The sequence below is a fragment of the Amblyomma americanum genome, chromosome 10 (assembly GCF_052857255.1).
Source record: "Amblyomma americanum isolate KBUSLIRL-KWMA chromosome 10, ASM5285725v1, whole genome shotgun sequence".
In the NCBI taxonomy this organism is placed as follows: domain Eukaryota; kingdom Metazoa; phylum Arthropoda; class Arachnida; order Ixodida; family Ixodidae; genus Amblyomma; species Amblyomma americanum.
The window spans coordinates 84,760,752-84,832,840 of NC_135506.1; the positions used below are offsets into that span (position 1 = coordinate 84,760,752).

Sequence of the window (72,089 nt, forward strand, 5' to 3'; positions counted from 1 at the left end):
TATCCAAATATTGATCTACTACCCATCCATTTATCCTTGCTATATCACAACAGTAGAGATCACCTGTTAGCCTTAAAAATGTGTTGAAAACTTACCTTCTGTCAAATTTAATGAAATGAGTATTTTCTATTAGTTCTTTCGTCTAAACAGGACATACATGATCAATAACTTTGGCCCGTATTGTGTTCGTGTTTTTCTTTCTCTCATTTGCGTTTGCAAATGTCTCTTGCAGTTGTTGAGCAGTGTATTACTGAGAAGGCTAGTATCTGTCTTTTGTCCTGTTATCCCAGGCCGAACAGTTACTGAAAGAATGTACCAAATAAAAAAAAACCTATGTGATTCTACTATAGTCTACAAAACTGTACTATACTATACTACGTTGTGATCTATTAAACTATACTACACTATGCTATATTTACCACACTATACCATACTATTGCACAGACGAGAAAAGAAAAATAATTAAGGGGCTTGTTATGGTATACATGACGAAAGCCAACAGTCACCGAGACCAAGGAGAACAGACGATTTTTCAAATCTAGTTTGTGGTGTTAATCCTAATTAGCGCAATTATTATTAGCGTGATTATTTTCAAATATACTTAATTAGAAAGCAGAAGTAAAGACAACAATGCTACTGGTGGGAACCGAACCCATGATCTACGAATTTCGCGTCCGCTGCTTACCAACTGAGCTACGGCGATGGCGCTGGTGAACACTCTCAAAAAACACTCTCTATCTTGTCCCGTTTTTCGCGCCGTTTTCTGTCTTGAATCTATTCACTTATATGTTTAGTAGCTGAAGGAGGGCCTCGATTCTGGCAGTACTGGTGCCGTAGGCAGCATAAGAGGATTCCTGCAGATCTTCCGCCCGCACCATTCGATCACGTTCCTACGTCGCATTCGAGGCTATGCAGGACATAAAACGTGCGCCGCAATGGAATAGGGCGGCGCAAGTGAACACTCTCAAGGTTCGGTTACACTACACATAAATACCGCCGAAGTCAGAAGATTGGACTGCCGTCGCCGTAGCTCAGTTAGAACACAGGACGCGAAATTCGGAGCTTGTGGGTTAGAATCACACCGGCGACGTGTAGTTCCTTTTCTTCTGTTTTGTAATCAAATAGATTTAAAATATTTACCCTATTAATTACTTTTTGATGAACACCACAATTTATTTTAAAGAAAACAGCATATGCTCCTTGGTTTAGGTGAATGTTGGCTTCCGTCATGTATGCTATGCAGTATTGTACTACACTATACTGTTCTATGTTATACGGCAACATACTATACCAAACCGCAATATAGTGCGCTCTACAATACTATAAAGCCGCCGCGGTTGCTCAATGGCTATGGTGCTTAGCTGCTGACCCGTAAGACGCGGGTTCGCTTGCGGCTGCGACGGTCGAGGGCGATGGAGGCGAAATGATAGATACCTGTAGTTCAACTTTCCACACACCGCAGGAGTCCGGTTGGTGCTGGTTGGATATTCGTCGCGAGCGATGAATGATGGTGGCACGATGGCCGGCGATCAAATACACTGCGGTTAGCAGAACGAAGAGCCTTCAGGTCTTCGTCCGCTCCTCCGGCGACACGTTGTCGGTTGGGGCAGTAACTCCAACTTGTTAACAACAAAACGAATTTATTAAAGACGGCATCGACATACGGGGCTGGTGAGAAAGTGGCAGTTTAAAAAAAAAGTCTGTGTAAAAGCGGCCACGACAGCCTCGGCGGCTCCTCCTAATTCTTTGTTCGCCACAGGTTTTAAACCCTTCGATAATTGGGCGGAGTTTACTAATCCAGCTCTCGCCCAATTTCGGCCGGTAGCAGTACAACGACGCCACACATACAAATGGGCAGAGCACAGGGCTCGCCACAGCTCGACTCTGCGGAGCCCCGAACTTCCTCGAACGAGTAGGGCACGCGGTTTCGCGTATACATCTCGATATATGTGCAACACATCGATGCGCCATTGAGGCGCCCACGCATGGGCTTTGCTGTCTCCGCTGACAGTGAAAAGAAGCCAATCGCTTAGCTTGACAGCAGAGTCAGACGTCGCCGACTTTAATGAACCCCCCACTTGGGAGCTCGTCCCTCCTCAGGGGTCGTTCGTGGTCTCACTCCCTGTTGTGCTCGACGTCTACCACAAGGTAGCCTCAGGACCGGAAATGAGCGGTTTCCTCGAGCCAGCCTCGGCACAACAGAAAATCGTGCACGGTCGGTCGGCAGGGGACGGCACGGCGAGACGCATAGCAGCGTGCGGGGGCAGTGAGAAACCACGTGGCGGCACGTGTACAGCGCCGCAGCGCGGGACGCGCTGTCGTTCTTGAAACCCATCTCGACTTCCTAGAAGACGGCAGTTCCCGGCGGAAAGGAGAAATGACCCACTGGCGCCATAGCCTTCTAACTTAACACTCGTGTACTGAGCGATGTCAGTGCACGTTAAAGAATCTCTGGTGGTGGAAATTATTCGGAGGCCATGACTATGGCGTCTTTCACAGCCTGAATTGCTTCGGAACGTAAAACCCCGTGAAACCTAACTATACTATACTATATTATACTATACTATACTATACTATGCTATACTATACTTTACTGTACTATACAATGCTATACTATACTACACTATACTATTCTATGCTATACAATACTATACTATATAGTATACTATACTATACTATACTATACTATCTCCATAGCTGTGTTCAGTGCACGGCAGAAATCTCATATACACTCATTCAACCATATCAGTGAAACACTTAACAGGTGTTAAAGTATAATATGCTACGGAATGCAATGCTATACCGCACATTTTGCTTGCATAGAAAGCCACCCGTCCGGAATTATGGAGCCTGGCGCTCAGTGGCGTTAGCTTGTTGCAACTTGTCAGAGCATTGGACTGCCTGTTTCCTTGGTTATTGTACGCTTGGTGACCGACCTTTTCGCAGTCTCGGATAGGAGCCAGTCACAAACAGTTCTTGAGAGTGAGATACGCTATCAGAAATTGGCAGTCAGTTCTCGGCCACCAGCAACAACTAACACTTTAGTACGTTCCAAGTTGTTAAGCGCAGTGCAGGGCTTGTGAAAGTTCATAAACCCTGCACGGTTCATCACAAAAGACATACGGGCTGTCGATTCACGGGCTATGCCGAAAGCGTCACACGCATATACAGGTACTTCCGCAGGTCAAGTTTGGGCTAGGCTTTCTAAAGCTTCAAAATTGGATGCCGAACAGTTGCTCATGACACCGTTGGTCGGATTCGCACGAATAATTGGACACCCAGCGTTCTTGCAGCTTGAGAGGAAATAAAAGGAAATGAGCGTTGAGATCACCGTGACCACAGTTCAACCCATAGCTCGGCACCAATAAGCAAAGTAGGCCCTTTATTGGCTGCACCCTTTCGTAATGAAAGCAAGCGAAATGAACATCTCAAAGCAACGATCAAGCATTATTACGAGTTCAGTGCCAGCAGCTGATCGTCGCTAAAAGGTTATCCTGTTGCACCAGCCAAAGGGAGTCCTTTTATCAGCGTGTGTACGGTCTGTGATCGCATATGGTCATCGCAAGCAATAGTCCAGAACCAGAGAATGAGGACACTGCGGCTTAATGCATATCATGGCACACATCGTATACCAGAATGCCTAGAAACCAGAAACCGCCAGGATGCTTACGGGGCAGCAGGCTGGCAGCCTGCCTTCCAGACAGCCTACTGCCCCGTAAGCATTCTGGCCGTGTTTCTCTTCTACTTTAATTTTTCGTTAGATTACTGCCATATTAGTGTACTGTATGAGACACAAGAGGTGGCTGACTGCCGAGCGACCTACACACCGCGTAGCCGCTGAGTCGTCAAAAAGTGCACGCAGCTTTTGCTGCCACGTTTCATATGTTTTTTCATTCCTGTTTTCCCACCGTCTCTGATGTTCAATAAATGCGGAGGCATGTGTCTGTATAGCAGGTCAGTAAACAACCAGCACATCGGTCTCCGAATGCATAATGTACGTTTTTGAATCCGTAAAAAGTGCGCGAAAGTATGACGGCTCTCGATTGTTCGGGAGCTGCACAACCGACCATAAGCGACGCCCATAAATCTCGGGGGCAAACCGGCGTGTGCTCTAATGGCGGTGCAGCAGTGGTAGGTGAGCGTGGCTATGGGAGAGAACGACAGCAGCAAAAAGATAACGTACAAGCTTCCGGGCTTCCACATATTAAGTGGCTGAGTGACCGTAGCGGAAGCAACATGCAGGGACCGACACGAAAAAAAAAGCGTTGACTTATGTGCCGATGCTGCCACCGGGTCGTATTGCATGTTAAATGAAGTTGTAGCTTTGAGACAATCGGGTCTAATTACACAAAAATAATGCAGTGCAAACGAACCATGGCGACATGCGGTTTACAGCGATGCTGCACGCCTGGTTTAAAGGCTATATTCATATCTTGTGCTTGGCTGTGCTGTACGCTCCTAGGATGGCAATAGAGCAGACATATTTAAAGACTCACAGACATTTCTCCTTTTGTGCTACTCATTTGAGGCGCAACATCGCGCCAGGATGCCTGCAACCATATTTTCCGCAGCTAAGTGCTTTCGACGAGAGCCCGTCTAATGTGGCGCTTCTGACTGCGGCAGCAGTAAAATCATAATAATGACCATCATTATGAATCACCATACCCTGATACGCCAGCATGAGTGATCAGGGCTCTCTTTATGGCAGAGGCCATGTAAGGATACCCTCCGTAAATATATAATATCCGCTGCATTGTTTATGAAACACATAGGGCGGCGTGCTTTCATGTATCCATCAGCACACACTGAGGAGGGTGCAATTTGAGGGCGTTTCATTGTCTCTTTTCTTCTCCTTTGCAACCGTGTGGTGCAAGTGCGCCACACTTTCTTCGAACTTACGCCGCAGGCTTAGCTGCTTTATTGTGTCTCGATGTCGGCCGTGATTATAGCGGCGGTTGATAAAGCGGCCTTTCGTGACCCCACACACAGTCCAATGTTGCCGTGTATAAAGGGAATGAGTGGGAAAGAAGCAGCATGGCACCAGTGTGCCTACTCCTAATAATGATACAGATGATGGTTATCGCGTACAATATTTGATGGAATCGTTTCTCCAGAACGCTCCACATCGAGAATGTTTTAAAACATAACTCCTTTAAACAGCAGACTGCATGTAGCCAATTCAAAGGCAACGTACAGAAGAAGCCACCAGACAACCGTGAAAATATTTTTACGGACAGTGGCACAACTGCGCCGCGGAACTTCAGTTCAACTCTCCACCTGTTGTTATACGTTCTTTTTAACTGACTGGACAGTGATCTTGTATTTGGCCGCACCCTGTTTTGAGAACAATGTGGCGTACAAGAAAGACATTTGTTCTACTGATTACTTGCGCACTTGCTATTCATCACGAACCTGGCTGAATTGTAAAGGGCTGATTCAGCATCATCATCATGAGGAATGACATTCTTTTCTCGCTTCATTATTGCTCACTACAGCATGAAACGCCACGGCTGACAGCTATGAAGCCAATGCAAGTACGCCACCAACTCAGGCATTAAATGTGCAACGCATAGAGAAAAGGCTCAGGCGAGTGATGCGTGCCTTCATACTTATTTATTTATTTGACTCTCAGGGCCAGATGTATTACAGAGGGGAGTGGGCTGCATTAGATAAAAAAAGCAATGAATACAATTCAGTGAATATCATTAGAACACAAATGCACCTTTCTCCTGGATATACAAAGTCAGCTAGTGCATCGAAAAACGTAGGTTATATCAATGGCTGCAATATCGGGGGATGGCGGTTCCACTCGACGGAAGTACTTGGGAGGTGAGACTGAAAACAGGCGTTAGTATGGCATTTTGCAACCCCGATTTTGTTATGATGATCAATGCGACGGGAATTGTATTTGGGTGGTGAAATTGTTGCATAATATAATCAGCAGGGGGCCACGGTCCTCTCTACCTAAGCGCCACCACAATGGTATAAACAGCCTGCCCTGGTAGGGGGGCGTGTTCTTCGTGTTCTGTGTGTGTACCGACAAGCCATCGGCAATAAACCTGTTCCCGCCTGCCGCCTCGACTTCAATAATGGCGACGAGTAAATTACGAACCAGCCGGCCCTGACTCAAGCATCAAAGCGCAGGAGCCATCATGAACGACGCCCAAGAATCAGCATCGTCCACTGGCCGCCAGCCGTTCATCGGGCGCCTGTCGGAGTTCTGTACCACGAGAGCTAACATGGCTATCTACCTTGAGCGGTTCGGGTCTTTCGCGGGAGTGAATATTCTGGACGAGCAAAACAAAACGGACCAGATTATCACTATACTGTGGAACGGCGCATGTACCACTTCGCGGAACTTGATGTTTCCGCAGGCTTCCGAAAAGAAGACTTATCAAGAGATAAAACAGGCGCTTCTGAACAATTACGCGTCGAAGCGGTCGGTAGTCACCGAGCGTTATAACTTTCATAAACGTACACACGGACCCCGGGAGACAGTTGACAACTCCATCGTGGAATTGAAGCGATTGGCGACGAACTGCTCGTTAGGAACGTTTTTGTCTGAGGCATTGAGAGACCAGCTTGTCGTGGGCGTGCGCAGCGAGGCTATTTGGTGCAAGCTTATGGCCGCTGAAAACGACAAGGACCTAACGTGAGATAAAGTGTGCGTTATCGCCAAGTCCATGGAAGCCGCTGAGAGCGACGCGAGGGGAGATGCTATCAGGACCCAGCGTGACACGAGAACCGGAGGAGGACGTAAGGTGGCAGCATGGCGACCGTGCTGAGTCTAGGCGGTCGACCAGCCACAATCGGCGACGGGGGACGGCGGGCGCAAGGAAAGTGTCCGCTGACAAGGACAGGATACCGTCGTGTTTTCGTTGTGGAGGTCACCATCGCCAGCAGGACTGTCGACAAATCAAGGCAAGGTGCTACAGTTGTTCTCGGACAGGACATTTAGCTCGCATGTGTGCCACAAGGCAAAGCAATTTCACTGGGGAAGAGTTGTCTAGTTAAGAATTGTACGCGCTTGGAGAAAGAATTAATCCGTACAAACTTGACATGAACGTAAACGGGCAAACCATTGCTATGGAAAGAAACTCCGGCTCAACGGTATCTATTATTCCTGATGATGAATTTGTGAAACACTTTCGACATGTGCCATATCAGCGTGTGCTATTTCTCTTACGGACATACAATGGCTCAAGTGTGCCATTTAAGGCCAGTGTCAATGTAACTATAATTCATGGAGGCCCTTCTTTTAGACTGCCGCTAGGGGTAGCTGCGAATGAACAAGTGCGCACGGTGCCGGCATTGCTTCGCCTAGACTGGTTGAAGCACATTCGCCTTAACTGGTCACAGGTCTTCAGAGTAAATGCAATCACTAAACAGGATGGGATGCTAGATAAGTACAAGGACGTATTCACGGGCCCAATTGGAGCTATAAAAGGGTTCGAGGGTTCTATTGTTTTGAAGCAGGAAGCACAAGCTGTATTCTGCAAAGCCAGGCCAGTGCCGTACGCGCTGAAAGATAAGGATGAAAAAGAGTTCAAGGAATTGGAAGCGGTAGGTGTGTTGTACCCGGTACGCGAAAGCCAATCGGCAGCGCCTGTTGTAGCAGTTCTGCAGAGTGACGAAGAAGCCATCAGGCTATGTGGCGACTACCATGTGCCCCTAAACCCCTGTATAACGGTAGCTCATTACCAGCTGCCATTGCCGGAACATGTGTTTGCGTCACTGGCAGGGGGGACTTGTTTCAGTGTACTTGATTTATTGAAGGCGTACTTGCAACTTGAAGTGTATAGCCATTCGCAAGAGTTGCTAGCGATAAACACGCCCCTCGGCCTTTTTCGCTTCACGCGTTTACTGTTTGGTGTCGCAAACGCTCCTGCCATTTAACAATCAGTAATGGGTCCGATATTGGTTGGCTTGGAGGGCACAGTGTGCTATCTCGATGATGTTCTCATAACAGGAATGACCGAACACGAGTGCCTGAGACGTAGTGAACAGGTGCTACAGAGACTACGGAAGCATGACATATTTGCCAACGCCGATACATGTCAATTTCTGAAACACCGCGTCCGCTATATAGGTGATGAAATTGACGCAGGCGGCATTTATCCAACGAAAGATAACGTGGAAGCCATATTGAGGGCTCCAACCCGAACTAGCATCTCCGAACTGAAGGATTTAAGAGGACTGGTGAATTTTTACGCTACGTTCCTTTCCCAAGCAGCAACGACCTTAGAACCGCTCTACAAGCTGCTCAGAAAATATTGTCCGTGGGAGTGGACAAAAGAGTGTGAGAGCAGCTTTCAGAAATGCAAGTTGCTTCTAAGTTAGGAGTCAGTGCTAGCTTTGTACGACGGAAACAAACCGCGCCGCCTGACGTGTGACGCATCGGCATATGGCCTCGGAGCGGTGCTCACACATTCTGAGTGTCACGACGAGAGGCCCATCTTTTTCGCATCCCGCACGCTTACAGCGGCCGAAACTATGCCCAAATAGAGCGCGAAGCTCTAGCCATAATCCTTGGCATTAAAATTTTCATAAGTACTTGCTCGGTAGGCCGTTCAAAATACTGAGTGATCATCAGCCTTTGACGCAGTTGTTCGGTCCGAGGAGACACGGCAGTAAAGTAGCGATTGCAAAAATGCAGCGATGGAAAAATTTCTGGGCCTCTTATCAGTATTTTATCAAGTACAAGGATCAACAAGTAGTCCACGCAGACAGATTATCAATGCTCCAGTTGGAAACATCTGCTGGCGACGAACAGGAAATTAAAATTTTTCGTCCCTATCGTAGGTCCTCTTCACAGCCGAGGAAGTAAGTGAAGAAACAAGGAGAGATGAGGTTTTGAGAGCAGTAGTCGATATGACGTGGCGAGGTTGGCCGCAAGAAACAGAAGTAAAATACTGCCCTATTTTAACCGTCGGCATGAGCGGTTGATAGAGCAGGGTTGTTTATTGTGGAACAATTGGGTTATTATTCCGACAGCCCTCAGGCCAAGTGTTCTGTCTTTAATGCATGAGCGCCACCCTGGAATGATGAAAATCAAAATGCTAGCCCGGAGTTAGATTTGGTGGCCAAATCTTGACACAGATCTAGAGAACATAGTACGAACATGTGAGGTCTGTCAAAGTGTGCGGAAATTGTCGCAGTCAATACCGATTCAACCTTGGCCAATAGCTGAAAACCCATAGGAAATGGTTCATTTGGGTTTTGCGGAAGTAGAAGGAAAATCACTGCTGCTGGTGGTAGACGCCTGCTCAAAGTGGCTCGAGATAAAAGGATTGCATGGTACATCAGCCTTCGCCACGGTGGAGGCGATAAGGAGCAGTTTTGCGGCGTATGGCCCACCCGGTGTTGTGGTGACAGACAACGGCCCACAATTCAGATCTAGTGAATTTCAAAACTTGTTAGAGCAATATGATGTAAAGTCAATTTGAACGCCACCATATCACCCTCAACCCAACTGAGCAGTAGAAAGACTTGTGCAGACCACAAAGAGAGGTATCTTGACATTGCAGCTCGAAGATGAGAGAGCCGGTCGAAGGCGGTCCTTACAGCACCGTATCGATAATTTTATGTTTTCATAAAGGATGACGCCTCATTCATTCACACAACCAGCGCCCTGCTAACTGTTTCTCGGACAAAAAATTCGGGTCAGACTGTTCATGCTGAAACCATGCAGAATGAGGGTGTGGAAAACCAGAAGTGAGAAAAAATTTTCTCACAGCAGATGCGAGAAGTGGAAACAGCCGCGAGTTTATGCCGGGCGAAGAGGTACATGCGCGCACTGTTCGCAACGAAAACGTGAACTAGTGGCTTGGAAAAATTCTTAACAAGGTGTCAAAAGTGACGCTCCTGCTACGTGTAGGCGGGGTTTTTCGGTTTTGTCATGCAGATCACATAAGATGTAAAGTGCTTTCGTCAAGGGTTCCGTGGTCCGAGATTCCGCTGTCGGAGAATGCAGAGCCTCAAAGCGAGACGGTACCCGAAATTTCACAGAGTAAAGATGCATTAGACGTTGGCATGTCTGTTCAGGCGTCGGGGCTCTTGGGAGAGGGGTCAGTAAGCGAGCAGATTTCCACACAACAGCTAGTAGGACCAATGCCCCTGCTGCGATCCACTGGGACCCGGCGAGTGCCCGAAAGGTATGGGTACGAATTATCGCTCGGTAGCGATGATCCAATTAAGGGGAGGGGGGGGGGGGGGAGTCTTACATATTATAACCAGCAGGAGGCCACGGTCGTCTATTCCTCAGCGCCAACAAAATGGTATAAATAGCAGAAGTACCGTCAACTGAGCGAGTTGTTGGTATAAGTAGCCTGCCCTGGTAGGGGGGCGTGTTCTTCATGTTCTTTGTGTGTACCGACACGCCATCGGCAATAAACCTGTTCCCACCTGCCCTCTCGACTCGAACAGGAATGAAATCTTTGTGCACTGTGACGCGGTGATATGCCTTGTGAAAAAGAGTTAAGCGACTGATTTTCAGACGTTATTGTAAGGATGGGAGGAAGAGGTGAGCTTTCATGGCTGTAATACTTGCGGTGGGTTTATAATTGAAAATGATGACACGAACGGAATTATTTTGGATAAGTTAGAGAAAAGTTACAAGGTTTTCGTGCGTAGGGTCCCATATGGATGCTGCGTATTGAAGCTTAGGACGTATTAGTGATTTCCAAAAAAGAAAGAATGCAATGCAATTACTCCGCCCCCACAGGCGTTAAAGGCACACGCCTATATTGATAGCGCTCAAGCGAAAACGTCCCAAACGTGATGCGCACCGTCATAATCATTAGTATGAGGTCAAACACGTGGGCCTATTGCAAGCTTCATTAGCATCTCACGTGCATATAGCTCTGTAAGCCAACAATTGCATCCGAGGGGACGTCCCGATCCTTCCATCTGACGTTCACACAAACAGAGAACCTCGCACCCCTTCGCCGCGCCGACTGCCAGGCAACCAGAGAGAGACCCGGCGTTGGAATGCGATATCTTACGTACTCCTCTCACAGCTGCCTGGTCAGACTGGCTAATGGCAATCCATTGTCGACAAATTCAGCGGGAAGCGATCAGAGTAACTACGGTTACTTCATTCAGCGTGACGGCGACGGCAAATACCCTGTTCACATCCTGGTGGCAGTTGGAACAACTAAACTCGTGTCTACTAAATTTCACGAAAATATTGTGTTAGCTATCAGAAAGCTCGTCATGTTTACATAAGGTCTCACAGAGAACGCGAAACAGGGATTAAAGAAATGTGGCTTTTACACTGCTACGAAAATTAAACTGGGTCTACATTGTCGCAATTTTGATAAGCAATCCCTACTCGTGCTAATTTCAACACTCGGGAATAAGTAATGAACTCTTGCACCATTGCAGGAAACCATGAATAATAATTTAGATATCAGAACGCCAAAATGAAAGGGTTCAAAGTATGTTTTACAAGCCGCTAAGAAGATCAAGATTAGTCTGCAGTGTTAGCCGCGGGCAACGTGAACTGGTGTACAGTTAGTAACTCAATATTATTATTTTTTAAATGCTGCTGTTATGAGTTATTGCAAAGAGCTCAGAAATTTGCGTTAAGAGCATGCATGAGCGAGCGCGGAAACAAAACCAAAGTCATTACAGTTTAGGATCTATAACGTTGCTACAAACTTGCCCCCAGGTACGCAATAAGCACGCACTAAGCACGCACGTACGCGCGAAATACTACGTGCCCATAGCAGCAAAACTTGTAACATGCAGGTCAGGCAGCCCCCATAAACTCTTCGCTCGCAGATGTGTGATGTGCCCTCCTTGAGGTCACGAAAAAAGCAGCACTTTTGATGAAAGTGTGCTACGTGAAATACGGGGGGGGGGGGGGGGGGGGGTTCACTGTTGCTCTTCAACTGTCTATCTAAGTAGTGTTCTTGCATATCTTGAACTCTTTAGAGATTTACATGGTAAATATTTTTATTTTGATGCAATAAAGAAAGCTTCGTAATAATCTAGGAGACTGCTGTAATTAGCAGTGTTACATTCCGTCACTTACAGATTCCTTTTTTAGCCTTCCTTCACGTTACATGGTGTCCTTTCATTTGACAAAAGACCACAGAAGAAACACAAGGCGCAAAAAATGCTGGAGCCAATTAAATGCACTGCTGTCAATTCTGAACGTTACAAAGCACTGGCCCGAAGTTACCTTGCTTTTATTGCCCTAGTGAATCAGTCATATCGCGTTCGTTTCTCCTCAAAAGTTTTTCTAGATAAGCGAGGTAGGCAATTACCTGTTTTGCAGCCGTCAATTCTAGCTCGATATCATATATCGCAAGTTTCCTTACCAAGACACTTAGTAGTTTCTTATGTATTGAATAGTATGGACTAACGTTGTGGGTGCTACGTAAGGAAAAAAAAATAGAATACTAAGAATAGAATTAAAAGCATTCATCTCTGCGTTCGGGTGCGCAATCCACCTTTTCTACGTTTTTTACAATGTTAAAGTAACATCATTTCCCGTAAAGGTTTTCAGCGCCATACAAGAGTTGTGACGAGCAAATATTCGTTCCTTGCGATTGGTTGCGACAGACGCTAACACAAGGAAGGGCAAATGAGAATGGAAATGTCAAGGAGTGCTGTTGATTTAGTATAGTCCGAAAACAAAGAAAATCAACACTTTCTTAAACACACAAAGTGATGGCTTCGTAATAACATGCAGATGGCATCAGAAGCAAAGACGGTAGAAAAACAGTGTGCTTATTTTACACAATACACAAGAAAAGAGCTTACCTCCAAAAAGAAAAGAGAAGAAAAAAGTGATTATAGCAATTTTTTATTTATTCCTGTCATTAATGCCTATAAAAGCCCATCACTAGTCAGCTTGTGCGGCGGGGACGTTCTAAAAAGTATAGTTTTCCTTATTTACTCTCAACTTACCGTGTTGGCCACTCGTAATAGATGTTCTGTTTCGATTTGATCGCGAAGATCATTTACTTCATAAAAAAAAACACCAGCATAAATTTAGTTCATCATCACTCAATACTTAAGGCGAGAGAAATGAGTCTTAGTTTTCCATTCTGAAGCATTATTGTGCATATCGCTCAACGCCATAAGTACTTGCAATAAAAAGTAACGCGTTTCACCTTAAAGGGGCTGTGAAGGGGCTCTAATAAAATTGCGGCATGCTTGGGATATTGAAGCACGCCTGGCGGACCATCTGCCGACAGCCGCCTTGCGAGCGACACGACGCAGACAGTCGGCCGCCTCTTCACGTCGGCGCAGTGTAACATAGACGCAGACATCCAGACGACAGGGCGTCGGCAGACCGAATCGGCGTCGTTTCGGAATAGTGTGAGAGCCCCTAACGAACCCACCGATGGCCCCTACCAGGTGGGCTTCCTCGAGGCGCACAAGTCCCAATTAATAGGGCGCGCGTCAGAGATGCGTACACTCCTGACATTCTTGCTAAGTAGAGAAACCACACTACCAAGAGCGGGCGACTGCATGATGCGCATTGTGATGCCTCGCATTTACCACGAAATATCTTGGACAGCATGCAACACAAGCCCAAGCGCGACCATATATAATTATTTGTTAGTGTGTGTCGGAATACAGCCAATTCGCGCCCAGCACATTACTCCGGTTATCCGCTGCCAAAAGGACTGGATTATTCCCGGAACTCTGCTAGCCACAAAGACACGCTCCAATCCTTGTGGGCCATTGTACCCGCTACCAGAGTAGACCACAGCATGTTTCTTCGCTCTCGGTCTCCTGGTCCAATAGCTAGGCCAATGAGCCATCCGACTTATAATAAAGGGTTGTAATCAATATCTGTTCACATGCAGTAGCGTGCAGCCGACTGTGACGCTCGCATGCCGCTGCGCCGATCAACGTGACGCTCGCAGCGCGCACCCGTCAGTATGTTGCCGGTGCAGAATAGCAAAAGCTGCAGCGGCTGCTGCATATTTTTGCTTCTGTTCCTGTGCTCCTACTCCGGACCTGCCACTGCATTCTTCCAGAAATTCCAGAGCCAGCCAAACGTATTTTGCGCTACCTTTGCCTCTGTATTCTTCTTGTGGGGCGCACGCTTACCTGTGATCATGTGGTTACGCGTTCCACCTCCGGTTCTAGTGCGTAATAGCGTGAGAGAGACATGCGCTGAACCATCGGCTCAATCCCACCACCCTGGAAAGGCCTCAATAAGGCAGAGCGCTGGCTTCTTCGCCTCTACACCAGCACGATACTGTGCCTCCGGTAGTGCTTAGACGTTTCAATTCGGCCTTTTCGGGCGAGTGTCCACACTGTGGGAAAGTGTCTGCGGACACGTACCACATCGTGCGGGCATGCCCTGCGACCTGCTTTCTTACCCCACTCCACCCGAGAGGACAGGGAGGCTGCCCTGCTCGGCAGCCTCCAGGACTAACGAGCCCTGGTGACAAGAGCCCAGGCCGCCGCGGAAGCTAGAGAGGTCCCGGACAAGGGATCTCTCCTAGCGATTGCGGCGGCCGTGCCCTTGAGGCCCGGACCAAGCAATACCTTTTTGTAAATAGTACAAAGAATTGTTTTGCACCAGCCATCTGCACCATTGGGGAATGTGGCCAACAAAGCGTTTCGCTCTAACGTTAAAATAAGGGGTAACAAATTGCAGGACCCTTAAGCTTTGATAGTAGAACGTGACAGCGTGTTGCAGCGCTGCCAGAGAGTCCACGGAATGCCATCGCCCGTTCGGCACGATGCCTTTGCTTTTGGACAAATCGCTCGGAATCTCTAGGATGCCTCTAAGAACAGCCCATCCGCCGCCCGAAGAGAAAACGAACAGGCTGCAGTGACGCTGCTTCCTTAATTGAGCGTTGTGTGTTTCCGTTGTAATTTTGTTTTTTGAGGAAAGGAAAGGGGCAGTAAATGTCTCGCACATCGGTGGACACTTCAGCCACACCGTGAGGGAAGGGAGAAAGTTTGTATTGAACGAGAAAACAGAGAAAACACAACTACTGTTTGATTTCAAAGCATGTTCAAGAACCACAGGTCGCTGAAATTACCGAAGCCCTCCACTACGGCGTCCCTCATATACTGTCAAGCTTTGGAAAGTAGAACTCCAAAAACCCAAACTCAGAAGAACACGGTCATGACACCACCTAGCGTGCCTCAGCGCAAGCAATTCGCATTTACTTTCAGCTCCACAACATGGCGCGCCGCTGCCACAGCTCATGGTAGCCAATTGAAATTCTTTAGAGTAGAACGCGATTGCTATGGGATAACGAAATAAAATTCGAAATATAAAAATAAAAGCAGAAAATTTAAAACATAAACATAAAAATAAGTATTGAGAAACAAAACAGAATCAAAAGTACTACCATGAAGAAAAATATAAAGAGATTTTAGATCGAAAAATGCTGGGAGGAAGAGAGAAAAATCGAAAGGCTTCAGCATTTCCGCTCTTAATCCCATTTAAGTGCAATCATGAAATTTTTTGGCTGGAACCAAAAAGCCTACAAATCGTTTTCTGCGCGTGCTCAGCTCGCAATCTGAAAGACCTGAGTTCGATTCCCCGTATATCCACAAGCTTTTTTTTTGTATTTGGAGGTTTTCTTGTTACAACGCCAAGAGCGCCAACACCGGTGTTTCTGCGACACGAGCTCCTTAACGCTGTCGCGTTTATACTGAGAAAGGGGGAAGGGCACCCAGGGGGCGTATGCGACTTGGTACGAAATTCGGAGCAGCAGCGCTGTGGCACACATAATAAACACCGCAAAAAAGACGACGCAACACGCAGAAGAACACGAGCGCTGACTTCCAGCTGAAGATTTATTACCAGAGGCGACATAGACATAGAAAGCTCCGGAACACACTGTAGCGCAACCGTTCGGGTTGAGGGCACTGCTGCAGAGTTAACGGAGCAGAAGATATGGGGGTGTCGCTAAGCATAAACAAACATATGCGCAGGCGTGGCAGATTGTTCTGTAATGTCAATAAGGTAGATCAGTTGTGGAAACAGCAGTGCCATGGTAAATCTGAAGAACGGCGTGTGGTAGCTCATAATTGTTTGAATTATGGGTGTTTAACGTCCCCAAGCGACTCAAGCAATGAGGGGCGCCGTAGTGAAGGGGTGCGGAATTTACAACCATCTGGGGTTCTTTAACGAGCAATGACATCGTACAGTACACTGGCATCTTGAATTTCGCCTCCATTGAAATGCGACCTCCTATAGGCGGGACGGAGCCCGCATCTTTTAGGTCAGCAGCGGAGCGCCATAACCACTGAGCCACCGCGGTGGCCGCTCATACTTGCGAAAGGGCAACGCGTGATCGAGAATCAAGGGTGTGTAATGGTCACCAAGACAAGGGCGGTCCTGGAATCCACTTAGCTCCATTAGTACTTGCAAAGAGAGCCACAGCGCAACGCAAACCCACATTCAATCAGAGGTCGTAATCGGACGCTTCGCCGAGAAGGCGGTTAGCTGCACGGCAGTGGTTCGAATTTCGGTGTCTAGTCAATGTCGGCGCCGCTCTTCTGCCACGACAGCTTTCGCAGGTGAATTTTGGCGCGCACTTATGCTTGAGCAACATATACTTAGCAGCAGCTCGGGAGCGACTCACGCCTGTGATTCCACGGCATTTGCAAGAACGAACTATCGGCGCGAATGCAACGCGTTCCTATAAATCAGTAGCACCGCATAGTTCAAATGAGTTTGTCAGTTATGACGCCCAAGCCACCGCTCTTGCTCAGTGGTTATGAGGCTGGGATGCTGAGCCGAAAGCCGCGGGTTCGATCACGGCCGCGGCGGTCAGATTTCGATGGAGGTGAAATCCAACAGGCCCGTGTAGTGTGTGATGTCATGCGTGATAAAGAACCCCGTGCGATCGAAATTATCTGCAACCCTCCACTATGTAGTTCCTATTAGTGTCCGTCCCCTTGGGAGGTTAAAATCCATAAACCACGACCACAATTATGAGAACCAGTGAGACACGTCTTAGAAGAAGTTGATCGCGAGTGGTCGCCGTGATCTGTTTGCAGCATCGACGCATAACCGTGATACAAGCTGTCTACAGCTGCGCTGTAAAAGATTATTTCGCCACTGTCATTGCTTCCAAACTACTGGGGCAAACAGAATAGGTTGCACGTATGACTAGATCGGTTTCTGTAGAGAGAGAAATCTATGTTCCACTCTACATAGCTTCTTCTAAAACATTTATTTTAACTCAATTGCAAAGGTTTGTGATGGATTAAGCCCATTATTTTGTTTAATCTTGAGGAATTCACGGCAGTGATTCCACCGCAAAAAATTAGGACAGCATCCTGTGCGCGCATTATCTTGGTTGTTCAAAGTACTACCCGGTGTGGTAAACGCTTCATCCGGCATTCACCTCCGAAACGTCACTGCACAGTTATTTTAACTCATGCTTGGAAGAACTGAGCTGTGATGAAAAGTAAGTTTTCAAAGTTTGGTAGATCTGGAAAGATAATGATCTTTCATAAAATTTGTCTGTTAATTATTGTTTGGTGTAAGAGCAGAGTAAATCGGTTCCAAGGGTTTGAGTAACGTTTCCGTTACGAACATTCATTGTTTTTAACGTACCATGAACTTCATGGGAAGTCAAGAAATAGATACTCATGACCGAATACAATAAACACTTTTTGCAGACGCATCATTGCTTAATTGAAAGCGAGTCTAATTTTAAAGTTTTCATACCCATTTTTTTATTTTAATGAAAATAAATGTGTGCAACACATATATAATGTATATACTTAACGTTGAATGAAAGAGCTATCAAAATTGAAAATGAAGAGATGTTGCGAAACCCATACATTCAAGGCATATAGTAAAAAGCAATTACCGAGTTTTATCGAACAGAATAGTAAAAGCGACGTTAAAACAGTAAACCTGTTAGGGGCATGAATACGAACCGCTGAATTCTTTCTTGACAGTCAGAACCTTCTATTACACGGCAAGCTTTCGTAGCGTGAATATGCAGTAGAAACATAAGATCCAGGATAAGACGGTGAATCAGATATCAATGATGACTGCAAACTGAAAAATGAACGTGTGCTCATTCTGATAGCAATTGCATGTTGGATTACAAGCTTTCATCACTTGTTATAATTATAAATATTAGTCTAAGGAAACAATTTTTTGTAGCCCAATGCGATACCAAAGAAAGCTGAAGCAGACACTTTGCTACAGTCATCTTGGAGAAGGGTTATTTTACCTTCATTTCAGCACACCAATAGCGTACATGTCATTTCTTTCTTCGTCCTACATTGATTGAGACCATTTTCGCTTTACTGAAAGCTTTTCAGTGGAGAAATGAAGCAAGAAAAATGTTTCTTCTGGCATTCAGCCCCGCAATGATTTTGCAATTATACCCCCAATTTTTTATGTTTCTAATATAATAATGTCTGTAACAAATGAGCTAAATTCAGAGGCAGTAACAAAGACTACGCCTCATTGGATCCGCAAGGAACGGCCTACAAAAATCTATCAGGCGAACGTTTCCGGACAATGATTGTAAATAGTCACCGTAACTTCCGAGTCCTTGTAATCTCCAGGGTGGTTATAGACAAGTCTGCTCAGGCACCATGGCGCTGCCGTTGGGGCAGCTATATGCGTTCCCGAACTCGGGTAGTTCGCGGAGCGGCAGGTTGCAGCGCGCGTTGAGCGGCAAGGAACGCGTCACGTGACGAGGGATGCCAATGCCGCACAGCTGGAAGCAGTAGGCGGCGAAGAAGAGCCGCTCCTGGTCGTAGACTTTCCCCGACGCGCCGATGCCTAGTGGAGCAGCCTCCTTGCCTGAGCCACCACCGACACCGGACGAGGAGTGGTTGTGCGCGCTCTTGCGAAAGGCGGCGTACGCCATGCGGAGGCCGACCGTGTGCGCCAATACCTGTGCAAACGCACTGAATCGATAATGGTTCCGCAGGCAAAATGGCGTATTGTAAATTACCGTTTGCAAATACCGTGCATGATAGGTCCGAACGCCGGGCGGAAACGATGCTTCGGATTCTACTATCAAATACACAACAGTGCGGAAAGTTGTGCTCTTCCTTCTGTCAATGTTCCAGAGTATCTTTCTTCGTGGCTTTTGCTTATTGCTTATTATTGTGGTGTATGACATTGGTCGTGATTATAATATCTGCTGCTTTATGTGACTACTGCATGCTGCTCAAACATCGTTAATATTTTTTCTATTGGCCTGTATTATTATTCAAATATCCTGCTGCCTTTGATAACGCCTTCGGGCACTGCAGGTAAGCACTAATAAGTAATCCTATCCTATGTTTATTAAAGCATTCACGACCGGGCGCTGCAAAATTATCCAAGAAACACAGACACAGAAAGATCCAAGACGAAGTGCACACGTTGATTTGGTACCGCTATGTACTGAAGGTACGGCGCACTATGTCGCTTCCAAGCGGAGAGTACAACGTTGCCGTATTTTTCAAAGCAATAATCGAAAAAAGTAACGTCTGCTTGTCAAAATATTTCTGCCATCCATGACATGAACGCGGTCGCGCATTCTGAAGCCGCTAAGACACGTGAAAACGCTGCAATCTTTGTTGCTTTTCCGTCTACCTCCTAAATGAGAGGGTGACATGTGCTGTGGCCTCTTTCCATGCGTTCATTAAAAAATCCTGAAATTCAGCCATTGAATCAACAATAAATTCATGAAATTCAAAGCGCCCACCATGACGCAGTCGCATTTTTTATTTATGTCATTATTCATAAGAGACACCATCAGTCCAATCAAGACCAAGATAGGAGTGGTGTAACAATGATAATGCAGACAATGAAAGGGTGAAACACAAGCGCCGTCCAGTCGGTACTAAGTTCAAACTCTTGTAAAATGGGATTGGTCTTTTTACAACAAACAGACATGCGCTAAAATCTCGATACGAATGTTGATCTCGATCTTGGAAGAAAGGACAGCTCAACAGTTTTTGGGAACATTTTTTAGATATGCTTGTTCTATTTGACATCAACAAGACACTTTTCTTAAAATCACGCAGTAGTCTTAAAACCGCGACCACTCCGGGAGCTGTTAAAAATGCCTCGTGCAACATGAACATTATCTTCTTTACTGTAAGCGTAAACAAGACATACCTAATCACATCTACTAAACACGCAGTACCACAGCAATATCTTACCGTCCTCTAAAAGTAGGGTGAGCGTTTAAATTTTTTATGCCCCACTGCTACACCTTGCCCGCAAACAAAACTAAACGCTGCCCAGAAAAATCAAAACCTCTAGTATGGCATCACAAATAATAACCTAATAACTTGTGATCAATTTGACTTTATGACATGAGCCCGAAAATTGCCGTCAAACTACGTCAGCTTTCGTGAACGCTCAACTGGACTGTCTGTTTTGAGGTACATAAAGACTGAAACCCAGTTCCCACGCGAGTACTAAAGGAGAACGGGGCACAGTAACCTTACTGTGTACGCTGCCATGTTGTTCAGTCGCACTTAGACTGGGCACTTCTATTCTTGCGAGCATATCAAAAACTTCCGGTCACCAAGTTTACTTCTGCCTAGCTACACTGTCTCCGCTTCATTGAACAGCCTAGCGACTTACCAAAAAGCGGTATGCGGAGAGCAAAAATGTAAAGAAAGAACTTATTTCATCCCTTTTTAAAAATCTTCCGAGTGGCCTTCCGAGGAGCCTGGAAAAAGTCATGTTGATACGACCATCTCCGCAATGCAATCGAAGGTATGTCCACAGTCATGCACAGAAAGTTATGCTCGGTGCAAGAGCAGCGCTCACCTCGGAAGCGTCTTTGTCGGTGACGTTGATTCTTTCGTACGAGGCCTGCTTCAGGCCCACGCAGTGCAGCTGCTCAAGGTAGGTCGCTTCGCTCTTCTCCGCGTACCACGTGTGCCCGTAGCGAACGCCCCGCAGATCGTAGACGCCGGTGACGGGGTCCAAGTGGCGGGCGAGGAGGGAGCCCACGATGGAACCCAGTGCCGCGTAGTTGACCGCATCGGAATGCGGCGCCTCGTCCCCAGTGGAAAATGGCGGGAACAGAAGCGCCGGGGACGTGAGCAACTCGTGTCGCACGGTGTCTAGCACTGCGGTTGGTTGCACGTCCAGGAACTGCGGTGCAGATTTAAGTTGCTTTGAGTTTTCAATGACCGAAGTCAGTGCGAGGCCTGCTGAGCGCAGTTTGTTAAAGACATGAACGCAGACCAGGAAGAAGTGACCAGAAGTACGGACAAGAAGAGCACTTACTGGCAAATGTTTTTCTGCTATAAGTACCCCCACATTTGGCGATGGTCGGTCTCAACTTGTAATAGAGTTTCTACTGTTTTCTGCCGATTTATGTTCAGCACGAAATTAAACAAATTGCTAAAAGTGTAAACAACATTACTTAAAGTGGGCTACACGCCTGTCCGCAGTTGTGGTGCCTAGGAGTAATATTTGAAATTTAGACTATTCAGTATTGTTTAACCAGCCTGCTTGTTAGCACATATTCGCTGTATTCTGACGTACAGTCCGCGTCATACTTGTGCAGAACACCTGGGCGGTGCACTCTCTCGCATAAACCTGTCACCTTCTCGAAACTGATATGATTTAGACGCAACGCTTGTACGCAAGTAGAGCCCGGGCACTTTGGTTGGAAAGTATGGGCTGCTTTCAAATTTTAGTTTTTACTGCACGCAGTTCACTGATCCAGCACTCTATACAAGGGTGACGCAGACTGTACTCATCGCTGGAAATGCTATGACGAGAAAAGCGCTATTCTGCCTGAAAAACCTATTTCTAATAATTGTGTCACGTCTTAGGTGAAACATTCTGTACACGTTTTGTTGTTGCGATGACAGAATATTGAAACCCCATTTTACCAACATCTCGTCACGTCTACGAAGCACGGCCAAAAAGGCCCTCTTCGACAAGCGAAAGTTGCACTTATTTCGCACAGGCAGTCATCAACATTGTAAGCTCGGTTAGTCCAGTGAAAGACTAATGCCCCACCCAATGATCTCCAAAGAACCATCTACTGTGGCAGTAGCCCGATAACATTCCACAAAATCGCATTCGAGACCCTCTACGCCCCAGTTCGTGCCCCCCTCCCCCCCAGCTATATTTTGTTTACTTCTGAATCCGCTTCGCTATCCTAGCGGACACCCTCGTATATCTTCGTGGCGCTATGTAACCTTGCGAGGTTTTCTTCAGATTTTCTACAGATATATTATTAAACCTGATTATTCAATCCACGCTGCTTTTTTATTTTTTTATTTATCTCTTCAATTTTTCTGCCTATAGGCCGCTACAATGCCCCGTATTTGAACAATAGCCTTTTGCTGAGTATACAGTCTTCACAACAAAGGTGAGCCGTTAGACGATGCAACCATTCTGTAGTTACTTCTTGAAGTAAGCCTGTAAGCTGTCATTTAAATCCTCGCTATGCCTGCCTAGAAATGCTTTCAGCAGCTAGTTATCATTCCTGTTTATTTTCATAGAACCCAGCATGCACTTACACAAAGAATGCATGAATGTAGTTCCTCAAGACTTCAAATATTTTAATTTCTCTCTTCATTGTGTAAGGTTACTTTTTCTGCCACAATAATTTAACAGACACAGCTGTTAAAGCCTAATTAAAAACCTCTAAGCCACTTTGGCGTTGCTTAAAAGAAGTGAAACTTACGTCGAGGCAAATCTTGACCTGGTGAGCCTTCTGATTTGCTCTTCTTACGGGTGGCCTTGGGCTCATAATCAACAGGTTGCAAGTGGTTATTACTGCGAAAGCATTACCAAGCTATGTCGGCATCGGAACTGTCCGCAAGACATGGAAAAGCAAAATGTGCCCACAGATTGTGCCGCTGATGTGAGGTCATCAGCTGGTGGCCTCAACAGTCATGACCAAATGTGTATGACGCTTGGTATAAAAATGGTGCGTCAGTGTGTAATCGGTCATAAGCATTATAAATTAATCAATTGCCTTAATGATCATCATGTTAATGAAAAAACGTGTGGTATGCCTAAAGGACCCGCTGAACTAATCAATTTTTTTTATTCTACATAAAATCTTTTAAAACGTTCCGTAACACCGAGTTATCTGCCTCCTAAACACGGATTTCATTGTCTTCGCGCATTTCTCCATCCTCGCTTCACTTTTTTAATGTAAGCTGCACTGGCCAAGGTTGAGCAGTTTCGCCTGGCTCCTGGAGAGCCGTGCTGCGCATGCGCGAGGAGCAGTGACGTTACATGGCGCACAGCTGGTGCCCCGGAGCTGCCACCACGCGCGCATCGCCGGTCTCCGGAGTCCTCTGGAAGGCGCACTAGATGACCAATCACGCCCGCCGCGGTGGCTCAGTGGTTAGGGCGCTCGACTACTGATCCGGAGTTCCCGGGTTCGAACCCGACCGCGGCGGCTGCGTTTTTATGGAGGAAAAACGCTAAGGCGCCAGTGTGCTGTCCGATGTCAGTGCACGTTAAAGATCCACAGGTGGTCGAAATTATGCCGGAGCCCTCCACTATGGCACCTCTTTCTTCCTTTCTTCTTTCACTCCCTCCTTTATCCCTTCCCTTACGGCGCGGTTCAGGTGTCCAAAGATATATGAGACAGATACTGCGCCATTTCCTTTCCCCAAAAAAACCAATTATTATTATTATGACCAATCACGTGACTGCATTGTCACGTGACCAACCGCGTGAAAAACCACATGGCCAGCCACGGCGCCGCGCCGCCGGCAACTGCTCCGCACCGCGTGACTGACCACGTGGTGAATCCCCCGCACACTCACTGAATAAAAGAGACCCTGTGCCGAGGCTGGGAATCGAACCAGGGACTTTGACGTTTGAGGCGGAGACGCTGCCACTCCGCCACGACGGCGCAAGGTTTAACCATGAATAAGGACGCATGTAGTGAATTCGCTCCTTTCATGAATTAACTCTTTCCGTACCAGATGTCGCCGCGCTTTCGCTACGTATATCCTGGCCTAACAAAGCTGGGCCATCATCAGCTTTTTTTGCACGGTCGAACACCGGCCCTCCACCGTCGACTCCGCCCACTCGGCCATGCCACCATGCTGGCGCAGCGCGGAAATTCTACAGGCGGCAAACCTTTCCGACACGCCGGCGTGACGCCGCTGACTCATCGCAGCCACGGTCGCTGCATGACGTCTGAAATAACCCAGCCAATAGCAGTTTGTCAAACCGACATAAATGCACACGCGTGTCACGAAGGAAGACTCTAACGCGAAAAGTTCTCCGGAAACGTGAAAAGGGCTCGGCAAAATTAGAGCCCGACTGTGCGTTCTGTGCTGTGTGCAGAAGTGAGTTATTTGCATCAGATGTTCATGACAACATAATCTAGCGCCTGAGTGCACTTATATGCACTGCTCAATAGGTGTTTTAAGGCCCCTTCACATTCGCTGACATCGCATAGCACAGAAGCGATTTGGTATGCCGCTGTACTTCACAATCGGATCTTTCCCACATACTTGATAGGATAGTGGTACATAGTGGCAAGAGAGAATTTTTCCTTCATTTGACCTAAGAAAATCTATTTCACCCCTATCCAAATACAGCGACAGCGGCCCGGATCGAACACGAGGCCTTATGATCAGCCGCCGAACATTACAGCCTCTTAGGTGCAGCGGCGGCCCAAGAGTGATTATCGTAACGGATTATTGTAATCAAGTTACGACGCAGATATTTCGTGAACACAACGTACTCTTGCTGCTTGGTGCATACGCATGTAAGGGATTAGTCACATGCCATTTGATGAAATATGCTTTATTCATGCTGATATAGAATAGGTGGTGTAGCTCTTCGTTACCTTTTATTTAAAAAGCTTCCTTCGCATCGATACACAAGATAATATACACTAAATTCCGAGGATGAGTCGTAATCAATGCGTGTTTACCGGCACTGCTTGATCGAGTTCACTTTACGGTACTTTTATAGGCAGCTCGGACATCGGAAAATCTACGTGTAAATAAGGTACTCACAGATGGAAGGACACCACACTCGACTGACTTGGTGCAATTAGGCGTGGCGTATTAAACACCCGCGTTCCGTATGCGTAGACCGACGAAGCAACGCAAAGCGCCGATCGACACATGCCACAAGCAATACTAGGCCTGATAAACGGTGTAAATCTGAAAGTGTCTTAAGCATGAAACGAACTCACCCGAATGCTAATGTTACTTTATCACCAAGACAGGCAGTCTAAAGCAAAAAAAACATATTTTCCTTTCGATATCATCGATGCTGTTATCATCCTTTTTAAATTTTCATGCACCTTCGAGGCCCTGACCTACCTGTCCTGCCACCCCTCAAGAAAAAAATAACGATCCTAAACTTACTACTTTGGCGGGCCAGAGGGTGCTGAGGACAAAAACAGTGCAGTGTGCAGCGCAGGTAGCTGCCGAATGAGGATAATTGAGGAGGAAGGCGGCGTTGCGCGGCGCTGAATGTCGCTACCCTCAATTATCAAGGGAATTTGGTCTACGCAAAGCTATGGTAGTAGTAGTAAGTGGTTTTATTAAACTAATAATAAGAAGGAAAGAAAATATTTTTTCTAGCCCCGGCATCAGCCATCGATACTGAAGCACCTGAGCTGGAGCAGCGGAATTAAGGATAGCAGGCAGAATGTAGAAATGAAATGAAAGACGTGAGGGGACAGGAAGAGAGGATATAAAGCTATGGCGCCGTTAACGGTTTCGCGCTGGACCGCTCAGCCAGAAGTGATGGTGGTGAGAAGGAGGTAAGTGGGAGTTCGCACAAAATGGCCGCGACGTAGCAGCAAAGAAATGTGGCCGCAACAGCTTCTGGATTCGTTCTATGGGCTAATGATTGAAAAGACGAGGAGGGCTGTGAGTGAGAGGTGGTACGCCTGTTGCATCCTTACAACCTCGTTCTCCACCAAATGTTGAGCGAAATTTAACTGCTCCAGCAAACAAAATATAAAGATCTTATTCAGGTAGTACAAGACCAGACAATGCGAAATCCACAACCTGCTGCAGAATTTTACCATGATACCCACCTTGAGGGCCGAAAAAAATTTAAGAAACACTGAAAACAACTCCATATAAATTCATGTCTCTGTAAGAATTGACTGCGCTACATTTTCCGGTTACTGTGGGTTAATTCGGCTGAAAAATAGGAACTTATGGCTGGGTTATTTTTAAAAAAGGAACATTTCTTTATCGCCACTAGATTAAAATTTCTGACATGAAAAGAGACATGGACTGTGCGATCACGGACGCGAAGCAGGTCAGATTAGCCTGGCCTCAGTCATTAATGCGCCAAAACGTTCTTGACGTCACCGGAGCTTCCTTACGAGAGTGGACGCTGGGGATATTGCCTGAATTTTGAAGCGAAAAGCTTCACTACGCCAGCTTTTCGAGCCGTCAGCGGGGCCGCAAGTTTCACCTTGAATGTAGGTAGAGGTCAAATCATGAGCATAACTGGTGGTAGTCAGGTTCGACACATTACGTCAGCTACAGTAGCAACATCAACGGCTGTTCCACCAACTATCTCGACTTTGACCTTTGACCTTGACCTTTGGTCTTTGACATTGTCCTTCGGTCAAGCGGAAAAGTGTCTGCCGGCATCACATGCGCAGGTCATGAAAGTGGGTTCCTTTCTTCTTTCACTCCCCTCCTATATCCCTTCCCTTACGGCGCGGTTCAGGTGTCCAAAGATATATGAGACAGATACTGCGCCATTTCCTTTCCCCAAAAAACCAATTATTATTATTATTATTATTTTAAAACGCCGATGAACTTTGATCCGTTCAGCAGAACGCGAGGTGTGGTCGATGCGACGCCTGCCTTGGAGAGCGGAGATATTTGGCCGCAAGTTTGACCTTGAATGTAGCTAGAGGTCAAACAAGGGAATGACGCCTGTCTCACATATTTCGGTGGACAGCCGAACCGCGCCCGTAAGGGAAGTAAACTGAACCGAAAATTGGTTTTAAGAAAAGGAAATTGCGCATTGTCTCACATACTTCAGTGTTCGTCCGAATCGCACAGTAAGGGAAAGAAAGTGAAATAGAGTCGGTTTTAGCAAAGGAAATGACGCCAGTCTCATATACCTCGGTGCACACGAACCACGCCTAAGCCGAGGAATATAAAAGTTGGTTTTAAGTAAAGGAAATCACGCCTGTCTCACGTTCAGCCATTTCTTTCCCCAAAAACCAATTTCTTTCATCTTTCTGGAATTATCTGCAGGGTTTGCGCTTCGTTTGGAACCGCATTTGGTTCCATATATTCTTATAAAACCAGCAATAATGCAGTTGTAAATATCATTAAAGCCATATTAAATATATACTCTTTCTTGTGAGCGCCTTTAATGTCGTTTCGAAGAAAGGAAGATGTTCAAGTATTAAAAAATGCCTACTACTGTGTGTGTGGCAGTATGGATATCTATGAAAAGAGCCAGTCGCTCGACAACAAACGTAGCCACAGAGATGGAGCTTTTCGCTTTCGACCAGGGTTAGCCAGAGCTAAACCACAACCAATTTTTGTCTTCTAGTTTTAGGTTACAAATTACCTCTTTTCAGTTAAAGTTGCCTACTTGTCATTCAGGCAAGGATGGGCTACTGCTACAGTCCTGCTTCAGTTTGCCATTAGTCTCTCTTCAAGCTCCACTGCTCATCCTCTACTGGAGCGCATATACTGACCGCCTCAGGCTCTGGCGAAGCTTTGAACGCGGCTCCGTTGTTCATCAGCTCCGCGTTCCGAGCACGCACGTTGCGGGCCCGCTGTTCCAGCAACCAGGTAGTGAACGACGTGGAATCGCCGAACGGCTGCAGGTGCCGATAGCGCCGCCGCACATCGGCGGGCTTCGAGAGCGTAGCCAAAGGGCCCAGCACGATGCGGAGCCGCCGCAAGCGCCCGTTGACACGAGCCTGCGTCTCCGCGTCCATCCACGAGTAGTGTGCCATCGCAGAGTCCAGGATTGCGCGAACTACAGCGTCTGGGGCTTTGTACCTGAGCCGGCGAGCCGCCAGTGCCCGAATATGCAACCAATCCGGTTAAACCATGCAAGTGAAGAAAGGATAGGGGAAACACCTAATCCAGTTTGCTTTCCCTTATGAGACATTTAGTTAGTAGCCACGTGCAAGAATGTTTACATGTACGAATATGGCTCAGCGCATGCTATAGCATGCTCCAATAAACTGGATTGAGATAAACATTGGTTCCCAAAACTAGTGCGGATTTTATATGGAAAATAATTCCGAATGAAGGGCGTGTACGATGTTTTTTTTTTTATTATTCGCTATGCGCGCACCAGCCTACACGAGCCGATGTGTGCTTGCTCCCCTAACGTGGCTGAGTTTACGTGACGTTTACTGAAGCACTTATTATACTCCTCCAGGCTTCTTTTAAAACTTGCGCTTGTTGTGATATGCTTTCATTGGAGTCCAGAGGCGCGTCCGGAAGCTTATGCCACGGCACATGCATAAGTTAGCTGCATACCCCACTGTCTTGTGCTTGCAACCTAACACTATTGTTTTACCGCTAAAATAATCGTCAGCTCTGTCGAGACCTTTGTCCACTTTAGGACAACGTCCTCTGAAATTCAACACCAATAGGGACTGTGCTACGCTGTGTAAGGCCTCCCCCATAGAAACCGGTATCTTTGAATTCTTCAAGTTGAAACAGAAGTGCGTCTATCTTGAATGTGTTGCAATGTACGGTGATTCGGTCGCTTATAAAGCTTAGTTCCACTCTGAACGTCTGTGTTGCACCTGTCTCTATTTTATGGCCTCTTAAGTATATCTGAATGTGCCTTTGTGTGCTTAGATGTTTGAAGAAAATCCGCTCTCCCATCAATAACTGCGGCGAGAATGGTGCTTATCCGAACAATCGGGGTACATGGCGAGGAGGGCAGGTAAGCGGTAATAAAGAGGAAAGTCAGAGAGAGACATTGTGTTGGGCTTATTTTCCTCTTTAAGGTTATTTAAGGAAAAGAACTTAAAATATACTACACCTAAGCGGCGGCGTTGTGCGAGGGCAGGTCAAACGAATGTGCAGTTGGTATGTCCAGCCAAGTAGGCAATCCTCCCGAAGTATTTATTGTACAGTAATTCCGCAAAGCACTTATGACTCAGAAGTGCAAACGCGTTGCACGCTATCTTCTTCGACCTGCTGCTACCGGCAGCCAGTGCGAAGGTGCTGGCGTTTGGCGGTGAATTGAAGTACCAACGGGTCTGGGGCGGTCTTCTTTGTTCGAAATAGCGGCACAAGTTGAACATATTTCGAGATTTCTGAACCTCCACCTTATGAGAAAAGGATACCGTGTTCGATAAAAAAATTTCAGAGACGAAAAAAGAAGTCCAAATGAAAAAAATGCGAGTTAGTAATATCCAATCAAACGTCAAGGAGAGTAACTGGAATTCGCCTGCCATGTACCACCAGCAAAAAATGAAGAGCTGTCGATTGCGATAACAGAGTAGATATCGAAGTTTTAGACGATGCGAACACGGATGAGAACACAAGAGAAAATGCACAGAGGAACCCTGCACTTGTAATCTTTCCTGCTTGTTGTAGTGCTTGGCGTCACCTCGTACAGCTCAGCATCCTCTTGTATAAACTAAAAGCAGGGAGTTGTAGCCGAAAGCCACAAAAAGAGCGTGGAAAGGAGAGATTGGAAAACTTGGTGGGATACGGTGGTCGGAACAAGCGCAGGAGACGGAAAGTGCAGGTTTATTGTACAGGTTCTTCGCCTGAGGTGCACTACTCATCCTGCCTGATAACGATGACGATTTCACGAAGGAATGCACAGAAGCTGCACCGTGAGTGAGCGCATCGTAGAGAGAATGCTTTCGAGCGTTCGAAAGCGGGGGCACCTCTGCTCGAGACGTTCCTCGTAGAGGAGATGCTCCCAGGCGCGCGGCATGACTCCGATGGCCTCCCGGGCGCAGGCGTCAGCGCGCAAGTGAAACGCCGCGCGTTCGTCGACGCCGTAGATGTCCGCCAGGTTGCCAGAGGAGACCGGCAAAAGGCTCTCGATGACCAGGTAGCGGACCAGGCGGAGCAGCGCGGTTGCCTTCGCAGCGGCCACGAACTTGGAAAATGCGGCGATGAGCGTCGGTGTGGAGGTCACCATTTCATCCTCTTGCCGGAAGTACTGCACCAGTTTGAAAGCAACATTCACACGGAAGTGCAAGCTGTTAGCCTCTTGTCAAAACCAAGGCAGGTGTTCTTTCTCCTCTCCCCAATAAGCTTCATGCTTCCTTTACCTATTCTACTAATTATGCAATGGTTTCATCGAACTACTGAATCAATGTGTTTAGTTCGCTAGCGCTTACAGTGGCCATTCTACGCGTTTAGCCACTAGGTGTTTGCCTGTCTGTTTGTTTTCCACAAAACAGACTTCAGAATCGGTGGCCAACTGAGCAGCCTGCCACAAAACAGGCTTCAGAGAGACACAAGCAGAGACAAACAAAGCGGTGAACAGGTGGGTAGCCTGCCCACTGTGTCAGGTGGCATTTCAATTAATATTAGGAGGGGGCTCAGGGAGAGTCACCTTATCGCAGCCCAAGTCCCACCGATGGAAGCACCTACCAAGAAAAGCAGTGTTCCATCGCTTGATCGCTGCACCACTAGCTGCGCCAGGATTAGTGGGAAGACTCTCAGGTTTATACGAATGTAGAGAATGACCAATTCCGCATGTATGGACATTAGCCCGTTATCGCTACCCGAAGAACTACCAGCCGTGCACAATGGTATGTACAGTACTCACGGATTGAAATAGGACATTCGGAGCGCGTGGCCGTCGCTTCATGGAGCGCCGCCCGTAGACGCTCATGGAACCAAGGTGGTGCATTGTGGTATGGCGTGAGAGGGAGAACATCTACAAAGCAGAATTGTTCCTTCCAGTAGCCAATCAGCCGGCCTGTGGTTTACCACATGCCTGCGTGGCACTGCAAGGCTAGCGCTCCGAATGTCCTATTTCAATCCGTGAGTACTGTACACCAAAATCGACGTGAAAACCGAACTGCTAGCGCACCTAATATCTATTTGACCTAACTACGCAAATCGACCTTTTTTTTTGGAATGCAGAGTGTTTCTGGTGGCGGCGTTGATGCTCTGAACTGTCAAAATGCTACTGACATGCCCCTTATCAGCACCAATTAAGGCAATACAGTACCGGCCGTAATCGAAGCAAGATCACCATCTTCACAGTTAACGAGAAATTACGTACATAGAATAAGAGCAGAAAAATTCTGAAAGAAGAAACGGTTCTTAAAAATGTCGTCGAACGATTGGAAAAAGCAACGCCTTCAATGCGAGTAATGACAGAAAGTCCGTATTCAAGCTCAGCGTTCAGCTTGGCTAACCCTGAAATGTACAATTTTTCCGTCTTGTATGCAACCTGCGGAGCAACGGGCAAATGTCTATCAAGGTCAGTGGTAAACCATTTTGTAGATGGGCATTATGAACGGCATTTTCTTTGACCAGGATCCGTACTATTTCAGAAACTTAACCTGTTAACCAAACAGGCACGTATTGGTGCAGCTCATAATCCCGGAGGATGAGGTTTCATCTCGTCCTTACACCGGCCGAGCTCCAAACCCAATTGGGGCCCCGTAATAGCAAGCTGCACACCCAATACCGAACCTAATTGGTAGGTTGCTTTTGGCAAACACTACTTATTTCGGAGAATTAATTTTTCTTTATTCCTGTGTCGCTTTCAATACTTGGCCACGTCTGGTCGCACATACAAGTATTATGTTCATCTACGCGTCACATCCCGCATTCTCTGAGTGTCCACTTTGTATACACGTCTCAATTATGTGTGGCTGATACGGCGTGTACTCATGCTTCAATATCAGCAAACGCACCCTGCCGCAATATTCCGTTTTATTAACTGCATATAAGCCCCTACCGGGTTAACTCAAACAACCGCCTGGCAGGCCTTGCCCAAGATTTATTATAAATGATAAATACTTATCTCACCAGTCCTGCGATACTTACGTTTGCTTGGCAATCATTTATGCAACGGCAAGTACACTTCCAGCTGACTTGAAGTAAGAGGTGATATGAATCTACCGTTGTCACACAAGGTCACACCCTCCTTTCGGCTTCCAAAACAGTCAGTGCCGGCTGCACTGGACACGGCCCATTAATAATACTTTCAGTAAACTGGCCCAAAAGGTATGTCACGCTGTCAAAAAAGAAACTAGAAATAAGGCAGATTGTGACATCACTGTTTGTGGGTTGCTTTTGTTTTCCGCACTGTGCTGAGCCTGTTCCTGTAACTTCCCGCTCAACAACAGTGCCAAAGGGGAATGCTTCAGACACAGGTTTGGTTTGGTTTGGTTTATGGGGGTTTAACGTCCCAAAGCGACTCAGGCTATGAGGGACGCCGTAGTGAAGGGCTCCGGAAATTTCGACCACCTGGGGTTCTTTAACGTGCACTGACATCGCACAGTACACGGGCCTCTAGAATTTCGCCTCCATCGAAATTCGACCGCCGCGGCCGGGATCGAACCCGCGTCTTGCTTCAGACACAGAGTTCGCACCTTCAGCAAACGACGCTGCAGGACTTCATTTAGTTTCAAATTAGTGAAGTTCCTCCGTAGAACCGCTGTCTGGATGCATCTGCCGTCTTTTCTACCTTGGAGTCCTGAATGAGTTTTTGACTGTTAACCTTGAATGCACATATGACACAATCTGTTTTTTATGGTTCCTCCTTTTTAATGCTTTTTCATCACGTGTCAGGACCCTCAATTTAGCATTCCGTTATGACGCTACACTGTATGATTCCTCACTCCTGCTCGTGCCTTTTTTGAGTAGCGGTATTGTAGAAATAAATTAATTATGCGCGTAGCGAAAATCAATGTTCCTGGCCTGTGCTCCTGCACTTTATTACGTATTATCTCATTAAGCCTTTTTGTACGCGATTATGAATGGAACCTAACAGTGATTTTTTCGCAGCACCATTTATGTCACATGCAGGTTCGATTGTTAAGCCCTATGGAGAAAAAGTAAATTATATTACCCAAAACTGGGAACTAGGTAGCACGTCTGCTGCCATTTTCTGTGCCCACACATTTTTTGCACTCGTTATAAAATCAATTTTTTTCCTTAAATTTCCAACTCAAAGTCCACGTTTCAAAGAAAAAATTTTCCGCCATCTGTGTTGTGTTTTCTAAACAAATCCGATTTTTAAATGTTTCCAACCACACAGACAATGTTTGAACATCCGTGAAAAAGTTACCCGCTGGTACATTCGGCTGAAAACTAACGCATTATCTTTCTTGACTTCTGAGTCACAATTTACTCCTAAAATATTTATTTTGCAAGAAAACAAAAATGGCGCCTCAAGGGGGATGACTGCAAATGTATAATTTTGCTGGACCGCATTGGGAAGCAAGGCTCCACTCACGTCTTCCTTTTTCGCCTCGTGCAGAGCCGCGTTCGTCATCCCCAGAAACGGCGTTGGTTCCACGAACGACAGGAGCTTTTCCTGAACCTGGGAAAATTTGACGTACGCCAGGCCGCCCTCCCAGCGCGACGCCGCCTTCAGATGTGACATAAGTGCCCTCATGTGCCTCATCGTGCTCAGCGCTGAGCGCCTGAAGCGGCTGACGCCGGTGCTGTTGTGCCCGACTAGCCGCAGCGACCCTTCAATGGCCGAGACCGTCCGCTCGCCGCCGCCCTGCGGGAACCGCGGCACCCTGAATTCCAGGCTTAACACCAGCCGATTGTCGGGGGTCTCCTTGAGCGACGGGCGGAGGCTGGCGTGCAGCAGGACGGGCACCCCGTATTTGAGCGACAGCCGGAGCACGATACCCAGCGTGTCCTGGTGCGACTGCGTGGAGGCCCTCTGGGTCCAGTGTATTCCGGCACTTCGCAAGAGGAGGCGCAGTGGCAACAAGCTGTCGTAGTTGCGCCTGCACAAAATGGGGATCCGGGAAGTGCGATTTAAACAACCGAAATTTCTTAATCTAGTTTATTTGCAGAAACCTATTCATGGGATCACTGAGCGTGCCTGATTGCGGCGCCCTGCTGGCCGTTGACGAAGTTGATACCAGAGTAAAAGAAGATTTAAAAGGCGTGAAGAGAGCGCACTCGAAGGAATCCCCAAAAGCGTTGCATGCGTGCGTACGCGATATGTGTGCTTGTTCTACCTGCGCGAAAATGTCATTACACCACACGTCTTCGCGAAGCAAGCACCACCATTCGGGGCTTTGCAGCAACGCTTAACATCAGCTGTTGCTTGGGGTTTAGCTTAATTTCTGTGATCGTGCATAGCTTATCGGTGCAGACGGAAATACCGATCGTCTTTTCTGGCGTTAGAGCAAACAATTTCGTTTATTTAACATGTTGGAAGCAATGCCCGTGGCAATTCACAGTGCGCACAGCAGAACAAAATTGCAAGAAACATTACAATGTGATATATACAGCGAGTTTGACGTGCAAGGGATCAGAATTTAGAGAAAACCTAGCGCAAAAACATGCAACCACAAAGACAGAACAGACGAGACACAAGCGCTAACTCACAACTGGCTTTTTATTGAAGCAGGATGCAGTTTATATACGGTGAAGCTTCAAGGGGAGAGAAGGGTGACAAGGAGGAGAAGGTGAACAACGGGAACATCAAGTATGCACCAACTAGCCCAAAAAGAGGTGTTAATAAGGGATCAGAAGCTCAGACCAAAATGACGACTACGATACAAGTTTACTTGATAACATGTAACCTCTAAAATTCCTGGTTCAAATAGTCTACACATACTACAAATGTGTTAGAAGTATTAAACAGAGAAAATAGAGCAATGAGTACGAATCGTTTAGAGCAAGCCTTGATCATGACACTGCATGTAACTTCATTATTTGTTAAAGTATTTTAGCTTTTTCTTCTTTAAAGCTAGAAGAAACAAAACTCAGCTCGAAATGTCGCTCCAGAAATAAAAAAATATCATCTGATGCTTACTACAGCCCAATAGAGCAACAATCCAAGCTCATTTCATCGTTCCACCAACAGGATCATAGTAACTAATGATCCACTTCCTATCACTTTGTTCAAAATTTCGTTACTGAACACAAGAGCTGCCACAAACCAAAATTTTAATCTACCTCCATGTCAGAACCTGTGCGGAAAAAAGGCTCTTAGAATTTAACGCTGCTCTTATTTGGAGTTATTTGCCACTAAACATTAAACAAGCCCCTAATTTTACTCCTGCTTTAAAGAAATTCTTTTTTCCGAAATATTGTGAATAATAAGTGACTTCATATTCATTTTTGTATAAACTATGCAAGTTATGAGTTATTGTGTTATTACATTTGTCTGTGTGCGGCATTTATTTTGCAACCAATGCTGATTACGGACCCGTTACTAGCCAATGGCTATAGGTCCATTAATTTTTGTATTTCGCAAGATATGCAATAAACAAATAGTGAATAATAATATTAATAATAATAATAATGAGAAAACTAACCCTCAATCAAAGTTGCGCAGAAAGAAGGATGCACAAGAAAGACCACAACGCCCTGATACAGCTACGACCGAAGCCAAGATAATAAACAAGAGCGCATGAAGCCTGGTGCCAACTTCCGCGAGCACGTACGCCATAACTCACACGTCTATTCGGCTCATCTGCAGCCTGTTTGCCTGCAGATATCAACACACACCATTGTATTTGGTCAAAAGTCCTGATAAGCTCACAATTTCTAGGCAAGCTTAATAGAAGCGCGTCCGCCTTCTACTAGGTGCCCGAGCACTAGTACAGCAGTCCGAACACCAAGCAAGTATAAGTGAGGATGTAGCTTTCCGGGTCATCTGCGCAGCGTATCTGTTCTGGCCATTCGGACCCAAGGGTAACGTGGCTTTGACCTTGAGGAGTCCGGATCTCTACTCTATCTTTTCTTTCCAATCTAGAATGAATTTCAGCCCTTCATGGACATTGCGGTCAAGACAAACACTGAGTAAGGCTATGAACTTAATTTTCATTCACATAACGTCCCGTCCCTCCGTCTCTTTCCCAGCCACTCATAATTAAGGTACCTGCGGTGTTCACGATTTTCCCTGCCCCCCTTCCGTAAGATAGGACGGCCGTGTATTGGCTTGAAATTTGCTCCAGCTAAACCTCTAGTCACGCCACAAGCTTCTCATTTCCCGCGCCTTACTCCGTTTGGTTCCTGACTCACCAGACCTGTAGGACACACAAACAATGACAGTAGATGACTACGCTGTGTCTCCTCGCTTTTTCGAAAAGTGCATATTAATTGCAATGTAACGAAACACATGCTACAGTACAGCGGCGAGCAGCTCTAGAGACAACGTCCCTGTAGGATATGGTTAGCTTTCGAGTGTTGAGAGCTGGTCAGAGGAGGGCGCTGTCGAGGCAGCAAAGTTCTCTTCCTTTTGCATTCACTTTCAGTTAGTCTGTAAGTAAACATTATTGGCGCCAAATTTTGTATGATGGCCAAACTTTCTTCTACGAATGTACATCCGCGGATATGACACCGTGATATCCAAGTAGAGGAGGTGAATTGGATTTCCGGCAGCGGAGGCTGCGTGTCAACGCAGTCAGAATGCAGAAAACTGGGATCTCCTTGGACGCAAAAGAACTACAAGTGTTTAAAACTCGCGCACAAACTTTCTGAACGTAAAACTATACACATCAGTTGGGTCAAGACTGTCCACGAGCGCAATACTTTTCTAGCATCCATTGACGTCCTGCATAACCGGCTACACCTTTTTACTATTTATCCGCAGCGCAAAAGGCATGCTGATAAAAATAAAAAAATTAAATTCGGCGTTCTTTCTTTTCTGGATAGCCCGCCCTGCTGGTATTTATTTCCTTTGCCACCAGCGGGAACGTTTTTTCTCGCCGATAGCTAACGGGTATTGTCGCGAAAGTAAAGTCGTCGTCGTCCGTGCCGTTACCATCTCATGCTCTGACTCTGCACCTGCTTCCCTCCTATTAGCCCTATCGTTTTTGGTTTCCTCGCTCCACCTGTCACCTGGGTTGCCTGTCTTGTATTAATGAAAGAGCCACTGGTCCGTGAAGTACGGTCCCATGTGTCGCGTAATGACGTGCATGCCGTACACACAGCCTACACCACAGCCCTCAGACTCAACATCCCCACATCCAAATTGCACGACTGTCCTATTGCAACATTGCCAGAGAAAGGCATTCAATAAAACTTGCCCATAGTGATCAAGCGGTTGCAAATGCATACACGCAATACGAAACTCACATTCTTGCACAGGGTTATTAATCGCTCGATCTGGCATCAGCATTTAGCATCAAACTAGCTCTCCCGTAAATTGGCTGCACCGCAAGGAGATGAATCCGGTACTCTTTTTTTTTTGTCTGTGACCACGTCTCCTCCTTTCGCACACGCACAACTTTACCGTCCTGCATCAGTGATTCTTTTCCTTGTCTAATGATAGAGTTTGCATGATTTTGCAGGCGCCTTTTCGCGTGCGCACCTGTACTCTTCGACGCATTTGCGGAAGGCGACGATTACGTGGCGCCCCACTTCGTCGCTGGCGCCGACGGGGTGCTCGTCCAGCACGTGGCTGCGGAAGGCCGACAGCTTCGCCTCCAGCAGCGCCAAGAAGCTGGACCGACTCGGGTACAGTTCCGCAAAATTGCTGCACACGTAGCTGCAGCGGGAGACAAATGTGTACAGGATAAATAGCATACTCTATACCGAAACGAAAACACGTCTATTGATTGTGCACGCCGGATGTGTAGTGTGCAAGACCTCACAGTTCCACATTGCGCACGTTTGTAGCAGGAGCCAAAAAAAGTAACACGCATGATGATAGTTACATCGGCAGGTTCACTCGAGACAGAAAGCGATACTGGGGTATATATATTCGACAAATACATGATTTACAAGGAAAATAAAGTGTAGAGAGAATTGTCATATGATAGAGGAAGTATCTCAAGCATATATACAATTTAGTAAAGGATGCAAAAATCATGTTTCCAGAAGAAAAGTGTTAGTGTTACTTGCGAATGGAAGCGCCATTTTTCGCAATTGATGCAAAACTGCAGCAGTAAATCCCATATATAGGAAACCTATTTCGGTTATGAACCCTCACTCAGTCATGGTAGTTTATCACTGATAAGTTTAAGAATGCCTAATACCAGCATAATCGCGATGTATGCTTGTGTACATAACTTCGTAGTTAGAGAACGACGGTGACTTACGTTGGAAGAGCGTGTCTACTACTAAAGATTTTCAGCCTAAAGCTGTTTACGACGCACCAGAATGCCCAGTGTCTAACCACGAAGCGTCCACGTTTGCGGAGCTGATTCTGAAGCGAAACATCACCCGTTATATGGCATTCCAACTTAAATTCAGTAAATGGAGTTATAAAATACTCGAGAGATTTCTCTATGGCTCAACAAACGAATTGCTAGTACACTGTAAGAAAAACAGCCCGGAAGACGTGTACGATAGGAGAGGAAAAAGAGATGTCAACGCTTTTCTCGCTGTTTCCAGTAAAAGGATATTTTTCCCAATCTTACGTTCTTTTCACGCTTAAGTTTCGCGAAGGTCTTTAAACCTCGTCTGTCGCTATAGTGTTTTGGAGTGCACACTTAAGAAAACTATTGCAAGCATTCTGAAAACAAAATTTCACGACTTGAAATTATACCTCGAAGTCTGTTCTATACAAATTGGGACTACGTTACGCGGGAAGCGCCGTAAACTGCGATTGCGACCTGGTCGCGTTCACTATCATGTTGCTTTTGAACTTTGCTTCGGAAAAAAAATGCAGTTGAAGAATTTATAGCGCATCACTACTCAGCTTTCTTGCGCCATAAGTCCAGGTAGCCTAAGAGCTGATATTCCACAGGACCCAGCCAAACAAAAGCTAAACCCCGTGTAATGTTTTTATTCGGCCAATACCCTATTACTGTGATACCATTTCTAATGTCCCCAAATATTTACTTCGAAAAAGACATTCTCGGTATTTAGCTCCTGTCATTCAGCCTCCAACGTACGTTGCTACACACCCAAAGAAACTCTTCTCGTTTTTGATAAGATACGTGGCCACAAACGCTAGCAATGAACAAAATTTTGAACGCGTGGCGTGGTATCGCAAATGTATAAGGCGCAGACGCGACATTGTTTGTGTTTTTTTTTTCATGCATTTGTTATTGCCAAAATGTACAACCAACCTTGATACCACTTAGCGATGTCCGCACAGCTAAAGACATTTAAACAGTCTGCCGGCAGCAATAGTTCAGCAGGCGGGGATTTTACCATGGTTGCGTTCGAAGGCCTTACTAGTACCACGTACAATGAGTGGTGTTCAGAGCCTGCTGAGCTCCGGCTTTCATTCTTCATACCCTAGTCAAATCTTTCCATAATACCATGTTGAGCTGTTCGCTAATATTAGTAGTTACAACCTGTTTTCCTTCTTGATTATATCTTTCCTGGTCTAATAGTTGCGCATCGAAGCAGTGAAGAGCAGGCCTGTTCACGTGGGCGGCGGTGAGCGTGGCTGCATCTGTCATTCTTGACTGTTCACATGCTCTCTCAACCAACCTGTGTTCTCGAGCTTAGGGATCCACAGGCAGTGAAGGTATTTTTCTCTTTCGCGCATTACTCAACCAAATGCGGGCTGCTAGGGAATAACTAAGGTACGCACTCTGTACACCCGATGTGTACTATTTCCCCACTAGCCTCAGAAGTGAAATTCATCTTGCTCCTTAGCCGCGGCAGCTCGATCAGAAACATTTATAAACATGCATTAAGGTTTGAAGGCAGCTTGATTACATATCTGTCGTGGAATAAAACTGCACGATCCGATATTGTTTAGAAAACAAGCGTTCTTCGTACCTGTGGAAGTCGTTGCAGGGGTCTTCCTCTTGTGGGTCGGAAGCGGTCAGCATCATCTCGCGGCCATAATCGAAGCAGCGCGGGTCGTGCCAGGAGCAGCCCGGCACTAGGGCCATAATTGCAAGAGGCGCGGACAGTGACAGGCCCGTGAATACTATGGTGGCCAGCAGCACGACGGCCTGGTTCATCGGCGACAGCAACTCTTCCGGCACGGCGATGGAGCCTCGAAGGTGAGCGTAATTCCGGCCTCCAGCGCCCGTCGCCTGAGTATGTCCCGCCTCGGCTGCATTCAGCGTGGAGCATGTGTTTGAGCGTCAATGTAATCATGGCGCCATCAGCCAGGGTAATATAGACCGCTCCAAGAAAAAGGCCTCTGTCACTGGCCTCAATGTTGCCCTGTCGCGAACCAGTACAGGCCATTTTATCTCCGCTCTTTTTCTTGCCACATATCACTTTCTGACTTTGCAGTCCTCTTTCGCTTCTCTTGCCACCTCAGGAATTGTTTTAATTAGGCAATGATTTCAAATATCCTTCCGGACCATGCAGCTGATGGCTGCATATTTGCCAAAGCAGGCTTTGTCTTTGTTTACGAAACAAGAAAGAAACTCTACGACAAACAGCGGGTCTTGGCGTGTATTGGATCTTCCCGATGGCGCTTCCAAGTCCGCGAGCGTTAAAACATCGGGGCTCCCGCCACCACTACCTCTAAGGAGGAATGCATAGTGACGGCATTGGGCACAGTGTAAGTCGATCTTCATGACAACACAGAGCTATGCGGTAACAGTGCGACAAATGTTTATTTCCTCCTTCATCGGGTTTTTATATTTGACGTTTATTCCAGTCAGAAACAACGCATTAGAGTGCAACATACAAAGCATGAGAACGACCAGTTACTTTAGCTGATTGATCTGCCATGGATATAATGTCATTGTCCTGAGAATTCAGTGGCTGATCATAAGTGATAAACACACAGGAGAAGGAAATAGACAAAACAGATGCAAGAAGTTTAAGCAAAAAACAGAAAAAAGGAAGTTCAAGGCACATGTCAACATCCCTGGTTTTTTTCTACTCTTTCTATGTTGCACTAAGGTATTTCTACTTTGTAGGCCCCATTCGTTCACGTACTTTTACTTTGAAAAACTATATTTACGATAGAGAACAGCTCGCATAAACTGTATCAAACAAAGGCGGAACTTCAACGCCGCAAAATAAAATTTTTAAATCCTTGGTTGAGAAAAAAACGGTGCATATAAGGCAACGTAACACACAACAATAAACCAAACATACTACAATGCTAGTTCAGAACAACACCACATGTACAATCATGTGTCAGTGCAGCAGGTAAAAAGATAATGCGAGGCATGAAACTTTCAGTATCGTTTTAATCCTGCTATTCAGTAAGAACTGTAAGGAGTATAGAGTACCCGTATAAATTTCTGACTGTGAAAAAGTTATTGCAGGGCAAGCTCTGAGTCATCAAAATTAGTATTCGTTCTCTCAGTGCTATTTAAAGTCAGTCTAAGTCCCCATTGCCGAACTGCCACGCCCAAATTGGCCGTGCGGCACTGTCTTTCTGCTTCTCAAGCCTGGCACCACTGACATTAAGCAGGCCGAGCTTCTTGTGGCGCAACCTTGCCTTGATACTGCCTTTCTGCTCCTCACGTACTAACGATAGATCTGCTTTATGCCGAGCGCCCTTTTTCCCGTCGCTCCTTCACAGCGTCCGGCTTCTGTTGGCTCGCATACCTTCATAAGATACCAACGCGCTCGGCCCTCCTCTTCTCTTCTCCATAGAGATTTGGCAGAACAAAAAGGGTTATTCGACATTTCTGGAACTTTTCCTAACTGCGAACTTAGTCTTCCTGTCAAGAGAAAAAACTTGAACCTGTTGCTAAATAAGCTCAATTTAATAGCAGCACGAGGGGTATATCAATTAAGAGGGTACATAAGGCCTCAAAGTACATGTGTATACCGCAAGAAAAGGTAAGGGTAGCTGATTAGGGGAGCTGTTTACCATTGTTAAACTTGTAGCAATTGAGATGCGATGATTTTTCTATTTGTTCGAAGTTTGTGTATAAAGACCTACAGGTTGGACTAAACATCAATTCCGTCGTTATTTCTAATCATGATACTCTAATGTACTTTTCTCTACGTCAGTCTTTTCGAGAATAATCTTTTCCCGTAGTGTGGCTCTTAGCGTGTTGTGCACGAAGTGACCAAGGTCAACTATTAAATACCTCGCCTTGTGTGCTGGTCATCGTCCTGTTTTCCCACCACAGGCACCATCCATATCCGTCGCATTAAACTCCGCCCCGATGCTCACACGTTGCCCACCTAATGCGGGGACGGCGCCTCTGCAGCCGAGTGGCCACCCAAAACAAAGACCACGTTGAAGATCTCAGTGTGTTTCATAAGGAGAAGGGAGACAGGTGACGACGGTGCGGTCCTTCATTTGGGGCTGATAGCAGCAATGTCGATTGTTCCTATTCTTTTTCATAATCAACATTACTTATTTATTATTTACGAAACAGTGCGCGCACCAAGTCTAAGCAGGATGGTCGTAACGGCTAGCCGAAATTACGAAGAAGCAACATTGCAAAAAAAATGCACAAATATCCCTTGCGGGTTATACCTCACGAGACAATAGTTAAGATATCTGATTCCAAAAAGTTCTAGTGCGTGCAAAAACTAACAAACATTTGTGTCTGTTTTACCGAACACAGGATTTTTATTCCTAAAAAAACACACTAAAACATTACACGCTCTTTTATATCTCTTCCTGTAGCAACCTTAGTCAAGGTAAGATGACTATTTCGCTCGCTTATGGCAAGAACGAAAAGGAGAAATTATTTCTGCGGCCCAGTCCGGCGCTCCAGCAACGTTTTCACACCTACTCTACAAACTTGTCGGAGCCGTGTTTGATAAGGAGGGGTAGAATAATGAGGTGTCCAGAATAAGTTTGCTACCTAATTAGAGAGAAATAAAATCTATCCTGAACTTTTTTAGGAAGTTCTAGTACTTAAATCACTTTAATTTCCATTCATGGGGCGGAGTGCGAAAGTAGGGAGAAGGGAAGTCAGTCCGGCATATTTTATTAATCAAGTCCAGCCATTTTGGACAAAAAGTTACAAAACTGCAAAACTGCAAGATACTTTAATTGTAATATTGAAGATAATAGTTTATTCTAATTAAAAAATGTTTATTTTAAAGTGTTTTCTTCGGTCGCAACGAACAGTTCAGACTCCCATAGAAATAAAAAAAAACGGGGAATGCTTTTGATCGTTTATGGTTTATGGGGGTTTAATGTCCCAAAGCGACTCCAGCTATAAGAGACGCCGTAGTGAAGGGCTCCGGGAATTTCGACCACCCGGGGTTCTTTAACGTGCACTGACATCGCACCGTACACGGGCCTCTAGAATTTCGCCTCCATTGAAATTCGACCACCGCGGCCGGGATCGAACCCGCCTCTTTCGGGCCAGTAGCTGAGCGCCATAACCACTCAGCCACTGCGGCGGCTTGGGAACGCTTTTGACGACAGCCATAACGTTAATAGAAAAAAATTCAAAACTGCCGTTGGGTTATTTGTAGATGTATTGATTTTTATATTGAAATCTTACAATATATATAAAAAACTGCGTTAATAAATGCTTTCCCGTTCAAAAAGTCTTTTGTCCAGAATTGATGAGCATGTGTCTTATTTAAAAATGTCTTGTGTTAGATTTTGTATAATGGTCCCACACTATATAGCTTCTCACTTTAATACAACGTATTTACTGTTTACATTTCTTTATGACATTTCACAATTTGAATGTTATGCATACTTGAAGAAGAGGTTCACTGCATGCTGATTGAGGTCGTTAAAATTGCGGATATAATTGTGCTTCCTACATCCTATAATACAGCATAACTTGTCAATCTCTTATAGAAACTGCGCTGAAAAGATATTGCGGTGCACATTCCAAGGAAGTGGCTTTTCTTCACCCTAGTTGATATACTTTATGCGTCTAGAACAATCGGGGCTAGGGGAGAAATGCCCTAATAGAGACTTCCGGTGAATTTTGAACGCCTGAGGTTTCGTAATGCCGGCAGACAATGCACATTAGAGGGAAATTCCGACAGTTCGTCTGCATTCATTGCAGCCGCACCGGTCAGTATGCGAACGCGCGACCTTTCTGTTCAGCTGCCGAACGCCGCAGCCATTGAACCACCCCTGCTCGGACACCATTCGTAAGATGTGATCAGACCATGCATGAGACTTCAGCTTCGGCCAGTTCACTAAAAGAAAGAAGGCGCACGCTACCTCCGGAGCCACCTGGAGCTTCCATTGAGAGAGCAGTCGTTTAGGAGAGTGCCGTTGTCCCCCCAAGGCTGCACCAGGGTGTCTGCGTGGCGCAACAGCTGTCAGCGCGAGGCGACCAATGGTGTTGGCACAGTCCTGCGCAAGAGAAGTGCAACACAAACAGTCAATTCAACTCTGTAATGGTTTACGATGAATCATTAAAAATGACTGCCACTGCTGAATGGCTGTTTCCCTTATCGTTGATAAGCTTTAATTTGCACACAGAATCCGATATGGTTCCTTGTTTATCGGGATTTAACGTCCCTAAGCTACTGAGAATATGAGGAACGCCGCAGTGAAGGACTCCAAAAATTTTGAGCGCCTGGGGTCCTTTAATGTCCACTGGCATCGCAAAGTACACGGGCCTCTAGAATTTCACCTCCATCGAAACTCGACCGCCGCGGCCGGGATCGAGCCAGCGTATTTTCACCGCGGAGGATAGAATACTGAAAGAATCTGTTCATAACGCAACCTGAGTGTATTTTAAGAGTTTAATAAATGAGATTACATGCCCTCAGGAAAATTCTCGAAGAAAAACATTTCCGCCTTCTGACATGGACCCCTAATCATAGCGTCACGAAACGCTTACCGATTGATATCCCTTCCCTGCAGAGGGGAAGCTGCTACATCCGACAGGCTGTACGCGCCTCAGTACGCTGCTTTGAACATTCAGACTGATTAATACATCATCTAGCAATATTCGAGTTTTGATAGCGGACAAAAAATAATGGAAGATTACTTAGTCTTAATGGTATATTTGACCGCAGGTCGATTTAGGGCTGTATTGAGACGTAGAGCATTGACGACATTGCAGCTGCCCTTAAGCGCACAATGGTTATAAATGTTGGTTTCTTGCACAAGGCGTCTACCTATAGCATTGCACAAACGCTCTTCAGTGGTGTACAGTGGATCTGTGCAACGGTCGACCGCCAACAGACGGCGAAATTGGCTCTACCTAGCGTAGTGCAGCTTTCGCTTCAAAAGCGAATTCGGAGCCGCTGTCGAACGCGTTCAAAATACTAATCGTTTGCGCTATAGGACCAATGAGCATCGCGGCGTTTACTAGTGCCCTTACTCGTTCTCACAAATATTCTCGTATTCTCGCGCATGCACAGAATGAAAACTCCAATGCTGGCTCATTCCCGGTTGATAACCGGGGCATCAAAATAGTTTCAACAGCCATCAAAACTATTCTTTCAACGAGTGTTGGAACAATACGAGCAACAAAAATCAGCCACTCAGTATTATTAAGCTACTGTTCTGCTGGTGCGTGCTAGAAGCAGAAAACGCAGAATTCAGAAAGCAGAGAAAAAACGCGAACTCTGCAATATTTCGTGGAGGCTGCTGCAAATGAAGAACGCTTGTAGTGCGATCGCTAGTGTTGTGATCACAGTTTATACAGTGGTCGAACCATATTCCGGGTGAGCAGCAGTTATGCCACCAAAATCCACATATTAGTTCCTCGAAATGGCGCGCATATGCAGACAGTCCTCAGAATGGGCATGCGAGAGTGTGATTTTTATCCGTGAAGTGAAGCTGTACGCGCTCGGTAGCAAGGCGACTGGTCTTCATTACACGGGCTGCACAGCACGCCATTGCAACGAGACGGCAATGGTACCGACGGTTTAACCGGCACGAAATATGCGAGTGAAGCGCGTAGAAGTGTCACTCTATAGGGGAAGCATGCAAAACCACACATAATTTAGCTTACCAGAAGTCGCAGAGAGAAATCGCCTTCGAACGCTAGCGCACCGGCAATTCTTCTTCCTCTGTTCGGGGTCATTTTTGTCGCGAGAACCCCAATGCGCAGAGGAGCAAAAATGCGGCATTAGGTGAAGAAAAAGTAAAAATTCTTTCTGGAGCCAGTAAACCACCTCATCATCATCATCATGATTTATTTACCCTTAACGACCCCAATGGGGCATTACATGGGGGGGAAATGATAATAACGGGTGACAAAGGTAGAACACAAATATAAATGGCAAGCACAAATAAACCTTGTCAACGCACTGAAATTAACGAGGCAACAAATAGGTAAATAAAAGGATTTCTACCGGAACTGAGGAGAGAAATAAGCAATCAATACGTGTTTAACTTTTACTGAGTTCGTTTCATTGGCAATATTGTCAGGGAGTGCATTCCACTGGGATATAACAGTTGGCAAAAAGGAATTATTGAAAGCATCAGTGGTACCATGAATACGCTGAACACTGTTGCAATTAAACAAACGTCGGGAGGATCTCAAGGGGGGAAGATTAAGGCTCTCACGTAATTGATGAAAAACGGACAAATGTATGCCTACACCAGTATTAAAAAATTGGATAAATGCAGATATGTTCTCTATGACTCCTGTAAAGGGGCCGGCTACAGCTGTCCACAAAAAGTCTTTTGCAAAATGTTCTATCTATTCCACTGACAACAAATTAGCTGTATACGGCGACTTAGCTTGGTAGCTCATTCAAGCAGGAGAAAATGGCAAAACGGTTACCCTACATCCTATTGTTGTACGTACTTCATAAAGATGCCAGACGTTGTTGTGCGTTCTCGATTGGCTGGAGACCTTGATATCACACTGGATGAGCGTACGTGCGCGGCATCATTGCATACAAGATATCAGCCCTAGTGAAGAAATAGTCGGAAGTACTTGAGCCCGCATTAGGGGCAATAAAAAGCGAGTAATCAATCGGCGTACGGCGTGGGGTCGTTCTGTTCCAGAAAGTAGGTTCGGTTTAAGGGCCAATAGCTTTTGCTTAGAAAACTCTAAGCAAAACAGAGCTAAGGTACGCGCGCATAAAAAGATAGGCACTCGCAGTTATTTTCAGGCTAAGTAAGTTTCAAAATATTTGTCCGGGCGAACGTTTTGCCCCTATAGCAGACAAGTGATCAGCAGCCCTTAGCAGAAGCCGTATTCCGAGTTTGTGTCATAATTAAAAGCGTCACAGCCTACCGCAGCGGCCACACATGATTTGTCAAAACGCCGGAAGAGGATGTCAGTTCGGTGGCGACTGTGACCGGCGGCAGGGTGTCAGTGCGTTGCGGCTGCCGCAGCGAAACGTCGAGCGGCACTGTTGCTCTTTGACCGAGAAATGGAACGCGACCAATGCGACAAACATTCTGCCACAAGATTTGCTGCGCATCCGATTCCACTGTAAACGAGGAATATCAATGCTGCTTCACTTACCCAGTGGACTTCGACAAATAGAAAAAATAGTTCAGATACTCTTTTCTCCACTGTAAAGACCAGACGCGTACTGAAAGAAGAAAATATTGTACGCAACAACGGATGGCTTTTTAGTGACAGAAGGCGGCCAGTGCACCCGCAGACCGCCGATGGAAAAAAGGAGACAACTAGCTTGTTCGCACAACACGGCGTTTTACATTTGTTTTCAGGGTAAAAGAGAGCGGAGAGGAAAATTTATGGCATGCACTCACTCGGTGCACAATGCGCGCTTCGTGCCGGGCTGAACCAAGACGCCGTGACGACTTGCCGTCTGCAACATCGCTGAACGTAAGTTGCTTTGATCGAACGGTTGCGCTGGCGGTTATTATGTTTTTCATTTTTTTACGTAGGCACTGCCAGAACCCTGCGATGCCGCTATTAGGTTTTTAACTTTTCTGCAGCAAATAAACAAAAGGAATCGGCTAAAGAAATCTTGCTGTGTTTCTCTTCATATATGCATTGGGAAACTGCGCAGACGAATTTTTCATGGGTTCGCCATGGTACGAAGTGGACTCATTCCCACACTGGCGCCTGAAAAGTAACATGCAAGCTAACTCGCCAGATCAGTGCAGAGCTAAACCGCCGCGGCTATCGCCAACTGTAAGCGATTCCGAAAAACCACCTCTGGCATGTCAAAAACTTCGGTGTTGCAGCGCGTCGCTGGCGACTCACCGTCCGTGCACATGAGCGGTTTCACCCTGTCTGGCATTAAACACGATCATGATGCAGGACGCTTCAACAACTAATAGAGAGTTCTAGAGTAGTAAATTCACGTTTTCATGTATTAAAGGCGAGTATTCTGCGGGACATTATGGTTATGTTACATCGTTCAACGTACGCAATCGAGATAACTCCGGTTATAGTGGCGCCATCCAATTTAAATGAAGAGAACAATTTCTACAATAAACCGGTGGTCGTTAGGCCTAGGAGCTGTCGAATCGTACAACGAAATGAAGACCTGAGAAAATTTATCCTCCAATCAATTTGTAATACACAAGCTAAGAGGAAGCGGAAGCCTTGTACCAGTTTATAGCGTATTCATGTACATAAAAACGCAGTAAAACCGACGAGTTCACTTTAAAGCGACAAGCTCCTCGCAGCGCCTTCATATTGGCTGTCCTTGAGCATGTTTGAGGTCACCGTCCGGTTTCTTTCGCCCTCTTCACTGCATTCGAACCACCACATCTCCTTCCGGCGTTTCGACCAAGCATATGTGGCCGCTGCGCCAGATTATAACGCTTTTCTGTGTGACATAATCCCGAAATACGGACCTAGGTCTTTTAGGGCATGACAAGCCAGCTCCCGCTTTTTCAGCGCACGTGTTCAGCGGCGGGCATTGTTTCTGCCAGCCTGCATCTACCGGCCGGTTTGTCGGAACTATAGTGATATTGCGAACGCTTGGGCCCTCTCGCGGCTGCCATCGAGAAACCAAGCAGAGGAATCGCAATCCGTGCAGGGCTTTTTAGAGCGTCAGCCCTACCGGTGGCGTTCCAAAGTAAGTTGGGGAAGTCACATTGAAGAACGTAACGTAACGAAAACCTCATCTGGTTTTAGTAACTCACGTGTCACCATGTGGGCAGTCGCAACCTGTGCCGCCTCCTTGGGCCGTCTTTTGGAGTCGCACGGGGCCACACAAACGCGGCCAGAGGCGTACAGACGCACACAATTGGCGGACACTTCCCTTCTTTTGTTAACCCCCACCACGTTTTTTTTCTTTATTTGTTATGTAACCGCGTGCCAACCCAGCCCGGCCTCCCTCTTACACCTCGTACGCGTGCAGTGAGTTCGCGCGTACGCGACGTGGCGCCTTTCTTCCCTAACATGCGTACGTGTCTGTTTTGTGTCCCTCTCTTCCCTCCTTTTTCTTTTTTATTTCTTTTCTTTTTAAGCCCTCTGTGACCCATGCGATAAGACGCGTCCAAGCACTGTATGATCGTTCTTGACAAAGACCAGTCCCTGGTCGAAACTTGAAAAAATTGTTTACGTTTTTCAATGTGACTTCCCCGAATTACTATATTTTTAATCAGTGGCCGTGAAGAATTTCATATCCCTTATATATATATATATATATATATATATATATATTCGTGTTTAGCTGGGCTCAAATTCGGGCCACTTGGTCTGGACATTTGTGTAAAATTTGTGGGGCAACCGTTTGACGCAGCATGTTCCGGGTGGTGTGATAGCATTCAGCGTTTTTCAGCATAAATTTACTAGTCACACTAGAGCCTAGCTCGCGGCAAAGATTTGAAACGGGGACCTATGTGCCCCAATTCCACGTCTCTACGAATCTTCATATCAACTTAGAAGTACCGGTGGCCAAGCCGCTGCGGTGGCTGAGTGGTTATGGCGGTCGGCTGCTGACCCGAAGGACACGGCTTCGATCTCAGCCGCGGCGGTCGTGTTTCAATGGAGGCGAAATGCTAGAGGTTCGTGTGGTGTACGATGCAAGTGCTGGTTAAAGAACCACAGGTGGTCGAAATTACCTGGAGTCGTTCACTACGGCGTCTCGCATAGCCTGAGTCTCTTGAGGTCGTTATGTCTGATAAATATAAACAGTACCGGTTTACTTGCGTGCAAGGGTTTCGTCATTGTTACATAAAGACGTACGAGAATGACCGGAATGAAAATCTTGTCGGGAGGACACATGTGGCGGCCAAGATTAACATAGAACAAGTGGTAAAAGAACATGCCACGTGCCGTTTCTCGCAAAACGCGTCATCGAGTGTTCCCTTATTATCATGGGGCCGGCCCACGCGTGGACGAGAAAGATGGCGTCAAGATTTGCGTACCGTGATCAACAATGGTCTGTTGTGCTGGTCGACGCGCATTCTATGTGGGTGAAAATGTGTCTGATATGCCCGTCGTCAAGTGAAAAGGCTGGAAAAACTGCGTGCTATCTTTGGCTTGTACGGATTACCAAAAACCGTGGTAAGAGATAACAGCCTGCAGTTTTCTTCTTTTCATTTTGAGACCTCAGTGAGCGGGAATGGTATTCGGCACGCGAAATCTCCTCCGTACCCTCCTGCTTCCAATGGCAGTGCAGAGCGATGTGTGCAGACAGTAAACAAAGACCTGCTCAAGCCCGAGAAACCGCATGCAATGCCTGTGCAGCACCGTGTATGTCAGTACTTGTTCATTTAGGAGAACACTCCAGCAAGGAGCACTGATGAAACACATATAACAGCGGTTCCTGTCGTGGACGCTTCTAACGTGAAACCCTGTTTCGCACTGAGCTAGAGAAAATATTAAGAAGAAAATTAAATCTTGCAAACAGTCGGCAAATCGAAATCGCGGATCCTGGAAAGAATTACAAGAGGGTGCCCGCGTCCTGTTAAAGGGTCTCCAGCATTGCGGTGAAAAATACACGGCAAGGACAAGCTGCTGGCGGATGAGTGCCGGCACGTAGTTGGTTTGTACGAGAACGGTAACTTCCCACGGATAAGCTCCGATCATGTAAATGTGAGGAGAGGGTGACGCCTGATCACCAGACCGTCCCTGACGTGTGCGATGCCAGCATCGAGCTTTATACGAAGCCGTCCGAACGTCCTGGAGTATGCTCCTCGGACGACAAGGGCACTGCAGCTGAAGACTCTTCGGAGCCTCTCTCCATACTTAACCTATCAAATTGTGTGCGTGCTGATTCCGCTGCACCGCACTCTAATCCACAACTACCGCTCCGAAGCAGCACTCGTACAAGGAGGGCCCCCGGCCGACTTTGGTCATATAAATAAATGAAGCACGCAGGGGTAGGAAAGTTGTGTCTTTCTGTCAAAGCATGCAGGGTTATAATGTCACTGATCTCGCTGTCGTGGTTATATAAAAAAAAGCAGCCATCTTTCACCTCGGTTGTTCTTTTTGTCTTCGCCCGTGTCTGAATAAAAAGCGGCGTATGAAGCGCTGTCTGGCGTGTGTGCTACTGACATGAAGATACAACACTGCACTATACATTGTGCAGCTGAAGACAAGATTAGCGCCTTAAGGGTCAGCGCTTTGCTTTCGTATGCCAGTGGTTACTATTTCCTCGCGTTTTCTACTAGTCTTGCTTTTATCTATATTTTTTTCATTCCCAGCAGCGGTGCCGGAGGTTTTTGCTAACGCCACACCTAGTTTTAATGCGAAATCAAAACTAGTCCCATTAAGAGAAAAGCTGGAGTGGGTGCTGTGTGCGCGTTTGTATACATGTGTATTCAGTGTACTCGACGATGGTACCGAAAATACCAGCGGTGGAAGCAAAAACAGGTTTAATTCATCAAGGGGCCGTATAACTCTCACATAAAGCCCAGCAACACCAGTTCAGACAATCTTATACATGTCGTTCGTCTATACATAATCGCCACTGGCCGCCCTCCATGTGGCGCCAGTTTTCCCAACCATATCCGTAAAACACTTCTGACACAACCGTTTGACGTACAGGGCTCCGGGTGGTGTCATACGACTTGTCATTGCATATAGCTTACATGCGCTGGTGTGTGTGTGTGTGTGTGTGTGTGTGTGTGTGTGTGTGTGTGTGTGTGTGTGTGTGTGTGTGTGTGTGTGTGTGTGTGTGTGTGTGTGTGTGTGTGTGTGTGTGTGTGTGTGTGTGTGTGTGTGTGTGTGTGTGTGTGTGTGTGTGTGTGTGTGTGTGTGTGTGTGTGTGTGTGTGTGTGTGTGTGTGTGTGTGTGTGTGTGTGTGTGTGTGTGTGTGTGTGTGTGTGTGTGTGTGTGTGTGTGTGTGTGTGTGTGTGTGTGTGTGTGTGTGTGTGTGTGTGTGTGTGTGTGTGTGTGTGTGTGTGTGTGTGTGTGTGTGTGTGTGTGTGTGTGTGTGTGTGTGTGTGTGTGTGTGTGTGTGTGTGTGTGTGTGTGTGTGTGTGTGTGTGTGTGTGTGTGTGTGTGTGTGTGTGTGTGTGTGTGTGTGTGTGTGTGTGTGTGTGTGTGTGTGTGTGTGTGTGTGTGTGTGTGTGTGTGTGTGTGTGTGTGTGTGTGTGTGTGTGTGTGTGTGTGTGTGTGTGTGTGTGTGTGTGTGTGTGTGTGTGTGTGTGTGTGTGTGTGTGTGTGTGTGTGTGTGTGTGTGTGTGTGTGTGTGTGTGTGTGTGTGTGTGTGTGTGTGTGTGTGTGTGTGTGTGTGTGTGTGTGTGTGTGTGTGTGTGTGTGTGTGTGTGTGTGTGTGTGTGTGTGTGTGTGTGTGTGTGTGTGTGTGTGTGTGTGTGTGTGTGTGTGTGTGTGTGTGTGTGTGTGTGTGTGTGTGTGTGTGTGTGTGTGTGTGTGTGTGTGTGTGTGTGTGTGTGTGTGTGTGTGTGTGTGTGTGTGTGTGTGTGTGTGTGTGTGTGTGTGTGTGTGTGTGTGTGTGTGTGTGTGTGTGTGTGTGTGTGTGTGTGTGTGTGTGTGTGTGTGTGTGTGTGTGTGTGTGTGTGTGTGTGTGTGTGTGTGTGTGTGTGTGTGTGTGTGTGTGTGTGTGTGTGTGTGTGTGTGTGTGTGTGTGTGTGTGTGTGTGTGTGTGTGTGTGTGTGTGTGTGTGTGTGTGTGTGTGTGTGTGTGTGTGTGTGTGTGTGTGTGTGTGTGTGTGTGTGTGTGTGTGTGTGTGTGTGTGTGTGTGTGTGTGTGTGTGTGTGTGTGTGTGTGTGTGTGTGTGTGTGTGTGTGTGTGTGTGTGTGTGTGTGTGTGTGTGTGTGTGTGTGTGTGTGTGTGTGTGTGTGTGTGTGTGTGTGTGTGTGTGTGTGTGTGTGTGTGTGTGTGTGTGTGTGTGTGTGTGTGTGTGTGTGTGTGTGTGTGTGTGTGTGTGTGTGTGTGTGTGTGTGTGTGTGTGTGTGTGTGTGTGTGTGTGTGTGTGTGTGTGTGTGTGTGTGTGTGTGTGTGTGTGTGTGTGTGTGTGTGTGTGTGTGTGTGTGTGTGTGTGTGTGTGTGTGTGTGTGTGTGTGTGTGTGTGTGTGTGTGTGTCGTACAGCGTTCCATCGTTCGCTCTTCGTGCAGCGTTACGGGTGATGTCACTCCGGGACACTAATGTTTTCGCATTCCCACACGTAAGCGGAGATTTAGCCGTTCTCGACACAATCGAATCTTCCCCTAAACATTTCCTGGAAACATTGGACAATATCTGTTGCCAGTTTGAGTTACTGACCAACTCGCTCTCGCCCAAATTGTACTAGCCGTACAGTTTTAGATCAGTAGGTAGAGCCATTGTTCCAGTGAAGTGGTGGTCCCGGCTTTGTACCTCGGAGAAGGGCGAATTCTTGTTTGACTACGAGTTTTTGGGGGAGTTGTAAAGATTTTTTTGAAGCCGCTGCACTAGGCGGATGGCGAAGACCAATGACTTCCTTATTACAATTCTACTCTAAATCGGAAGATTTCCCCAAGCACCTGCCTGCATAATTGGTTTTAGGTTACGCGCATACCACATTTGCAACCCTTAGAAATTTTTTTCGATTTTGTTTCGCCGCCGAAATAAAGTAACTTCTACATCATCTAATACTCCAACTGCCGCTGTATTTGATGCGTTAGAGCTGCGACTAACACAACTTTATAGCTATGGTATGCAATAAAGCACACTCATCTTGCTTTCAAATTCCTGTGCTGATATTTCGAAATATTACCTTTGCCCATAAAGTTCCGAGACTGAGTGCATTAAAAAAAATGCGTTCAATATTGAAATCATTTGTGCGGCAGCCCTTCGAAATAGTCTCCCTTGGAGTCTATACACGGCTTCTAACGCTTCTTCAGGTCTTGGAAACAGTTAGAATGTTATCTTGATGTATTCTAATTTTAAGACTATGTTTTTAGGATGTGTCTAATTTTCGGTTTTTGTGCTTTACTGTGTGTCTTATTTTCATACGGACAAAAGTAATGATAAAAAACTCTTCCATGTATAAAATGATGCAAACTGATCTTTCTCCTAGCTGTTGCTCTGCCAATTATTGTGGGGGGCCAGGGCCTTGTCAAGCTGTCTTTCACAGCTTTTAGTCCTGGCCCCTTTCTTTTCGACGAAAAGAAAAATAAACTTGACTTGACTTGTTTTTCAATGAACACGTCATGCCCCCATATGCTAGCCGTAGATGAATGAATCTTCTGGCCAGGCCAGTCAGAATATTCGACAGCCAAAAAAGGACAGACGACCCCCCCCCCCCCTTTCGTTTCCAAGTATTCAGCAGGAAGCGAAAAAAATTCAAAGTCAGTCCTCTGTCTCGCCACACTTCAGAGACAGGTAATTTCTTTTTGTGTTCGAAACACGACAGCATTTACAACTGTCGATAGCTTTACCGGAGGTCACCCCATAGTGTGGCTTGAGGCGCAAGTTGTTCTTCCCGAGCAGTGAGGAGAAAAAATAGCTCACGCAAGCACACATCATGCACAAGGGTGTTTGCAGGGCTGTCTACTTTTCACGTAGGCTTGCTGTTGTCCGAGTAATTTCCTTCTTAGCCGTTTGTCAACACCACGTATCACATGCCATGGTTGGCAGGTGGCTTCACACAGACGAACCTGGCTTCGCGACGTTACTTGCCTCCAGCCAATGCTCCTTCCCGGTTTTGCTGACGTCATGTTCTTCCAGCCAATCAGCGAATTTTATAGCAGACGACGCCGGACTATTCTTTTAATGCTATAAAATTGAAAAACAGGTTTGACAAACGTTAAAAAAGAGTTCATACAGCCAGCTTATGCACCGCTTAAAACAGCGGAGAGAGTGATTGTAGTGGTGCCGGCAGTGGCATTTGCACAGCGAGAGTGCTGGGCAAGAACATACATCAACAGATATCAAGCCAGGAGAGAGAGAAGTGCACGATGCATTCCAAAGCGCTGCGACGGAGGAAACGGGTCTGAGCAATGCTATGCACCGATGCATCACTGCTGCCAGGATACGAAGCAGAAACCACTGACGCAGCCGTGTACTTTAGTCGTCGACGCTGTACTTCATGCTGTCACTGCCCCTGACCTCGAGGACCTGGCCATATTTACACATCAATCTTCACCCCCATTGTTACCCTCCTCAGTCCACTACACACGGACCAATTACTGGTCACTCATCCTTCCAGACTAGTAGTAAGCATATCGACACTTCAAGCAAGGCAGACTACACCACATAGCCATACGAGTAACAAGTAGCATATTTGCAACTTCCGTCTGCTGCTCCCGCATAGTCTCGATGCCAGGCCAGACGGCTGTCCCTTGGAATGAGCGTTCACACGCAATCACCTGCGAGCAGAGGGACCAGGAGAATCAGGGGCCTTGGAGAATCAGTGGCCTGACCGATAATGCAGGGCAGGTTTTCGGCACACATTTCTCCTAAGCAGGATACTTACACGGCCGTCGTGTAGACCAATGCAATACCTCCTACCTCATTGAACATGCTCGAGAAAGGAAGCTGTCGTATTTCGGCTCTTACAATTAACTTCCCATTCCCAATGGTGTGAATAAACTTAAATAGACTTTTTACTAAGCGTCAACTTGGCATCGTGCAGGATGTGGACGTCTTGGGAAAGGTGCATTGTAGTGACCACACAATGACAAGGTCTCGAATTAGCCTAGATTTGTAGAGGGAACGAAAGAAATTAGTGAAGCGGAAGCCCATTACAGAGTTAGCGGTAAGAGGAAAAGCAGAGGAACTAAGAAAACTAGGCATAGGTAAAAACGGATATATGCGACAACAGGCAAATAGGGCAATCCCATTAGCAATATTGGTAAGATAGTAAAGGCAGACGAAGAGTTCCACACAAATCGATACAGTAGCCAATGTAATCAGAATGTTAAGACAGGACAACAAGAACAGGCACGAACAGGAACGCACAATGCAAAGGCTTCAAAATAGTTTTATTGCGTTAAAGAAGAGATCTTATAAAGGGTCATTAACATGACAAAAAACACGATACAATAACAAATGAACTGAGCACGAGGGAGCGGCATGGAAAAATACAAGATAGTAAGGTCCTCAAAGGAGTAGGGTTTGAATTCTACCTAAGAACTGACAAGGGACAACCACATTCAGTTTTTAGATCTTAAACTACATTTCATCGGACACCATGCTTGTTGGTGATATAATCCTAGGTTCAACATATGTCTCTTATCTTACAACAGCGCGCATTGCAAGCTTGTAAAACGTAGCATCATCATGTCTGGTTGAATCTCATTAATCAAAAAGGATGCTTCCCTTCTACGCTTTATGAAGGTATCCCATTTTCTGTCTACTTCTACTTCTGGTTCCCCCTATTTCTGTAATATCTGCATTCCCTGGGCGCTTCCTGACGTTTCTCTATCGCCCTCTTGACCTCCTCATCCCACCAACTCTTGGGTTTGCGTCTTTTCCCTTTTTCCTTTACTCGCACCTTAGCTAGCTCTAGCTCCAGTATACGAGTTAGTTTGGTATAAGTCCATTCTGTTTCATTATCCTAAAAAATTACTTTCTCGATATGTTTGGCTCCTGCTTCCAATTGCTTCTCTGAGTAAAAATTCCCCTCTGATTGTTCATCTCGCTTCAGTCCTACATTGGTTTCTCTTCTAAACACAACTTGAGACGCTTGTGGTAAATACCTAGACTTCGGGAACAATGTTCATCTATGCTCATTACCCCTAATCTATTATACATCATCTGTGACATTAGTGCATAATCTATCGTCGAGTGCAGACTTCCTGCCTCCCATGTTATGAGCCCTTCGCACTTCTGGGTACTCTTGCATAAAACTAACATGTTCCGCAGCATGCTTCCTGTCGAATCCGTGTACCCATCCAGGTCTTCTATATGGGCGTTCATGTCGCCTAATCTAATTATCTCGCGCTGTCCTCCTAGCTCATCAATGTAGCTTGCAATACATTCTAACATTTTCCTGTTTTCTTCTTTGGCATTAGCTCCTGTCCACAGGTATACAAAGCCAACGAATATTTGCTCCCCTGCCACTTTTCCTTTCAGACATAAATGTTCCTTGCATCCCAGTTTAACCCTTTCAAAATTCATACTTTTATGATTGAATGCCCCAATTCCACCCCACCCCCCTTTCTGCTGCCCTCTGTTCTATTGCAATATTCCCATGCGTAGTCTGGGTTAAAGGGTGGTTGCTCCATGTCTCTAAGATGCGTTTCCACTAAACCATGTACCATTAATTCCTCCTGCCTTCACTGTTCTTCTATTTCCTCTCATTTCAGTCTATTCCTGCCACCTTGCATGTTAATTAAACCTATATCTGAATTAACTTGGCCCTGGCGCTTGTGTCTATTTCCTCTCCTATGGTTCCATCGTCCCTTTGATCTTGGTTGTTCCTTCTCTACATTGGTTCCCTCAGAGCTCTGGGTCCCCCCAAAAAAAGCTGTTGCCTGGTGGCCTATCCTACTACCCACGCTCTGGCCAGTGGCACAACCGTAGTGAATGCCATCCTGTGCAAAAGTCTGGGGCCTGACATTGTGCGCTTCCCTGTTAACTTCTATTACCCCGTATTTTAGTCGTCGACTCATTAACCTAATTACACGGTTAGCCTCAACAACCTTTCTTTCCGTTTCGCTAGCCTGCCTCTGAACCTCTGGGATTGTGCATATGGTCACATGCACACTCTCAGAGGCCTCTCTAAGCCTACACATCCCCCCTTCTGCTTCTCCAGATTCTGGCTCCTCCCCTTCAGCACATCGTTGAGGCCAGCATAGATAACGACAAGGCGTTCGCCATGCATGGTGCCCCCCACCACCTCCTGGGCTTTGGCTTTTGCATCTACCATACACTTCCCTGACTGGGCCTCCACCTGCCCCCGCCTGTCCGCCTTCACTGTCGTCAAAACGCCTCAATCAACCTTCGCTACGTTCGAGTCACCGACTATCAGAACCCTCCTGCGCTCTAACCGTTCTCTTCCTAACTGCAACTGTTGCCCTCCGGATCGCACTAGCCGTCTCTCCCGCCGCCGTACGCTACTGTCGCGAGTCTCCGTGCCCGTTTTTACCTCTCTCTATCTTCCCCACTTAAAGCCTGCTGTGCTACAGCACTGTAGGATCGACAAGCCTCGTCCCCCACCTGACACTGCTCCGAAAAGACTGCTGCTACTGCGCCACCTTACGACTGGTGCTTCGGTCGGAACGCAAAGGGAACACATTTTTTTTTTACATTTCCTGTGGTGTTGACAAATTCCACGACTCTCTGAGAAGTATTAAGTGATACATTGTTTCACTCACAAGAATAGTTATCCTTTTTGGAGTGCATGTTTTGGTTTCAATTAGTGTTTGATTTCTGTAACCCCATGTATGGTGACGACGTTACCTTTAGTTACACTACATTGTGACATTCCCGATTTCACTACCAGCTCTAGCTGTCCGCGATCAGAACCGGCTGAGGTCCGTATTTAAGTGGCGTACGCGTTACAGTGTATTTCTACCACCGCATGTATCACCTGCTGTGCATGTTTCAGGCTACTTGCCCACGACCTCCAGCATTCGGATGTCACGTTTCATCGTGTTGCAACCTGCTGGATGCTTGCTTCTCTGATGAACACATTCCTGATGCAATGAGAGAGTTGCATATATGGGTATCTCCTGGCTGATTACTAGCGACCGAATGAGAAATTGTAAGCAATCGCGTTGCGATCTTTATCGTTTCCCACGACGCTGTTTCGGATGTTAAAACCCATTGGAGGTTTTGCACAGTTTATAGTGAATTCATTCGCAGACGTCAGGATCAGCCGCGCAGAGATCCATGGCGACCACAGCAAATCTTGGGGCTAAACAATGTTCATGGAACAGATTTCTCGACTGCTGCTTTAATGGGGCTCCATTCAGAACGCTGGAATCATCAGACTCGGTCGCAAGCATGATCATACAGCATTCCTTCTGCCCAATGTCCACATGTGCCTCAAAAACTATAGCATGCTATTCCAGGCTATGGGGACTGCAATCTCTTCGATATGAATTGTTTTTCCCCTTTATGACATGTATTGACGTCAGTGTCAGTACCTGGCATTAGTAACCTGGTGTTAGCATCTGATGTTAGTCCAAAGCAGCCCAGCTTATTTTGTTCCACCTAATAAAGTTGCTACGGTGATTATGGATTATGCAAGTTATCTTGTCCGTGCCTGCAATCCATACCAGTTTACTTGCGTGGCTATCTGGTTATAGTCTCAAATAACACCAACAGATATGTTCAGAACTGGGTGAACTGGGACATGCTTCGCAGTTAGCTTTTGTGCTCTAAACCATGAACATGTACAGTGGCCTGCATGCAACAGATACCCAATGGGTGTCATTAATTGTAAAAGAACCCTCACACACTAACTGCCACCACATCCAGCTGACAATCCATCACACACTTTGAAAATAAGAAAAAGTCGTCCTGTTGAGGCATATTGCAAGGTTTAAAAATGCACCAGTCACAACACTTTCACCATTTTTCTGTCAGCAGTCCAGCTTTGTGTGGCAAGGAATTCAGTTCGAAAGGGTAAATATGTGTATTGGGTAGAAGGAGCCTATCATTTTATTGATGAGGCTGGTGCATTGCATTGCAAATTCAAACACAATACCTTGTTAGCATATTGCTCCAAAATTCACAGCACTCTCTCTAAAAACCAATTATGTAGGCGTGCGTTTTGTAGCGAAAGTTTCACTACAGGTGAAGCTGATTTCGCCGTGTGTTGACCAGTTGACCTTCAAGTGAGCCAGAGGTCAGGTATGGCTATGGGCCTTACCATATGTGGTCCACCATGGTGTCGCACTACTTGTCCTTTATCCGCAGCGTTCATTGGGGGACCAACCTCTCCCGATCAACCATTAACTGCTACCTGCCAGGGTGGCAGGGTGGGCACGCTGCCTATCCAGTGTGCGGAACGCACTCAACGTTGCAGACGCCAAGCCGTGTCTACTTGCCCCAATACACAACAGCTTTCACTCTCTAACCAGGTTCAGCAGTGGTTAAACCGCAGCTAATTTTTTATTGAAGACCTATACGGATATACATCAAGCCTGATAATTTCACCATATTATATTTCCTATAATCCCCTCTCAGCCATACCTTGTTGTTCATATTTCTTTCTCTGGAAAACAGGTGCATGTCCTCTAGAGATGTGAAAGAAAGTTATTTTCCTCACTTTTTCAGCCCATTCTACTCATTGCAATTGCAAGTTATGGATTTCTGATTGCAAGTTATGGTTTGAGGTACAGTTTTTTCAGATCCAAATTCATATGTAACTTGTGGTCAGCACACATTCTTCTTCAGCTATTTCATTTATGACATTGACAGGATAAAGGGCTACTGCAGTCGTTATGAGGTCGTAGTTACCAGCTGGCTTCAATCATACGGTATAAAATTAGGTAACCACTATTGTCTGGAAGTTAGTAGCAATATTGCATGTATTGTAGCTCTGTGCTTTGGGTACTTGAACACAGTACAGAGCTGTTTGCAAAAAAGTCAATAAGGTTCACATAACCTCCCATGTCGTTTGCGATTTTCCTTCTAACATGACAAATGTGGCATGTATGCAAGTAGCAGCTTGCATGCGTGAAATGGGCCATTTATCTTCTTTTATTCTAAACTGGCTAGTAAAAGACACTGCGCTATAGTCAGAGGCATATTGAAACAAACAGATGAACTGGGCACACGTGACTTCAGCAAAACTCGACTATAACAGCATTGCGGTGTGCAATTAAGAAAAACTTGTAACACATAAAAACAGTGTATAAAATCAACCCAGAAATAAACAAACTCTGTAGAGTGAAAAGACACATCCAAGCAAGACTGGTGGCTAGGGGAAGTCTTTGATCCGTGCCAGACCTTTTGCGTTCTTGGAGGGACACATGCAAATGGGAACGAGCTGTCAGTTGGAGAAATGAAGGCTCTCCACCTGCCTCTCTCTAAGGTTAATGAGAACGTTTAACGTTAGTTATGAACCTGGCTGACAACCTCTCAGAGCATCAACACAATATGGCACATCTTGTTGCCTACTATTTATCACACTACTGGTGCGTGCATGAAAAAATTTTACAACTACACCATATGAAGCAACGTCCAATACAAGCAGATTCAAGGCTGATTCTGAACGAACAGGTTCAAACGTAATCTGACAAAGCAGAGTTTTGTCTCTGTCTAAGAAAAAAAACTAACTCACTATTTTGTCATTTAAAATTCAGATCTCTCAGCAGCTTCTACTTTCACTTTCTTTATGGTTTTTACCACGTGAAACCACTTGAGACATATCAGAAAGTTCAATTTTGTGTCGTTTAAATGATATTCGTGTCTACTAATTGATGTATTGATGAAGAATTTATAAGCTACTATGCTCACTTTTATTGTATTTTGTTCCTCTGACCACTTGTTCAATAACATGGTTCATGTACATTTAGAAGCAGTGTAGAAGGAAACACCCAGGATGGAATTCTGTAGCTATTTATTAGCGAAGTTGAAAATAAAGTTTATTAAACTCCTGCTATGACCATAAAGTAGAAGTAGGTCAGTTAAACACGTATTTTATTCACATTAACCAGGAAAGGACAACCAGTGAACACAAACATCCATGACAAAACGGACACTTCATGCATGTAACAAGGCATGAAGCAGAGCAGACAAAAGGGACCCGACAAACAATGGATTCATTTTTCAATGCCTAAAAATACGTGGCATTATTTCAATGAAGAGACCACATTTCTCGTTCACGTGGCACCAACACAGAAAAACGTGCAACAGCTACATTTCTTGTAGAAAGAATCCTTCTCCCTTCTGACTACAAAAAGGTAAGCAACTCGTGCCAGAAGTAAGTAATCAATGCATGTCTTATGTATGGCCTGTCTGATTTTCCAAAGCAGACTTGTTCAACACTTCTGCACAGGTCAGTATACAAGACTTAAACAGCGTGCCGCTAAAAGATATTCTGGAGGGCTCCGGAATAATTTCGACCACCTGGGGATCTTTAACGTGCACTGATATCGCACAGCACACGGTCGCCTTAGCGTTTTTCCTCCATAAAAACACAGCCGCCGCGGTCGGGTTCGAACCCGGGAACTCCGGATCAGTAGTCGAGCGCCCCAACCACTGAGCCACCGCGGCGGGGCTTCGGAAATTCTCGATCACGCGTTGCCCTTTCTCCGGGTTCGAACCCGACCGCGGCGGCTGCGTTTTTATGGAGGAAAAACGCTAAGGCGCCCGTGTGCTGTGCGATGTCAGTGCACGTTAAAGATCCCCAGGTGGTCGAAATTATTCCGGAGCCCTCCACTACGGCACCCCTTTCTTCCTTTCTTCTTTCACTCCCTCCCTTATCCCTTCCCTTACGGCGCGGTTCAGGTGTCCAACGATATATGAGACAGATTCTGCGCCATTTCCTTTCCACAAAAACCAATTATTATTATTATTAAAACAAAGCGTTTAAGTTTATACATATAAAACACGTCTGTCCATGGCCAATGGGCTTCTTGAATGCTGTTGCTCACTGTTCACATTCAGGAAGCCATGTCTGTTTAGTTTCATCCACGCTTCAATTTTATGACATCTTATCAGTTATCGCTCTTTTTATAACAGTTTTAAAGTGTTCCCCTGGTGTGCGCCTGTACATGGTGATCTAGGGATGACTTCGCTTCTCTTCCTTGTGGATACGAATGTGGCGTGTCAGGATACTCTTCTCCGTGAAGCTCTTGCTGCAATGGTTGCACTGGTATGGCTTCTTGCCTGTGTGGATGCGAAGGTGTTTTGCAAGGTTGGTGCTCTGTGCAAAGCCCTTACTGCAATAGTTGCACCTAAAGAGACACTCTCCAGTGCGTGTTCTCGGGTGGTTCCTCAAGTTGCTGGGAAAAGTTGTGGCATAGCTACACATGCGGCACAGCTGGTGCAGCCTTCCTGCAGCCTTCCTGCGATGCATCGCAGCTGTTATGAGCTGCATTCATGGCTGCAACAAAGCACATTTTTTTTTAAATGTGGAACATGTATGCATTATTAACAAGTGGCCCACATCTCAAGATGAGTAAATGAATGGCAAGGATGTTCCTGCTCAGGTTGATATATGTCACAATAAACTAAACACATTTAATATAACGCAGTCCAAAAATTAAAGGTGTTCTTTTAGTGGGCTTTTACCGCATTGGGTAGATTTAGGGTTGGCAGACGGTGGATCGAATTACTGGCCTGTCAACACAACGGTTTGGTCCAACACCCTTTCCCCAAGCATCTCACTACAGAAGAGCCGAGCACCAGGTGGGGGAAAACGTGTACCCATTATAAAACCGGTGGGTACCCGGCGGCACTGGGGATTCAACCCAGAACCTCCCGAATGCAAGGCGGATGGTCTATCACAAGGTGATCATTTGCAAGGCCACAAGGAATAAAAAAGAACTCTGACGTTGCAGCTCAACAAAATATTACAAATGTTAGGAGCCACTGCATGATTTATCAGTGCCTTGCATGAATTGTTGTTAGAAAAGAAGCATGCCTTTATTGCATGTTCACACAAACTGAGCTAGCTGCAGTGCAAGGTTACACTGTAAGCACAGAATTTTTTTCGGCACCACTTCCCTCAAACATACAAGAATTTTGTTGCTAGTTCTCAATGTTTCTTCAATAAAGAAACTTGAATTAAACATAATTTACCTCCCCTTCCTACAGTAACAGCATGTAGTTTACAAAGTTCTCGTCCAACATAATAAATTTGCTTGGCAGAGACTTGGTGTATGCATCAGAAAAAAACAGTCCAAATTCCACAGCCATTAATTCGTTGGCAGCAAAGAGATAAGGCATTTTGGAAGAGTATATATTAGCATTCACACAGTGCAAAGTTCACATACTTGGGTAGCATGAAGTACAGCAGCCAGCTTCGTGTCAAACAATGTACAAAACTACATCAAGGAGCAAACTGTTCACTACCACCATTCTGCCAAAATATGATCATGTCAAACATATTTTTCATTTCAGTAGATCTACACTTATATGCAAGGCAGTGACCGTAGCTTTTGCCTAGAGATTGTGAAACTTCTATGAGCCACACCAGTATTTTTAGTGAAGATCTGAATAGGAGGAGATTATATTGTAATATGGCATCGCAATTTCGACTTCTCCAGAAAGAAAAAAAATGACTAATTATTTCAAACCATTATGACGAGGCAGTGACAGTGTGATCCTACAAAAGTGTTTTTTCATTACTTTTTAATTGACCACATTATGAAGCCAAAACTATGAGCAGAAACATCAATTAATGACAATCTGAAATCGCCATCACTCATAAAGTAGACCATCAGATATGCGTACAGATCCTGTCATGCCCTACAATTTCTGCTAGCAGTAAATTAATATAGTAAAATAATTATTTTGCCAAAATCAGTTTTCAGGAATACTGATCAAATTTGGAATGCTATAAAAGAGCTTACACGCTAGAAATACCGTAAAAACCTGAATATAGGTCCAACTTTTTTAAAAAGCATGGTGAATGTCGACCCCCGTCTTATATACTGGCCATTGGCGGAAAAACTACGGAAGTCTTGCAACAATGGGCGGCTGAAGTCAACAGACTCCATCACCATCGCCACCCGCCAGCAGCAATAGCGCCATTTTGCATTGCCGTAGGTGCAAAGCGGAAGCCGACGGCAATTTACCGTCGCCTTCAAGAAAAACTCGATTGAGTACGCGGAAGCTCACGGGAACCTGGCGGCACAGCGCGAATTTGGAGTATCCGAAAAGAGCATTCAGTACTGGCGGAAGCATAAGCTGCGTATTACAACTTGCAGCAACCAGAAGAAAACATTTCGTGGGCGGACCGCAGCCACCGCCAGCGTTCTTAACAGCTTCAGTTTCGCAGCTCCGTATACTCGCCGCTTGCTGGCGTGCCTATCGTGGGCGTCGCTGGAACTAACGGCGCTGCAGTCATGCTTTTCTACACATCTCGCGCGTCGTCCTCAATGCCCTCCTAAAGGCGGGCGGTGCCGCGCCCATATCTGCAGGGCGTGAGGAATCAAGAACATGGCATAACTGCTGTTGATACGTGGAGAAAATCTGTTCCGCTTGGAAGGCACAAGAGTAGAACCACAGGGGCTGGGAAGAACGATATTTGAATGAGGCACTAGACGAGGCGCGCCTCGCCTTTTAGGTGCCTATCGTCCCAACCTTCTCGTTTGTGTCACTATATATGTTTGTTTGTTTTTTTGCGGTTTTAGCCCTTCACACCAATCAGAATCTATGACAAAACTGTTTCAGTCCATAAGTATTAAGCTGTGTTCTGAACGCCCTATCGTACACCATGCGGCCGAATGTGTGCAGCGAAAGAATCTTCCATTTGTTGTGTTCATTAGGTTTAAATAATTGAACTTCATATGAACAAGGAAAGTGAAACTTGTTTAAATATTTTATTGTAGAGTTCTTTTATGGCGCTTAGTTCGTTTAACTGCGCCATTTTTAAATACAACTAATTTATCGGGCTCTTGAGGGGAAATTTATTTCAAATGTCAAAAGCCTCCATTAAAAGAGAAAAAAAAACATCTTGCTGCAAAAATCGTTCCATTTATGGGTGCTTAAAGCAGTTTTGCTCTCTTTCTCGCTGACTGCACTTCAGCAGTTACCAACATTTCAGAGATCATTTTCCTGGAAAAAAGTGCATACTCATGATAACGTAAAACTTGATCACTTTAGCAGTGACTTCTTCGCAGTGAAGATCACAGCCGACTGCAGGCACAGAGGACTCTTCAAGCCTGTCTAGTACCTCCCAGAACAGGTCACCAAACACAATGCGTTTCTCAAGGGCTTTGTAAACAATGCTCTCCATCTTCTCTATGACTGTGTACAGCCTTAGCGACGGCTCGCGAAGGCATCCTGGCTTGAACGACCTCAGGCCAGTCAAGTGCCTCTGAACAACATCACTTGAACTGGCGTGTTCATGAGCAGCCGTCAACGTAACCTGGCAATCCTTACAATACATTGCCTTAGTTATCTTCTTATGCACATATGCTGCTAAGTAATAGACCACCATTTTTTCTTGTCCGGGTCTTTCATATTCATGGTCGCCCAGGTCATCACTTTCACCCGAAAGATAGCGGATTCTAAGAAGCTTCTTGCACAGCTTTTCTTAAACAGCATTCCTGAGCTCTGCAGCAGCATTTGCTTTTCCTCCGAGGCTGTCATGCAGTGACACGAGGACACTTTCAGCGGCTCCAGAACAGTTCCCGTTCACCGCATTCTTCACAGGAGCGAACAGGGACAGAAGCCTATAATTCTTGCCGAACTGCATGATCGTGGAATGGTCATCATCGCCGTGAAAATAGCGAACAATGCCAAAGAACCTCTGAAAAAAAGAAGAAAGCAGGCGAAAAGTTTGTTAGTAATTGCACCCATTTACAACTAAATTTTCTTTAGAACAGGCTGCCGCTTATACGCTGCTACATCAAGAAAATTTCGCTCTTTAGAACAGGCCACCGCTTACCCAGTGAGCATTAAAACTCATATGGACGTCTTGCGGACGTTCAGAACGTCAGCAGAATGTCGCAGGGAGTTCCAGTGCCCATTGGGTTATACTCTGCTACTTCAAGAAAATTGCGCTATGTTCACCATTTCATCATTATACACGCGTGTATTACCTCCAAGGGATCTTGGTTCAGCTTGGCGTCAGCAAATAAGGCACGCCTGCTTTGTGCAGCTCATCAATTATGTCTAAAGCCGACAGGAAGGTCACTCGTAGAGATTCTGTCGTTTGGTGTGAAGCAAATAGGAGCATGTTTCGATGTTGGTGCTTGTGCTCTTTTTTATTGAGTAGATGGAGGAAGTCCTTGATGGCCTGCCCGAAGAAATCAATGATTACTGAGTCAAACCCTTGAGAAGCAAAAGTGTATATCACGACGAAAAGCAACTAAGAGTGCTCCGACTGACATCACATTAAGGAAAAGTACCTGAATCTTAGGCGAGTTCACTAGGATCCCTTCCTCAGGGTGTTTTGTGTTCAGTACATCAAAAAGATCGTTCATTCTTCTCGTGAAGGCCTCTGTTTCCTTCTTGTGAACAAGTCCTTCAACACCCTCTGCCCTTAGACCTGCAGGCCAATAGCAGTGCTCCGACTGAAGAGCTGCAGGGAAAGTATATGTTTGCTGACACTATTCCCAACACTGAACGCGTTGAAATTTATAAATCTTTGTGTAGTTCCCCTCGTAGCTAACCTGCACAACAAGCCGCACGTTCATTATCTGCAGGTTCGTCGGTTGCGCATGAGCTGCCGTCAGTCTATAGACGACATTTAGCTGTTTCTTACTCTCCGTCTCGAAGAGCAGTTGATAGTGACTGAAGACAATACTGTAGTCTCCAGCCTGGAAGTATAGTTGAAGAAATAAGTCGCAAATACAGATTTTCACCTCATTACCATAAAAGAGTAGTGACCCCAAATTTTATTAGTGAGTTACTTGTTTGGTATGATGCGCTTCATATACTGCACGTTAGAAAACATGGACAGCCGCGTGGATTGCGCCAACAAGATGCTGTTTCGGTTTTTGTTTTCAACAGCCGAACGACGGCTGTGACGTAACAGACGCGTTGAGGTCGAGGCATAGAAAACTGTAGTATGGTTGCTATACTTCCACTATTAATTCACATAAACTTTTACGCAAGCCTGCTCAAGAGTTGGAATCCCAAAAAAATGAATAAGCAGCGATTATAGCGCAGTTTTTCCATGACTCACGTCACCACAAATCGTCTGCCTGTTCGGCTGTTTAAACCGAAACAGCATGAGAGAAAAAAAACAAACATAGATTATTGAGCTGGCGTAGGTGAATGCCATGTCATGGCTCATGTATACTAGTGTCTTGCGCACCATTCTGAATAAAAAATACTCAACCAAAGAAAATGGTTTCTCTACATCAGTTGACGTATCATTAATGAAAGCGTGTTACTTTATGCATACCTGGCCATATCTGTGCTTGAGCAGATGGTTCCGCACACATTTGACGACGTGAGGAATGTCACACATAAAATGAAGGCACTTCCCCTCAGGTAGACAAGGATGTTGAATCTTGTGACAAGGGGCTGCAATGTTGCCACTGATTCACATGTGCTACCACATTGAACGATTATTTACAGCACCATCGCTGACCTCCAATATGACAGTCGCTCCTTACTTGTGCAGTTGGATAACTGCCTCCAGCACAAGTTGCGCCAAAATGTTTCCAGGTACAGCTCCTTTCGTGGCAAAGGTCGCTGTATACGTTGCACCCAGTTTTCAAGCACAGGCACAAACATAAGAACAAGAGCATGGTCCACAAGCTCTCTGCTTCCTTCTGAAATGCCACCGTAATCGACAAAACCGTCAATCTTATATATCGACTTGCTGAAGTTGTACGCCTGGCGCAGTTTTATTTCGTCTAATATCAAAGTGCCAAATCCTTTGTCACCCATTCTCCAACCTAACTGCTTTTCTATTGCTTCCAAACAAATGGAGTTGAACCCAAACTTGCAAGGTATGCCTTTAAAAACTTGAGTAAGACGACTCACAGAGGGCAGAGGCATCATCTTCATGTCATAATTAAGCCTGTAAGCTCGTCGGCTGGCTATCCTCAGCATTAAACAGTTTAACAACCCCTCAGCATTGTAGCGCATGCCACATGCTGACTTTGATTTCAGCTGATTTTATGATGTCATGAATGCCAGGCGCTGCAAAGGTGGGAGATCAACCAGTGCTCTTTCAATTCCTTGATCTGTAACCTTTGAGGGCGCTGCTTTCAGTGCCATGAATTCGCTGTTTTTTCTCCCACGCGGCAGTTGCTCGGCAAGCTTTCCTCTTCAAGTTCTGCAGCTTCTGGCCCTTCCTAGGTGCTGCCGTTTTCTTCCTCGCGCGCACCTGCCTTCGCAAACGCAACCAACGCGCACAAATTAGCTGCTTTGAAAAAACATAACAGTGTTTGTGATGAACAGCTTCCGACTTCGTCGGCTGTTCATTGAGATTTGTATTTACTCCTGCACATATATTGAAGCCATCTGTTTCCATCAAATTGTTTTCAAGGTCAGTTACAGAAGCTACATATTTAAACAGCTGCTTGTGCAGCTTGTTGTAGCCGTTCAAGAAGCAGCTACCATCTTCTTCAACGACAACAGCCTTAATTGGGAATCACTAGACGGCTTGCCGCTAGCTTTCTGCAGTAGAAAACTGCGCACACCTTCCAAGTTCTTTCGTCCAGTATAATTTCATGTTGCCAGTCCGTAGTTGGTAGAGTCGCAGTCGCCAGCTCACCAATCGTCAGTGCAGTCGACGTAGCACTGGTTTCCGCCGAGCGGGCAAGAGGCTCATTCGGGATGACTTCCTCTACGCAAGGCTCGCCTGAGGAGGACGTACTATCGCTGCAAGGATCTTCACACTTATCAGTCTGCATGACATCACGCGTTTTTGGTGACTTTTGCCTATATTTCGCAACTTTTGGCTTTGATAATCGGTCTGGAAGGCCGGGAAAGAGTCGAGGGACGGCACCGGGCGCTAGCGCCCAGTTCCCACAGGGAATTCGGACCTCTTGCCCGTTCACAACGTGCTTGTACTCCTTGATAATATCTTCATGCTCAAAATGACCCTCACATATCTTAGACGTGTGAGAGAGCCGTGTGTCCTGCGATGTAACATCTGCTCCCACCTTTTAAATGCACTTTCATCGCGAGGCGGTTTGAAAAAAAAAATGATGACCGGTGGCATTGTTTCTGTTGCCACTTGTGCAGCCAGGCGCAAAGCAGGATGGCATGTTCACCTCTCGCTTGAAGTCACCAAGTGCACATATTTCACCACAAACACGTTTTCACAACACTAACAGCACCATCACACGAAAAACCAGCTCGAAAAACTGACTAGCCAGTCGTAACTGCAGCGAGCGAAACTCCCGCGACTGCAGACGATGTAGAAAAGCTCGACTGCAGCGCCACTAGTTCCCGCGACCTTAACTTTAGCCATCTCCCGAGCGGAGCTGCGAAACTGAAACTGTCTAAGAACGTTGGCTGCGTGCTGCGTGCAAGATGCTTCGTGCAAGGTGCGGCGTGCAAGATCGCTGCCTATGACTGCCGAATGCATCCGCGTGAAAGCGGTTGAGATCGCGCGTGCCTCTAGACTCACTAGGGCGCAATTCAAGGACTCGCCATCCTGGGTGCGGCGATCCATGAAGAGGAAGGGCTTTGCTCTACGGCGCCGTACATCTCTGTGCCAGAAACAAAAACGCGGGTCGATGGGTGCGCGATATTGTTAAAACATTTGTCGGGTGTACATACCAGCAGCATTTAAATGAAAATAAATACTGTCACCATTGTGCAACCTGTCGAGTCGCATTTGTTTCAAGGTAAGGGTGTCTTTCGGTACTTTTTCCATTGAAAAAGATTTTTTTCTTCATTTTTAGAATTGGATAGTTAGGGGGTCAACCTATATTCCGGACCGAATTATAGTCCGGTTTTTACGGCAATTCTTTTCAAATTTTCAAACACTCTTAAGACTGCTTAAACGTTGAAATTAACCCTGCATATTATTTTCTGCTATGTATACACCCTGCAATGTCACAAAAGACCTCAAGAATGAGACAAAACACCTCCTTCCAACCTAACATCACCCATGGCAACACAAAAAAATGAAAAGGCTCAAAAGGTACCCACAGCCTGCTAGCCAACATTTCAACATGAGGATTTGTCTTTGGGGTTTGAACCTGAGGCTCCTCCTCAACCGATTTTCTTTTGTATTATCAAGAATTCCACCTTCCTGTCTTCGCTCTACCTTGGATCACCTGTCTCAGGGGTCAGCAAGTATGACTACATTCTCTTTCTATTCTTATCACCCATGCGAAAAATACAACAATCTAGTTTTCACTGTTATTATATATAACACCAACCCACCGCTTCTTTTCTAAGAAAATGTGCCTGCTCAACTCTCATAAAATCATGTTCTTCACGCCATGACAAACATTGTGTAAGCACTACCAGTGAAAGGTCATTGCAGTGCGTGGACAGATATGATTTGCAGCTGGTGCATTATTGAAGGATATTCAAGACAAATCGAATACAGTAATAGTGCACTAAGTAATCGCCCGCCAGCACAGCATCACACTGAACCGAGAAAGCATGAAAACTGTGCTACAAAGCGGTTTCTAGCTGTCTCCAAGAATATCTCTGAACACAATAACAAAACAGCTACTTTAAAGGCACCGACAATTGAGCAAGACCTGTGATGAAAGTAGGGCGCAAATGATAAGATCTTGTCTCATATTACAACTCACCACTATATAATTGAAGAGACATGGATTTATAAAACTTTAATATGGCATTGAAAATTACTTAAAACAAACTGAAGCGCTATCATATGGAGAAATGCTGTGACTATTGGTGCATGCCACCACATGATCACACCTCACAATCACCGTTAATTATGTTGAGCGAACGGTGCTTTAACCTTCAAAAGTCTTTCATTATAGCTTACGTTCTCTCGAATGTGCCCTTGGATGGAAAGCAAACCTCCTTTCACACTGTTAACGAAGTGCTTTGAGATTTCATTGCCGGATGTTGCCACAGCGCTTTTAATTTACTTGGTTGAAGAAGTAACCATGGTCCACTAAAGCCACTGTCCTATAGCAGCTTCAGGCACGTAAACTAAAATACGCCTTAAAGTACCGTATTTACTCGAATTTAACGCGAGTGTTTTTACCGAAAGTAGAAAAGAAATGTCACCCCCCGCGTTACAATCAAATACAAGGTTTAAAAACGCTATGAAGAGCACCAAACACACACTATTAAAACCATTTTATGTGTCAAACGTGTGCGTTGATCGTACTGGTCATTCGAAATCACGCACTCCAACTCGCCGGTCAACCAGTACGCGAACCACAGGTCACAAATACAAGGACAAAGCGGCAACCTAATCGAAAACGCAAAAAAAAGACGCCAGCGAGAACACG

At 45.9% G+C, this 72,089-nt stretch overlaps 2 protein-coding genes and 1 pseudogene across 2 annotated transcripts; all 3 read right to left on the reverse strand.

Annotated features, from left to right (window-relative positions):
* Nucleotides 1–18,353: 18,353 nt before the first annotated feature.
* LOC144108497 (neprilysin-21-like) lies at nucleotides 18,354–27,875 on the reverse strand. Its single transcript, XM_077641717.1, has 3 exons — nucleotides 27,612–27,875; nucleotides 20,744–21,073; nucleotides 18,354–18,863 (listed from the first exon to the last, which is right to left on the reverse strand). Exons 1-3 carry the CDS (start codon nucleotides 27,873–27,875, stop codon nucleotides 18,534–18,536), a joined length of 924 nt encoding a protein of 307 aa, XP_077497843.1. The 3' UTR covers nucleotides 18,354–18,533.
* A 1,450-nt stretch (nucleotides 27,876–29,325) lies between these two features.
* On the reverse strand, nucleotides 29,326–44,171 carry LOC144108498 (uncharacterized). Its single transcript, XM_077641718.1, has 5 exons — nucleotides 44,051–44,171; nucleotides 39,751–40,033; nucleotides 37,382–37,558; nucleotides 33,329–33,836; nucleotides 29,326–30,064 (listed from the first exon to the last, which is right to left on the reverse strand). The coding sequence occupies exons 1-5, from the start codon at nucleotides 44,073–44,075 to the stop codon at nucleotides 29,702–29,704; spliced, it is 1,356 nt and encodes a 451-aa protein (XP_077497844.1). The 5' UTR covers nucleotides 44,076–44,171; the 3' UTR covers nucleotides 29,326–29,701.
* A 21,608-nt stretch (nucleotides 44,172–65,779) lies between these two features.
* LOC144108499 (uncharacterized) lies at nucleotides 65,780–67,373 on the reverse strand (annotated as a pseudogene).
* Between the last annotated feature and the right edge of the window lie 4,716 nt (nucleotides 67,374–72,089).

Excerpts from the sequence above, each read along its gene's own strand:
- LOC144108497 (XM_077641717.1), bottom strand. The coding sequence starts at position 27,875 with ATGGCACACTACTCGTGGATGGACGCGGAGACGCAGGCTCGTGTCAAC. Across the intron at positions 21,074-27,611 it reads CTTCGCCAGAGCCTGAGGCG|TTCCTGGACGTGCAACCAAC; the intron begins GTCAGTATATGC and ends TCTGCACCGCAG. Across the intron at positions 18,864-20,743 it reads CCGACAAAGACGCTTCCGAG|GTATTGGCGCACACGGTCGG; the intron begins GTGAGCGCTGCT and ends GCGTTTGCACAG.
- LOC144108498 (XM_077641718.1), bottom strand. The coding sequence starts at position 44,075 with ATGGAAGCTCCAGGTGGCTCCGGAG. Across the intron at positions 33,837-37,381 it reads AAATGCGTCGAAGAGTACAG|GCGCAACTACGACAGCTTGT; the intron begins GTGCGCACGCGA and ends CATTTTGTGCAG. Across the intron at positions 30,065-33,328 it reads ACGAGGCGAAAAAGGAAGAC|TACTTCCGGCAAGAGGATGA; the intron begins GTGAGTGGAGCC and ends AAACTGGTGCAG.